The sequence below is a fragment of the Papio anubis genome, chromosome 10, assembly GCF_008728515.1.
Source record: "Papio anubis isolate 15944 chromosome 10, Panubis1.0, whole genome shotgun sequence".
In the NCBI taxonomy this organism is placed as follows: domain Eukaryota; kingdom Metazoa; phylum Chordata; class Mammalia; order Primates; family Cercopithecidae; genus Papio; species Papio anubis.
Window position 1 is genome coordinate 87,818,441 of NC_044985.1, and position 72,089 is coordinate 87,890,529.

A 72,089-nucleotide genomic window follows, 5' to 3' on the forward strand; every position below is an offset into this window, starting at 1 on the left:
AATATAAAATCATTTTTTCTTGAATTTTTCCTTGATATTATCTTTTGACCCATTTTTCTTTCTATTTTTAACTATTTATCATATTCATGCACATCTTTTTACATTTTTCCCTTTTTTGTCAATTTAACATTCAAGTGCTTTGCATATTTATCTATGGGGTCTTAATGTTGAAAGTCAATTTGCATGAGGATTTAAAATATGACAAATATTAATTCTTTGCCTCTTTCCTGTAAGTATTGTCTTGAATGTCTTGATTATAATCATTGTATGTTGTGTACAAAATTCCTTTTGGATCCAGTCTATTAACATTTCTCTGCAAGGTTTCTTTTGTACATAGAACATATTTCTTTATGTTCTTTCATTTATTAATGTGAATTTTTATAATTTAACTTTTTAATTTATATGCAATTAATTTTGATGTAGAGTGTAAGGTATAGATCTAAATACATCTTTTTTCAACTAGCTACCCAAATGCTTTGTCATCATTTATTAAATAACTCTTCTTTTCTAGCTGATGTGAAATGCTATTTTTGATAGATACTGGAATTCACTTGCTCAAATTCCACTCTAATGTCCAAGTGAGCCTTTCTATATTATAGAGGCTGAAAATTTGAAAATGACCTTTCCTGGGGTTCCTTGCAGCTATGTTTCAGATGTAATTTTTTTTCCACCAATCAGATGTGCCAATACCTCACTTGCTTTTGGAACTGCATTAATGGCAGAGAAGTGGTAGACATCTATTTTGCTAGCACAAATGGTCACAGCAGGACAGTCTTATAGCCAGTTGATTCGAGACATGGCAGCCTCTAACAGTGGTCATTACAGCTTTTATGATTATGACAAAAACCATGTAAGTCTGGGGGCTGGGAGTTATTTCTAGAAGCTCAGCCCAAGAATCTGCTTCTCTAGGCCTTCCAAATATTTTGTAATATCTGGTAACAAATCCTTTTCTGGTTAAACTGGAGAGAATGGTTTCTGTTATCTGCAACTGAACCCCATCCAGTGCAATGATCGTATCAAACATTAAATTCTTATATACACAAATACCTAGTTCTGGATATGTAGTCTATTCTGTTGAATTGTCTGTCTTTATTCCAGCCTAAAATGACTGAATTATTATAACTTTATAATATGGTTTAATGTGTAGCAGACCTAGTAATTGTCTTTACTCTTTTTTCCTAAAAAAATGTTCTCTTTTGGATGAACTTTAATTTCACTCTGACAATTCTCACTCGACCTGTGTCCCTTGGAGATTTTGATTCAGTATGCTGTATGAGGAAACTGCTCATCCTCTGGGCTGGAGGTCCAGATTGGGTGTACAGTGTCTTGATAGTAAATCTAGTGTACCTGTCATAAAATAATTCTAGAGATTTAAGGTGGGGGTTTGGATAATAGAGTGTGATGTTAATTTTCATGGCTTTATAACCACATCTATCAAAACTGTTTTTATTTTTTATATCAAATGACTTATTAAAGGGTAAAATAAGAGAGGTCTGGACACTTCAGTGCTTCTCTAATTTGGGAAATGATCAATAACCAACAGACGGGAGGCTGTGTCTAGTAGTTTTTACAGTTGTATTCATTAGGCACAGGAAAATGTAAACTCAGAGAGTCTGAGATAGAACCAAGCCTCCAGGATAAACTTCAGCAAATCTAACACCTTTGTTTCTCTTTTTCTTTCTGGACACTTGTAACAGCACTAATCTAGAAGTGAGTGTATATGAGTTCTGGTCCTGGCTTAGCTAATTTGGGCAAACGATTTAACTTCTTTGAGACTTAGGTTTCCATTCTAAAAAGATGTAGGTGATAATATCCATTCTGTGCAAGTCATTGGTTTTTAACATATAATGTGTATAGGTGTTATGCACACTGTACCATCCCATACAAATGTGAATTAATATATTTTCTGTCTTTATTATCTCTTTTACCTGCCTTAATCACCAAGCCACTGTGATCTGTCACTCCATCTTCTCCATTAAACTTTTCAACCATTTCTATTTTTTTTGGACAGCTACTTACCTCAGTCATCATTTCTTATAATTCCCTATCAAACCCTGCTAGTGTCTGTGAGATCCTTGCCCCTCTTCTCAAGTGGTTCAATCTTAAGAATGGGAACAATTCTTTTTTTGTGGGGGCGGGGATGGAATCTCTCGCTCTGTTGCTCAGGCTGGAGTGCAGTGATGCAATCTTGGCTCACTGCAACCTCTGCCTCCCAGATTCAAGCGATTCTCCTGCCTCAGCCTCCCGAGTAACTAGGCTTACAGGCGCTTGCCACCATACCTGGATAATTTCTGTATTTTCAGTAGAGACAGGGTTTCACCATGTTGTCCAGGCTGATCTCAAACTCCTGACCTCAAGTGATCTTCCTGCCTTGGCCTCCCAAAGTGCTGTAATTACAGGCACGAGCCACCGCGCCCGGCTGGGACAATTCTTGTTATATGTTAATTTCTTAAAGACACCAAAGTCTATTCAAGATATGAACTAGTGGTTAAGAAATAAAGGTGGAAATTGATAAAAAGTATGAGGTTAGTTTCACATATGCACATTCTCATAGCACTCATAATGGCATCTGTTAAACCTTCATCTAACTTTTAAAATAAAATGGCTTGTAAATGCCATGAATTACTAGGCTGTGGGATGCTGTTGGGATCTCCAAGTAGTAATGTAGAAGTCTAGGCACTCAGCACTGTATGGAATCAAAATTCCAGTGGAATGTGGAGAGCAGAAAGATTGGGCAGGGAGAACTTGTGAAAATTTAAACATGATTTTCATGTTCATTTGGAAAAAAAATTAGGTGACAATAGATATTTTTAAAAAATACCACAAACAAGGGCATTGCCTGGCTATAATTTATTGAGTTATTTTATCACTTTCATTCTCTGTGCTTTAGATATTCCGCTTCCTCATACATAAGGTAATTTTGTAAAACTTTATGGAAGAGAAAACAATCACACACACACTCACACATAGAATATATGTTTATTGCTGTTATAATAAATTAATAAAAAACCCAAGAAACCTAAAACCATTCTCTCTAGTTTAACCAGAAAAGGATTTGTTACCAGATATTACAAAATATTTGGCAGGGCTGAAGAAGCAGATTCTTGGTCTTAGCTTTTAGAAATAATTCCCAGCCCCCAGACTTACATGGTTTTTGTCATAATCATAAAAGCTGTCATGACCACTGTCAGAGGCTGCCATGTCTCGAATCAACTGGCTATAAGACTGTCCTGCTGTGACCATTTGTGCTAGCAAAATAGATGTCTACCACTTCTCTGCCATTAATGCAGTTCCAAAAGCAAGTGAGGTATTGGCACATCTGATTGATGGAAACAAAATTACACGTGACTTTTGTTTGCTGAATTGCTACATGGGCACAGGGGAAGGTTTTGAAATGCAGAAAACATAAAGGAAAAATAATCATTAGTTATACTTAGCATATTAATTAGCAAATTAACATTCTGGTGCCTATCCTTTCCCTTTTTCTATGTATTGTTTTTATATATTTTTCTTTATAGATTTTTATATAAAATTTTAAACATTAAACTTATATATATGTTGTACATGTAGCTTGCTTTTTTAATATACTGTACCATGAACGTTTTCTCATGATTTCACAAAATCCTTGGCTTGTACATCTGGTGATTACACTTTTAACAGTGTTGGACTCTGCTGGAGGTGATTTTTTTTCCCTTCTTGATCTGAGAGATGAGCAGTTATTTTTCTTTTTGAAAAGAGAAAGCCAATTTTCAGGTTATACCAGTAGGTGTCATCCATTCACACAAAGCATAACCCAAGAAACCTAATATAATTTGACTTAATCTCTATAATTTCTACCAAATTCTAGCATAGTGTTCCAGCCTATCTAAGCTCCTTGGGTGAAGGCCATTTAGACTTTCAATTGAATTTGAAGAAGAGGTTATTTTTACCATTTAAGGTACTTGCAAAGAAAGAAAAAAAGAGAGCAGTTTTGAAATGGAATGCATTGCATAGTTTGAATTTATCATTTTATCTTGTAAAAATACATCAATTACTGGAAAGAGGTTTTAAAAATCTTAAAATCTTACTCTGAATAGCCACTCAAAGAAGACCAATGTTACTGTTTTCATGATTTTCTCAAAGAGGGTCACCAGTCTTAATCCTGTGTACAAAAAGTTGGGATGAGTCCAAACATAATAAAATATTTTAAAAATATCAAATGATGATTAAAAAGTCATGAAAATTTAAAATCATAATAACCATATTTTTGACATTATGTAATAGTTTTTAAGAACTTTCATAAACATTATCTTTCGGTCCTCACAAGGATTCTCTGTGATTACAAATGAGTGAACTTTCGCTCACAGAGGTTAGGCATCTTTCTGAAGACCTCACAGTTGGTAAGTGACAGAGTCAGGTCTAAAACAAAGGTATTTGAATTTTATGTGCATATATATATATATGTATGTACTGCCAATTGAGCGTCATCCTTTAAAGCAGAAGTTAAAAATGAATAGTCCATGGGCCAAAGTGGGTCTTTAGGTATGTTTTGTTTGTTTCCCATAATGTTGGCTCACAATGTATTTTAAATTTTTTGAATAAGCTCCAAAATTTAAAAATGGGGATATTTCCCACAAAGACTAGAATTTCATGTGTCTTTGGAAAAAATCAGAAGAGATGGTTACACTGGATTCATATTCCCTAGCGGCGGTGGATAGCTGGAGCTGCTTGGTGGCGTCTCCTGTATGCTATCCATTTGGCCCCACTGTCCACTGCTCCTTACTGTCTTACACTTGGTCCATGTCATCCATTTGTTCTATGTACGTGGCCCTGTGTGCGTGTAAGTTTGTGAGTCTTTGGGGTTGCAGTTTTTTGGGGGAATGATTATATACTCATTTCAATTGTGCTATTATGGCTCAAAACACTTTTGAATAGCGTTGTCACACCAGAAAAGTCGTGTCAATATTTTAGCCTATTTAATTGTTTAGTTAACAAGTGGCATCATCTACTTGAGTACTTGGGAGAAGTACATAGAATGAGCAGAGCAGAGAACTGAAGCTCGAGATCTGGGGAACAGTAACATCAACATGTCAGAGGAGAAAGGAATTAGAGAACTGACAAAGGAGCCCAAGAGGAGAGAGGGGTCTGAGAGATGGAAAAAAAGAAAAGGAAAACAATGATTCTGACCTTTTCTGGGGATCATACAGGGGCTTCAGTGAGGTGTTGTTTGAAATTAGGTGGATAAGGTTTCCATCAGAGGGTTAGACTTTAAATTTAATACAGAATAAATTAGAGTAGAAGCATGAAGGTTAACCTACGATTAACAGGATAACTCTTAGTTCTGATAACCAACCAGGAATGGGTGGTACCATTTCAAGGTCAAGTATAAGTGTAACATCAAACATGAAGTGTAGCATCAAACAATTCAGACAGGTCAAGGATGGTAAGGATGGAGTGTGTTCATTGGAATTTTGCAGTGTGGAGCTAATGGTGAGCTTAGGAAAAACAGCTGCAGAGACAGAAACCAATCTACAGTGGGTTGAGGAAGAACTAGAAAAAACAAAGAATAGAGGCCGACTATGGACTTCTCTTTACTAAGAAAGAAGAGAGAGAAGTAGATGGTGAGGTTTGCAGAGTCTGAGGAAGAGAGAGAGAAAGAGAGAGAGAGTGTGTGTGTGAATGATTGGAGAGATTCTAGCTGGTTATAAACTGTAAGGAAGGAACTTGACATGGTGTGGCTGTGCCCCACACAAATCTCATCTTGAATTGTAATCTCCATAATCCCATGTGTCATGGGAAGGACCCAGTGGGAGATAATTGAATCGTGGGGAGCACTTTCCCTCATGCTGTTCTCATGACATTGAGTGAATTCTCATGAGATCTAATGGTTTTATAAGCCCACCTCTTGCATCAGCAGACCCTGGATATGAGACATGGAGTCAAAGAAGATCATTTCAGAACTTTAAGGTTTAATGACTGCCTTATTGGATTTCAGACTTGCATGGGGCCTGTATCCCCTTCATTTTGGCCAATTTCTCCCATTTGGAATGGGTGTATTTACCCAACGCCTGTACCCCCTGTATTTGTCTGTTCTCACACTGCTGCTAAAGACATACCTGAGACTGGGTAATTTATAAAGGAAACAGTTTTGATGGACTCACAGTTCCACATGGCTGGGAAGGCCTCACAATCATGGCAGAAGGCAAAGGAGAAGTGAAGGCATGTCTTACCTGGTGGCAGGAGGGCTTGTGCAGGGGAACTCCTATTTGTGAAACCCTCAGATCTCATGAGACTTATTCACTACCATGAGAACAGTATGGGGGAAACCACCTCCACGATTCGGTTATCTCCACTGGCCCTGCCCTTGACACATGGGAATTATTACAATTCAAGATGAGATTTGGGTGGGGACACAGCCAAACCATACCACTCCCATTGTATACAGGAAGTAAGTAACTTGCTTTTGACTTTACAGCTCATAGGTGGAAGGGACTTGCCTTGTTTCAGATGAGACTTTGGACTTGGACTTTGGGTTAATGCCGGAATGAGCTAAGTCTTTGGGGCACTGTTGGGAAGACATAACGATATTTTGAAATGTGAGGACATGAGATTTGGGAAGGGCCAGGGGCAGCTTTGGCTATATGGTTTGGCTGTATCCCCACCCAAATCTCATTTTGAATTGTAATCCCCAGAATCTCTGTGTGTCATGGGAAGGACCTGATGGGAGGTAATTGAATCATGAGGGCGGTTTCCCCCGTGTTGTTCTTATGATAGTGAGTGAGTTCTCATGAGATCTGATGGTTTTAAAAGCATCTGGCATTTCCCTTGCTGGCACTCATTCTCTCTCCTGCTGCCCTATGAAGAGGTGCCTTCTGCCATGAGGTAAGTTTCCTTAGACCTCTCCAGCCATGCGGAACTGTGAGTCAAGTAAATGTCTTATCTTTGTAAATTACCTAGTCTCAGGTATTTCTTCATAGCAATGTGAGAGCAGATGAATACAGAGCTGTAGAATGGTGATTCAGGAGCCAAAGACAGAACTAAGGGAGCCTGAACTCTGCAGAGGCCGGAAGGAACGGGATCCAGAGAGGTGCCTTACTGATGTTTTGAGGAATGATACTATCATTGGAATGAAGGCCAACATGAATAAGTTGCAGTATATTTGTTAAAAATATCAATCATATCATTTAGCAGTCACATCTCATGCTGATTTTTTTTTCACCCCTCATGGAAATATATAATTAGTTTTCTGGGCTTTATGGATTAATTAATAACTTTAAATGAGAAAATATTTGGCTGTCAAAATGGAATATACTTTTGTTTTATGATTAGAGATGGGCAAGTGATCAGATGAGAGATGAATCAGGATGATGAATTATATATTTATTCAATTAATTTCAATGTGAAATAGAAACACATTTTGATAATTTTCTGCTCTCACATTATGATTCAGAGTGAAAAATTGTCATTGATGAGAATTCCCAAGGTCATATCGTTCCTCCAAAAGTCAAGGATTCTTCAAACACTTATTCATTCAATAAATAGTTGTGGAGCATTGCAAACAAACTTGCAAAGAAGGCATCTTTAGGCTGAGGCAGGCAGATCACGAGGTCAAAAGATCGAGACTATCCTGGCCCACATGGTGAAGCCCCGTCTCTACTAAAAATACAAAAGTTAGCCAGGCATGATGGTGTACACCTGTAGCCCCAGTTACACAGGAGGCTGAGGCAGGAGAATCGCTTGAACCCGGGGGGTGGAGGTTGCAGTGAGCCGAGACGGTGCCACTGTACTCCAGCCTGATGACAGAGTGAGACTCCGTCTGAAACAAACAAACAAACAAAAACAACAACAACAAAACCGAAGGCATCTTCAGTTCTTGTTCTGATGTTTCTCAGTTTAGTAGAAGCTGTCAGAAAGCAAACAGGCCATTACAGTGGTATAATTGTTAACAATTGTTACAGGTAGTTAGACAAGCATGAGCTGGGCGGGAGAGGGCAATTCCCCCACTCATAGGAATGCTGGGTGGTGGTTTGGCAATTATCACATTGCCTCTCTAAAAGTGATAAATTGGCAGCTGGTGCCAGGGAGAGGTCATTTCCTGATGGTCCACACCTGTTGCACTAAAGTGTCACTTGAATGCAGGTACCAGGTAGAAGCAACTTCCTGGGCCTGTGCATTAAGAGACAAAATGGCAGAGTATGTATGACCTTTGTGGAGGCACACCACCAGAAAAGGGAAGAAAGCCTCAGATGAGCAGGCCTACAGTTTCCTAAACACACTGCACGTGCTCACCTCCTAAGCGTGGGAGGGCACTGCACATGCGCACAGCCCACCCTAAGGGAAGAATCCTGTGAAAGAGGCCAGCCTATAAAGTCCTAAAATCAAGGTTAAACCCCGCACTTGACCTTGGGCCTCTTCCAAGCATACTCTCCTTTTTTTCTCTGTTCTAAAGCTTTTTCAAATAAACTTCTATTTCTGCTCTGAAACTTGCCTCGGTCTCTTTTTCCGCCTTATGTTTCTCAGTCGAATTCTTTTTTCTGAAGAGGCAAGAAATGAGGTTCCTGTACGGATTTTCTGCTGGTAACTCAGATACCTTCCACCGGTAACCTAATGATTTCTAGGATGGGGGACACAGAGGAGCGTTGGGAGGATGCAGAAAAGCCACTAAATGGACACTAGTTATGGGGGTGGTTGGGAGTGAATGACATTGGTCAGGGAAGATTTCTTTGATGAATTGATGGGTATGGAAGCAAAGGCCTGAAGGATGGTGGGATATCTGCCAAAGAAGGTAGGCTAGGGTGGTGAGGAGGGGAAGTACAGACAAAATGATGGCTCCTGGCAGTAGAAGGAAGAGTTAGTTTGGGGAATTTAGAGAACTTCATGTCATTCAATGTGACGGAAACATTTGGTACAGAAGGAAGAAAGAATAAATGTGGCAAGAGATGAGGCTGAACTGGAGAAGGAGCTGCCCTTCATAAGGAGCCTTGAAGGGGTGTGGGCCTTATCTAAGAGAGGAAGCCAGTGGAGGATCCTGGGAGGGGTGGGGACACAGAAGAATTCTATTTAAATTTTACAAAGATTACTCTGGTTGTAGCATGAAGATGGACTGAAATGGGACAAGAGTGGGAACAGAAATGACAGACTCGAAGTCAGTGACCTTGGCAAGCGAGGAGGAAAAAATACTTGAGAGACAGTTAAGAAGTAGAGTAATTGGGGTTTATTGGTGAATCAGCAGGAAAAAGGAGAAGGCTGGTTGGTGGTACCACCCAACAGTATAGCAAGGTAGGAGGAGAAGCAATTGTGATTAGGAAGGACCTCTCACTTTTGATGCTTGTCCCTTTCAGAATGGCAAACCAAGCTCAGAAGAAGCACAGACATGTGGGGGGTGCTTTCTAACCCTATTGCTTGGACTCAATCATGCTGGTGTCTGAGCTTCTTTACTCAGACAAATGTTGCTTTCGGTAAGTTTCAAGCAAAGCAAAAGAAAGACATTCAGCTACAGCCGTTCAGAAAAGCAAGCATGCTGCATGATGAACTCTGGTGCCCAGGAGGCAAGAAATAAAAAACACTTTTAATGTAACCAACTTTCCATGCCCCACCCTCACCCCAGGCATCTGCATACACAAATCAAAACCCTCTTAAGTCATGGAATGAAAAAAAAATGTAAAAGCAAACAAAAAGCACTTCCTGTGAGGTGAATGGAAATTTTTGCCCAGTTAATTTTCCAGGCACGTGAAAGCAGTTCTGAATATTTAAAACCACAAGTACTTGTATTCTTGACCAAGATTTTTGAGAAGGCGAGGCATGGGAAGGATCATTGAAACAGGACTTTGACATAAAACATCGTTTACATAGAAGCGAGCTCTGCTCCACCATGGGATCAGTTTACCACCCAGTGTCCGACAAACTGAGAAGCGAGAGGGTTGGGAAAAAGCAAACAGATTCATCTCAAACAAAACCGCACATATCCAGTTGAACTAAAGCTGAATTTAACCTAACTTGTGAGACTTTTCTCCCCTTGAGGTAGAAACGTTACACCTCCAATTGACCAGGACATCTTTTTTTTGCATTTAAATTATCTTGGAATTTCCTTTAGGACCTAAGCATCCTTCCACCATGAAAATACGAAAGCAAAAAAAGTAATGCTTCCAGTAATTTCTAGCCAAATAAATGAGGATAAGCGTGTGAGTGTGGTGGGATAGTTAAGAGTTTGGAATCCAGAGTTTCACCGTCTGGATTTGAACAGGCTCCGTTGCTCATCAGCTCTGTGACCCCGGGCAAATGACTGAATCTTTCTCTCAGTTTCCTCATCTATGAAATGAAAGTAATAGCAGACTCTCCCTCATTGAGTTGTTTGAGAACGGAATCAGACAATGCACGTGGAGCCCGGTGTCTGGCACACACTATGTCCTCACTGCACGTTTATTATTAGGTTCCTGCCTTGTATTTTTCTCTGTGCAACAACCCTGAGCTCTAGAACTTATGACAGCTTTGCTCAAGTGAAGTTAAAGCTCCCCATACTCAGTTCCAGAGCTAGGCCTCAAGTAGGTTGGAAGAAGTCAGTTGCTCTCCACTGCCTGCCTGTGTGCTGGAAACGGGCTCCGGTACAGTGCCCGTGGGGCTGGAAGCCTCTCCTCATGATGCTACAGGGAGTTCAGTGAAAAGGGAGGAGATTGGGGTAGCAGGGTCCCAGGGGTCCTGGCCGCCCAGGCTCTACTGCTCAGGCTAGCTCAGTCCCTCAAACAGCTTCCTTCACACCAACTGCTGAGACCCAGGAGCCCTACAGAAGGTAGCTAGGGGAAGCGTCAGCAGCAAGGGGGACCCCTGCAGCATCAGCCTCCTCCTTACCTTGCAGACTCCTTGGCTGTGGTCTGGCATTCCTAGTGGCTGGCCTAAAGCCCCAAACCTGGAATCTGTTTCACAGCCTGGACCTTTTGGACTCACACCTTGGTTTCCCTGGCCAGCTGATTTGAGCTTCTCATCTAAATGTCATCTTTCCAGGCTAACGGAAGTCCAGCCTGGATCTAGCATCCTGGAAGCCCACTCAGACCTCTGGATGGAGGGATCAGCAGGCCGTGGTATGGGTGGTTCTACCTGCTTTGGCTAAGGGCCAGACTCTCCAAATCCTAGCACTGACACTTACTATATGACTTGGGCCAGGTTCTTTTCCTCTCTGCCTCAGTTTTCCTCATCTGTAAAATGGGAGGTTAGTGGTCACCATTGGGATGATTAAGAAGATTAAATAAGTTAATATATGTATAAACTATAGTCATAATGTAAATATGTATATAAACAGTAACCATTTGCATGCATGTAAAACATAATATAAATGTAATATTAGCTGTATTCATATATAAAAATATGTATATATGAATATTTTATATATAAATATATTATTTTACATTTAATTTTTTACATTTTGCATTAAGATATATTATTTCATATAAAACATTTAAGTATGTATACATATCATTATTTATGTAATTATTACTTTTATTGTTGTTATTGTCTACTTTACCTCCCTGCAGGGATAGAGAGACCATAGCAGGCTTTTAAACGTTCTTGGTCTCACTGAGCCCTAGGTGAGGAATCCCTGGTTCCTACAGACTGCTGTAATATGAGGAGCAGGGTTTAAGTTAGTTTAAAACTGACCCCATCACTTGAAACATTGCAATCTACAATGAATGCCACATAAATATCATCTCTCAGATTCCTATGATTCAGATCTTTTCATTTCAATTTCTGTAATAATTTTGTTTGTTTCTTGTCCTATTTCAAAGGCTTTCTTATCTCTGGAGCACCTAGCATAAGATAGAAATGTATCAAAATGTATGTTTTATTCATCATGTGGGTATCCGTGGGTCCTGTTATCCCCAATAACTATTGATTCAGAGAAGTATGGTGATTCTGAAAAATACAGGCATTATCTCTTTAACCTGTTTTGTAGGAACCAGAATAAGGGTAATGTTTTCCTCTGTCTTCAAAATCATCAATAATCCATGCATTGTTTAACTGTCATAAGCAATAATGCCTTTCATATAGCCATTGGCATCAAAGAAGAGACACCCCCTTGGTTTGATGGTAAGCGTGACACTACATAAACTCCCAGAAAACCCACTTCCTTTCCAGCAAATAGAAAACAACTGAGAGCCTGAATTCACCGTCAGCTTTAACACTGAACACGAGGACTGTTAACTGTTTCTGGCAAACATGAAGGCAGGCCTCTGGTATTTCTTTCTCTTCTGCTTGCACATGAAAGTTTTAACAGGTAAGTGGCCTATTGAACATTTCTTATTAAGTTATAATTCAAGGAAACATTAAGAAAAAGCAAAGATAAAAAATTATACACCCAAAAGAAAGTGGTTTTGGTTTTTGAAAGTAGGAATAGTTTCAGAACAGCCCGAGGATATGGCCAAGGGCACCATGTCACTCATGTCACTGTGGATGGCATTGAGTTTGCATTGCTGCCTTTGATACTGTGTCTTGAGATGAAAAAAGTGTTTCATCAGACCATTAAATTTTTAAATCACCTGCTTGGAGTTACCTGTCAGTGGATAAAGTAGCAGAGTGGCTTACTGTTCTTACAGAAAGATGAAAGGCAAAATGACTTGTGTCAACAGAATGAAAATTAAATAGCTCTGGCATTTGGACTGGGAATTCTTTCTGTGCCAGAAGATAAAATGGGAAGGCTTTGAAAAGAAGGATTTTGATTTTAATCTTACCTGGATGATCTGTTATCTGAAACGTCCAGGGTACCATAGAGTTTTTATTGACACTAAGTATCAGAGTTCACCCTAAAAAGCCAAGGAGGAAAGGATAATGTAAAAATACTTCCTAGCCCCTGTAGACCTTAAAAAAAAAAAAGATCATTCTGGAGTCCCTGATTCTTTCTCTTGAATGGTATATAGCAGACTCTATATGGACAATTTAAATAATACTACATACAATGTAAGTTAATATATGTGTTTCTGCTGCTTTTTACTGTGTATAATTTGCACTACTTTTATTTTCTCTTTCACACTGAGCCCTCTGCTTGAGGTTGAAAAAAGGAAAGTGAAGTTATATTAAATAACTTAAATAATCAAATAAACTAAAAGTGAAGGCAGAACTTTTAGTAGGTATGATCCTATCTAGGGATAAATTTTTCAGTGATAAAAAATAGACTTTACTGTTTTTACAAAAAATTTTAAAAAAATCAAATGTTTCATCTCATGCTGGCTCAAAGTGAGTTAAGTGCTGTTAAGTAAAGAGGACTGAGGAATGTAGAATGAGCCCAAGGACAGTTTTGGGCTACTTGCTGGTTTATGCCTTTTCTAGAATCTCATGAAGTCCTTTAGCAGCATGAATGACATGAGCAGCTCTGGAATTCGTATTCATTCTTCATTCATCCATTTACTCATGTCGCATGGGGCACTGTGCCAGATGGTGTATGTACAAGGATGAGCAAAACCAGGTCAACCCCTGTTCTTCAGAAGGTAACTGCATGGTAGGGAGAGAGATATTAATCAAATAATCCCATGGATTAATGATAATTACAGGCAAAACTTAATTCTATGAGGGAATGTAACAAGGAGCTTGACTAGATTAGGTGGGTGTGGAGGTGGAGCTGAGGAGCAGGGTTCATTGAAGTGTTTCCTGTGCAAGTGGCACTTGAGTAGAGATTTCAAGGACAAGTAGGAATCAATGGGGAGAACGGTATGAAGGTAGGGAAGAACATTCCATCCCGTGGAAAGAACAAGTACAAAAGAGCCTGTGGCAGGAGGGAATGAGGTAAGGTTAGGGAACTAGAAGAAGGCAGACAGATGTGCCTCAGCAGAGAGGCTGAACTTGGTCCAAGATGACCAACTGGTCCAAGTTGGTCCAAGATGAGGCTGGAAAGGAAAGCAGAGGCCAGACCATTCAGACCATATGGTCTATATTCAAGATTTTGGATATTCTTCCATGAACATTTGTACCATTCATGGAAGGGTTTGTTTGTATTGATGAAAATCATTCCACTAGGCCAAACCAATTTGGGCAGTTCTGGTTGTGGTATTATGCTCAGGAGAATTAAAGTAGCATTGGTGTCAGTTCTGTAGAAGGTGACATCCAGCCTTAGGTAGGATTATTTCAAGTTGCCAGATTAAGCTGGTGAATAATTTGTATTCTGGAATAACATTCATAGTATATTCTAAATGAATACAGCCAATGTTCACTCTCATTATAAAGACAACCATGCGACGTGGCATCCTGTTTGACATGTGGCAAAACTGAGGCATGAGTGGCTAAATGGTAACGATAAATCTGCTAACAACGATCCTATTCAAAATATCTCCACAATACATGTATCCAGAAACTGCCATTTAATAGCTCTAAACAAAAAGAGCCAAACTCAAGTAAACTAAGCACTTGCTTGTCCTCTGTCGTATTTGCAATCCTCTCAATTTACGTAGGCTTTCTCATGCCCTGAAGATGTAGGCTTTCTTACCTTTAGTCAGTGTTTGAAGAATTTCCAACCAGGAAAGGCTAAGTGATTTGTTACATAGTAATTGGTGGCAGAACCAAAATTAGAACTCCACTGTGACTCCAACATCTACATTCTTTGTAAACTGTGTTGAAGTAGTGGAGGCGTAACATAAATCTAAAGGAACGTAAATCTCAGTGATTCTGATCACCTTTGTTATTTGGTTGTGAATTACAGAAGGATGGAAATCTTGGTGATTTCCAGTCTTTGATGGATCTCAGTGTAGAATTTAACAAAGCCTTTTTTTTTTTTTTAATGAATTTGGAACAATAGGAAGCTTTTAATTGTAAAAATATCTAGGAAAAATGTGAATATCTAACTACATTTTGGAGACCCTCTTTGTAGACTTTATGGGCAACAGGGACCAGGTGAGTGATGGGATGAATTCTGGTTTTAGAAAGACTACTTTAAAAACAGTGTGGATAATACACCAGAGTAGGAAGGGCTGATGGCAGAGGGTGTCTAACAAACGTTCATGTCTTATGATGTGTTCTGTGAGGAAGCTGGGAAGATAGCCCTCAAGGCCACTTTGAGCCTTCCTTTGTCACTGAGGCATTCCATTAGTGATTCCTAAATTCCACTCGGGAAAAGAGCCCCTCAGTGTCTCCAGCGTCTGAGGGAAGTCTGTGAAGATGGCTGACCTTGGAGCCCCTCTCAGCCCCTCCAGGACTGAGGAAATGTCATCTCCTGGAAGCGCCCCCTTCCAGCGTTCTTGCTAGATTTTTAAAAAATCCCAGTTGTCGATTTTTTCTTTTGATAGATGAATTCAGGCCATTGCCAGTCAGCATAAGCCTCTACCTGTTTTTATTTCTAGGTTTATTTACTACTTATTTTTCTTTGTTGTATCCTGTTTTTCTCTTTTATTTTTGTTGGTGTGATGAAATTTCTTTTGACTCTCCTCTTTGCCTCCAATTAATTTGGAAGGTCGACTACAGTTCTTAATTTACTAAGTAATTATCACGTTCAAAGAATCTTAATTGAATGTCTACTTGTTTATCGTTGTATGAAAATAATGAAAATGCCTTTGTCTGATGTGCCTAGTCCCCATCCCCTGCACTGATATGAGAACTTAAGAATGTTCTTCCTTTCCCACTCTCACACTGCCCCCAGAGTGCACCCTGCTCCATACATGGGTTTTGTGGAAACAGTTTAAACCTACAGAGGCAGATCATTGCTACGTTTCCTCTTACAGTATTTCTCTTCTGTTTCAAAAATCCTTTCTTAACACTTACATCACATACGTTCAGTGACAACATCATTCTGGACATCTGCTCCTGTCTTGTGATCTGTTCTGATCTAATGATCAGAAGATTTCTCTTATTTTCCTTAAATATCCCCAACTCTCTGAATTCCAGCACAAGTAAGGGTGTCTTCCTTTTACCTTGATGGGTGACTGATATCTTTCCTGGGAATAGGAGTCCTGGGTGGCAGCCTTTCATCTTAGTGGTTGCAGATATTCCTCCACTGTCTGCTGGCTTCTAGGGTTGTGGGTGAAGAGTTTCATGGTAGTCTAATTCTCATTCCTTTGTAAGTAATTAAAAAAAAATCTCTAGAATTTCATAATCTCAAAAGCTATTTACTTCCATATTGGAATTCAGGAATTCCTCCAGGATATGTGTAACTCTCTCCCTCTGTTTCCCTCTCTGTGTGTTTCTATATATATGTATACACACATAAATATATATATATATATATATATATTTTTTTTTTTTTTTGAGGTGGAGTCTCACTCTGTCGCCCAGGCTGGAGTGCAGTGGCACAATCTCGACTCACTGCAGCCTCCACTTCCCGGGTTCACGCCATTCTCCTGCTTCAGCCTCCCAAGTAGCTGGGACTACAGGCGCCCGCCACCACACCCGGCTAATTTTTTTGTATTTTTAGTAGAGACGGGGTTTCACCGTGTTAGCCAGGATGGTCTCAATCTCCCGACCTCGTGATCCGCCCACCTCCGCCTCCGCCTTCCAAAGTGCTGGGATTACAGGCGTGAACCACTGCGCCCAGCCCTTCTATTGATTTTTTTTTTTTTTTTTTAAGACTGGGTGAAGCTTTTCAATCTCTAGACTCGAGCTTTATTCTTCATTTCGGTCATTTTTTCCTAGTATTTGTTTAATCATACCTTATCCTCTTTTTCCCCACTCTTTCTAGAAATGTCTCTTATTCTCATGTAAGATCTTGAGTCCTTTATTTTTTCATCATTTGTGAACAAAATGGCTTTCACAACTTGCTGTTGTTTGCTAACCACAACTCCTTCAGATGAAATGGATATTTCAGTTTTAAGTTACTAGTAGCATATTCCCATTTCTTGGTAGAAACAAAATGTAGGCGTGTAGGGGGGACTGAAATTCTTATTTTTACTCACTCTAAGATTCATAGCATTATTTGGCTTAAAAAAATTCATCCCAGTATTCACAGTTGTAAACAGCAAAATCTACAACATATACTGCTTCCCTACTCTAAGAATATTGAGTTTTATATGCAAAATGATTTATTGGGCTTTGCAAAGTTTTTAAAACATATTTTATAATCGTTTGTAGCTTGCAATAACTGAAGAAAAGGTCACAGTTTCTCTGTAAATAGCACCTCAGTACTACTGCTGTTCTAACAAACTAGGTCTGTCAAATGGCACTTTTTGGCCATTCAAAGTGAAATAAGAAACTTGGCATTTGAAATCTTCTTATAAAAATTCACAATTATATTTTGGAAAGTGGAACTTTATGTAGGGGATATGGCACACAAATTGAAAGCGTTAGTCAAAAAACGATTTTTTTTTTTCACTAGTTTGGCCTGAAAGGTTGACCAAAACAGGTAAAAGTTTGCAAGTTTAGAGAGTCAGGAATTGGGGATATGAACTTCCTTCTGGGTCACATATAACATAATGATGCTTGTATCTACTTTGCTTGAGGAAAAAAAAGAAACAGGTTGTCCCCCAACAGGGTGATAGACTCAGGAGTTTCCATCCAGTTGACCACAAGTACTGTTAGGATCTGTTTATTTGAGCCATGCTGACACAGACACAGCACTTTCAATAAGCAATTAATGATCATTTAAAGGTAACTTTTTTGAATTTGATAAATAGATTTTTTTACAGCCTATGTTTGTGTTCTCCTAGGACTTTGCATCGAAGAATCTGTTCATGCAAAAACAACAATAGCAACAACAAACTCTCTACTGCACTCACAGTTAAAGTTCTGTTTACTTTGCACTATCTAGGACTAATGCAAAAATCTCATAGATGTGCCTATTTGCACTTATTTAATTATGATGAAAGTTTCTTCTATATGTGAATCCATTTCTGTACATTTCTACAGGCAGATAAGTGATGGGAAAATCATTAAGAATTTAGACTTCATCAGAGAAGAACCCAGGTACAATGACAGCCCAGCTTAATACATGATGGCTGATGAATGAAAATGTCTAGGGAAATGAGTGTGTTATGTACAATGTAATTTCATATCTAAGTCACTTTAAAATAATTTTTTGATGTATAATAACCCTTTCAATCACAGAACACATATGTGGCACCAATGTGGATGCTACTTTAAGTATTAGGGATGATAATATATCCAATATACCTAGAAGGAAAATAAATACCTAAAATTCATTTTCGTATCCAGCTTAATGTTAAAAGCTTCTTTTTGTTTTTTTATTTCTTAGCAAATCTCTTTAGCTCTGATGCTTGAGTTTCAGTACAGTGAGGGGGTTGGACTAGATTATTGGGGAAGAGATTAAGTAAGTGTGTGGACCCTGGTGTCACATTATCTCATTCTTTAGTCTTTGTTTTTGTTGGACTGGGTTAATTCAAAGATCTTGTCTTCGAGCTCTGAATTTCTTTCTTCTAGTGGCTCAATTCTATTGCTGAGACTTTCCAGAGCATTTTGCATTGCTAAAAGTGTGTATAAAGTTTCCTGAAATTGTTATTGATTTTTCTTTAAGCTATCTATTTCCTTGAATATTTCTCCCTTCACTTCTTGTATCATTTTTTTGATTTCCTCGCATTGGGCTTCACATTTCTCTGGTCTCTCCCTGATTAGCTTAATAACTAACCTCTTGAATTCTTTTTCAGGTAAATGAGGAATTTCTTCTTGGTTTGGATCCATTGCTGGTGAACTAGTGTGATTTTTTGGGGATGTTGAAGAGCCTTGTTTTGTCATATTAGTAGAGTTGGTTTTCTGGTTCCCTCTCATTTGGGTAGGCTCTGTTAGAGGGAAGGTCTAGGGCTGAAGGCTGTTCAGATTTTTTTGTCCCATGGGGTGTTCCCTTGATGTCGTATTCTCCCCCTTTTCCTATGTATATGGCTTCCAGTGAGCCAAACTGCAGTGATTGTTGTCTCTCTTCTGGATCTAGCTACCCAGTGAGTCTACCCGGCTCTGGGCTGGTACTGGGGGTTGTCTGCACAGATTCCTGTGATGTGAACTGTCTGTGGGTCTCTCAGCTGCGGATACCAGTGTCTGTTCTGGTGGAGGTGGCAAAGGGTGCAATGGACTCCATGAGGGCCTTTGACTTTGGTGGTTTAATGCTCTATTTTTGTGCTGGTTGGCCTTCTGCCAGGAGGTGGCGCTTTCTAGAAAGCATCAGCTGTAATAGTATAGAGAGGGTCTGGTGGTGGGCAGGGCCCTAGAACTCCCAAGATTACATGCCCTTTGTCTTCTGCTAACCAGGGTGGGTAGGGAAGAACCATCAGGTGGGGGCAGGGCTAGGCATGTCTGAGCTCAGACTCTCCTTGAGCAGGTCTTGCTGTGGCTGCTGTGGGGGATGTGGGTGAGATTCCCAGGTCACTGGAGTTGTGTACCTAGGAGGATTATGGCGATCTCTGCTGAGTCATGCAGGTTTTCAGGGAAATGGGGGAAAACCGGCAGTCACAGGCCTCACCCAGATCCCAGGCAAACTGAAGGACTGGTCTCACTCTAACCATGCCTCCCTCAACAGCTCCGAGTCTGTTTCCAGGCGGAGGGTGAGACTGGCTTGAAAACTTGCCCAAGGCGTTCTGCCTCCCAGCTGTGAAAGAAAAGGACTTGAGTTCTTCCCCTGCATGTGAAATCTGCATGCTGGATTCACGGCCTCCTCCCAGTTCAGGCCAGGAGACTTCTTGCCCTGTTCAAATAGTTACGGAGTTCAGCCAGAGAATTCCTTCTCCCTGTGGAGTTTTACCCCTGCTCCTCTGGCCACCCTCCAGATGGATCCCTGTGGTGTCGGGCAGGAATGGGCTGCTTGGGGACCCACTGAGCTCCCAGAGCCTTTCTGCAGCTTCCTCTACCCCTGTATTTTGCTCCATTTGGCTCTCTAACTTGACTCACCTCCAGACAAAGTCGGAAACTTCTCCACAAATAGACCTTCAACTTCTCCAGTCAGAGTGTGTGTTTGGGAGAGGAGGGTCTCCCTTTCCCATGAGTCTTTCTTTTTGACTGGGAAATAAGTATCTGCCAATCTTCAGGAGGTTAATAACTAACATCCTGAATTCTTTTTCAGGTAAATGAGGAATTTCTTCTTGATTTGTATCTATTGCTGGTGAACTAGTGTGATTTTTTGGGGGATGTTGAAGAGCCTTGTGGGATCTCTTGCTCTACTTTTCTTGCTCCTCTTCTTGGCCCATTACAAAGATATTTGCCAAACATGCTTAGCCTTTATATTATTCTATTAATATTAATTCTTTTATTTAATATGATTGAGCTTCCACTATGTTCAAGGTCCTGGGATTGTTTAGGCAACTGTAATGCAGTCCTTATCTTTGTGGAGCTCATGGTTAAATGAGGAAGACATACAAAAATAGTTATGATCCAAGATGCTATGCACTAAAATATACTGGCCTAAACAAAATATTATGGGGAGCATAGAAATAAGAGTCTTTGGTGGTCTTGGAAATATCTCAAGAGAGAAGTTGACATTTAAAATGGTTCTTGAAGAATGAATGATAATTTCTTCTCAGATTAACGGGTAATCAGATATTTTAGTTTATGGTAACAGAAATATTGAAGTGTGAAGCATATTCGAGCAATAAAGAACAGAAGTGTGAAAGAAATGGCCAAAACGTTCAGTGTGGCTTCAATAGATGGCCTATGAGATTGTGAAAGCAGATTTGTGTCAAGCCAGATATATACATTTTAAAATACCTTATAAGCAATAGAACACTAATAGAGACTTTTAAACTGGGGAGTGAAATGCTTTTCTGAAACATAATTTTGGGAGCAGCATGGAGGAAGGATGGGGAGGAGAGAGATCAGTGTTGAGAAGGCCAGTCAAGAGGATGCTTCCACAGATAAAGGGAAGACATGAAAAAGGTGCGGATTGGCAATGGGAATGGAGATAAAGAACTGAATTTAAGAGATATTAATGAGCTGGAGTCAACTGGACTTGGTGACCAATTGGATTATGAAAATCAGAGAGAGGAAGAAATGAGGAAGACTCTGAGGTTCCTAAGGTCAGACTAGTGACTCCCTGAAAAGACAGGGTTTGGGTTTGGTGAATGAATATAGTCATGTGCCACTTGACGATGGGAATACATTCTGAGAAATGTGTCCTTAGTGATTTTGTTGTGTGAACATCATCGAGTGTACTGACATGCTGATGTCTACTAGATGGTAGATGATGTCTAGTCTAGACTACTAGATGGTAGATGATGTCTAGTCTAGACTACTAGATGGTAGATGATGTCTAGTCTAGACTACTAGATGGTAGATACGTCTAGCCTGGACTGCCTAGATGGTAGATGATGCTCCAGACCACTGAGTAGTAGCATCATCTACCCGCTTACCTAGGCGGCGTGAGCAGCCCACAAGCCAGGCTACTAAAACCTGGGTACAGCATGTTACTGTACTGAATATTGCAGGTCGTGGTAGAACAATGGAAAATATTTGTGTAACTAAACACATAAAAGGGACATTAAAAATTACAGTATATAATCTTATGGGACCGCCACATATACAGTCCATCATTGACTGACACGTCATTTATGCAGTGCATGACTGTACTGAGCTCGGTTTGGAAAGGTTACACTTGATGTGTTAGGGTATATCCAGATAGTGATGTTGAAAGGAATTTGGAAACAAGGAACTAGAAGTTTGGGCTGGAGAGAAAATGTGGCTCCTGGGGGTAGACATAAGAGCTGGAACCATAGGTGCAAATGAGTTCAGGCAGCGAACACCCTGTCCATGTGCCCAAGGAGTTTTGCACAGTAGCTGAGCAGTGGGAAGCAATGTAGGTATTCAGAGGTGTGGAGAAAAATCCTTTCTCCCTCCCACTCTGTGGAAGAGAGTTGGGTTCATTTAATCTCATATGATTTCCATAGTACAATAGTTTCAAATCAAAGGCAAAGAAGTAACTAACAAAATAATTTGTTTGCAAATTAATTACTTTGTGAATATTGCTATGAAGTTTTATAATACCGCTGGGATTTTTTCATTTTTCATGAAGAAATCAGTTTTAACTAGGAGAAAATCAATCTTTCATTTTTCTTATTATATACATTTAGAGAACCAAAAGGTTGTTTTGTACCCCCTGTGGAGTTCCTTGGAGAGTAAAACAATGCACATATTGTGTGTGTATACATGAGTACTGTTTTGGCTTTTTCTCCTCACTTTTCTACTTCCCATTTTTTTTTCCTCCAAATGTTAGGCATTTAGATTAGATCGGGTTTATCTTGTCTATCCTCTCTCTCTTCTTTGCCTCAGTCACTTCTTTAGATTATGGGTGCCTTTGAATAGCAATGTAAGTTTAGAAATGATGCATATATAAAAATCTACTAACCAGGATTCTAAAAGTTTTAGCTAGTAGACTTGTAAGACATGACATTGCTTTTATGAAAGGTGAGAAAAGTAGTAGGAAGCACTTTTTAAAAAAATGCCAGAATTTCTTAGTAAAAGATCAAAAGTAACTCAAACCTAATATAAACATTTCAGTTTTTAGACTTTTGCCTCTTGTGTCACATTCATGTGCTGTGCTAAGCTAATACTTATCATTGTTTCATTACAGAAAGTATGTTTAATAAGCACTATCAATGATTACAAACTCAGGGGATCTTATCTTTCCATCACTCTGAGACCTTTGTGGAGGTTTGTGGTTAGAAGTCTAAGTTAAAGAAAATAAAATTATACTTCTGACATCTTGCATGCTCTGCACTGAGTGGATTCTCTAAACGTTTCCTCCAGAGGATTTTCAACCAGGAACAATACAACTGCTTGCAAAGAGTCCCAGCAGGATGGGTCTGGGCAAGAGCGTCTTATCCTGGAGAAATGAAGTAGTTCAGATATTAAAAGCATCAACTGGCAAATGAACTCATCTGCACTATAGTGCAGTTCTCAGGTGAATGACCTTTTCTTCAGAAATTTTCTTAATAGTCCCCCAAAAGAAGATGAAAATGTTCTTGTGCTTTATAAAGAGGGAAAAAATTTGAAAACCTAAAGAGATCACTTAATATAAAGATTTTTATTTTACTCTTGAAAACATTAGTCTATTGATATCAACAGTAATATTATAAAATTATTATTATTATATTTTGAGATGGAGTCTTGCTCTGTTGCCAGGCTGGAGTGCAGTAGTGTGATCTCGGCTCACTGCAACCTCCAACTCCCAGGTTCAAGCGATTCTCCTGCCTCAGCCTCCTGAGTAGCGCATGCCACCATGCCCAGCTAATTTTTTGTATTTTTAGTAGAGGTGGGGTTTCACTGTGTTAGCCAGGATGGTCTCAATCTCTTGACCTCGTGATCCTCCTGCCTCAGCCTCCCAAAGTACTGGGATTACAGGCATGAGTCACCACACCCAGCCTATAAAAATTATTGTTAGCAGCATTTAACAGACTTGACCCTCGATTGAGAAGAATATGCCCTGTTAGACACAGTATTCTATGTGATGAAGAAAATATAGTACCTGTTCTCTAGACTGATTATAATCTAGGGTTTCCAATAAAAAGTAAACAGATATGGTAGTAAAACAGACCATCATGTTTAATATTCAGATTTTAAGACTCATCACCAGGATCCAAGACCACACATTCCTTTTTGTGTTTTTAGTAACATATTAAGTGCTAAAAGATATAGGATGATGTTTATATCACAGACCACTAACATGCTGTGTTTATAAAACACCTTGGTATATTAGAACAACCATTGGTCCAGGGGTTCTTGTCCTGGCCATATATTGGGCAAATGTAATGGCTGCACTTTGGGACATCCAAGTTAGCAACCAGGTTTGTTTCTCACTTGGATGGAACGAAGTTGTCCTGCCCTCCATAGACATATAAGAGCCAAGATAATCATCAGTTATCTAAATAAGTATTTATGAGCCCAGTGGATATTTGTAGGTAAAGAAAGTTTTTCTTTAAAGCTCAGACAGATAATTTCCATTGGAACATGACATCTCAGTTTGGGTAGTGTCTTGTATGCATGATTGTGTATCTTCATGTACTTGTTTCCAGAAGAAAAGCAACATGGCATATCGTAGCTGACTCTGGAATCATATCCCAGCTATGAGCTATGTAATCCTGGGCAAGATATTCACCTTTTCTGGCTCTCGTTTAATTTGATAAATGCAAATGGAAAATGCAAAATGAAAGGTTTAACTTGTCATTTCTAGAAACCCTTTTGGCTCTTATATTATAAATCTTATGCTTCATCTCCTCAGATTTAAAATGTCACCGTCTACATATTCATTTGTTCACCCATCCAACCATGCTTTCATCCATCCAATAAATAACTGATTGCAGCTTACAACATACCAGGTATTATTGTAGATACTTGGGATGGATTTGTGAATAAGACCAACAAGGCCCCTGATTTTAAAGCTTACATTGGAGTGTAGTAGCCAGACAATGAAGAAGAAAACAATCAGATAAACCAGATAATTTCAGACAGTGATAAATGCTTTATCTCAGTTAACATACTAGACAATGACCAGGATATATTCTTTAGATTGGGTGGCCAGTGGTCACTGAAGAAGTGTCATTACTCTTGAACAATGACAAAGAAGCAGCCATGTAAAAATCAGAGAGAATGCTCTAGGTGGAGAAATGACAAATTAAAAGCCCTGGGAACCAGCTTTGTGTGTTTGAGGAACAGAAAGAAGGGCAGTGTGATTGTGGTGTAGTGTGTGACTGGTATAAAATGGGGAGAGGTAGGACAGGTCACGTAAGTCATGGGAAACCAGGGTAAGGAGTTAGATTTTACTGTAAGTGAAATGAGAAGCCCCTGGAAATTTTATAAGCAGAACAATGACTCTATTGGATTATGTATGTAAGAAGGTCATTCTGGTTTCTCTGTGGAGAATGGATTGTAAATGGGCAAGAGTAAAAGCAGAAGCTTTTGTAGTTAGGAAGCTCTTGTAGTCCCAGGGAGAGGTGACAATGGTTTGGACCAGTTGAACCTGAGATGGAGGAGAAGTGGATAGATTCTGTTGGACATAAAACAGAGGTGCCGGAAATTAGGTGTTCTTCCTGCACACAGATTTTAGCAGTGGTCCTGTAACTCAGTTGTTAGTGACCACTGTCTAGCTTCCTGTGGTTGCCTGCTTTTATTATACTTCTGTTGTTGCTGGTGACACTTTGACTGTGGATTGAGCCAAAAATCTTTCACGCACCCAGGAAGCTGTGTGACCTCGGGCAAATAATTTAATCTGTCTGGGCCTTCGGTTGTCTGTATGTACACAAAAGAGGTCACCAGGTCTGACTATGTATGATGCTGAGAAGAGGTTGAATCATGTTACAGGAAACAAAAGGTGTAAAGCTGAGGATATTTATAGGATGCCTGAAACATGAACAGTGTTGATGAAATTTATTGACAATGGAAATGGTATGTTAGGAAGTGTAAAGAGCATATCAAAGACACTGTGAGAGAGGATATTTTGGAGAAGATTTTATATTAAAGGTGGTATGAGAAGAAAAGAAAACATGAGAAAAAGGAAGAAAGAACAAGAAGAGAGAGATTGGTAAGGGGAACACTCACAGTTTTTAACTACTGGCATGGCAACAGAATTGACCAAATAGATTTGACACCATACCAATCAGAACAGACACTATCTATGAAAGTGGTGCTATCATACCAGCATTCCAGGCTGAGTATTAGACTTGGAGATAAGAACATCCAAGAAGGATGGAGAAAAGATCCTAGCTGTTTTTGCAGTTATAAGAATCTGACGTATTCAGATCTTCCTTAAATTGTCTATCCATTAAATGCTTTAGTCATGGTTATGAGGGGCAGTCTCCTTTAATACTATTTTCAAATGTTACCAAAGGCTAAGAAGAATTTGTAATTTGTCTTTTGAGCATTGTTTTAGTCCATTTTCTGTTGCTATCACTGAATACTGGAGACTGGGTAATTTATAAAGAAAAGAAATGTATTTCTTACCGTTCTGGAGGCTGAGGCCTAAGTCCAGGGGTCTAGGGGCCTAGGTCTATCTAGGCTGAGGCCTAGGGGTGAAATTTGGTGAGGGCCTTCTCTTGCTGGTGGGGACACTCATCAGAGGCCCAAGGCATTACAGAGGATTACATGATGAGGAGGTTCTTGAGAGACTACCAATCTGGCTGTTTATAACATACTAACTCTCATGATAATTAACCCACTTCTGTGATAACCTATTAATCTGTTAACCCATTAAACCATGAATTGGATTAAGCTCTTCATGAGGGTTCTGCCAATCATTTCTTAAAGGCCCTATCTCCCAATTCTATTACACTGGGGATTAATTTTCAATATGAGTGTCCGTCTGAGGGGGACAAACGTTCAAGTTATAGCAAGCATATCTGTTCTATATCTGCCAAAATAGTTATGAAGTAATTAATTAAATCCTATAGTTAAAAACATTCAAACTGCAGACTTAGAGCTGCCAAGTGGTTTTCCAGATGGAAAGTTTAAACACTGGATATGTGGAAACTGAAGTCAGCCTTCTGATAACTACATTTCATAATAAATAGGTGATCCAGGTAGTTTTTAAATTAAAAATAATAAAATGAATAATTAAGAGTGTCCAGGCTAGGTGCGGTGGCTCACGCCTGTAATCCCAGCACTTTGGGAGGCCAAAGTGGGCGGATCATGAGGTCAAGAGATTGAGACCATCCTGGCCAACATGGTGAAATCCCGTCTCTACTAAAGATACAAAAATTAGCTGGGCATGGTGGCATGTGCCTGTAGTCCCAGCTACCTGGGAAGCTGAGGCAGGAGAATCGCTTGAACCTAGGAGGCAGAGGTTGTAGTGAGCTGAGATTGCACCACTGCACTGTAGCCTGCTGGTGACAGAACAAGACTGTCTCAAAACAAAAACAAAACAAAAACAAAAACAAAAAAAAGCAGAGTGTCCAACAGAAAGATACTTTGAAATCTTCAGCTGATGTCAGTGGCAAACACTCTCAACATGCCATTCAAGAAAAATTGAGGCACAGCATTCCTAGTCCTATCTAAACACTTTTGTGGGCAAGAAAGATAGTCTTCTTTATTTTAATTTATTCTGACTTTCTGGAATAGCCCATTATGATATTGAGACTGAAAATGGTTAACAGGAACATTGTTTTTCCTGTGGAGGACTCACCCAACAGCAAAGAATTAGCTCTCTCAGTTGTTTGTGGTCTTATCTGGATGTATTCTGATCCTGAATCCAGAGAAAGCAAGTGTTAGAAAGAACATTACGATGTTTTTGTTTCACTTCCTTATTTCACGGAGGAGAAGGCTGAATTCCACAGAGGCACCCTAGCCACAGAGCCTTACTAGTGCCAGAATTTGCTCTGGTTTCCTTGGGAGCCACTGCAATGCACTTCCACCACACTGCACCGCCAACCATTCATGTCCTCTTGTGTTTGCCACAGTGTGGGCACAATGGGGGAAAAATCTGCTGACAAAATCATCTTCAGAAGTAGAAGACAATGCATCTATGTCTGGTATACATAGTGACCACAGACACTTTGGCTCCAAGATCTTTGTGGTTTACTTACTGCCATTCTAAAGACTCTGGGAAATTTTTTTGTGAACATTTCTAAAGGAACCGAGAACCAGTCCACTGATTTTATCTTCTGCAGCAGACGGTAGAGACATATACATCAAAGCAACAGTGGGGCAACATATTTCATATTTTACTGTCAGGCAAATAAGGCCCCAAGCAAAATACCCTACGTTTTTATCTAATGTAGACTGCACCTGTTCTCATGCCAACAGTTTTTTTCTTTGCTTGTTGTTTACATTGTTCCCTCCAGTTTTTAAAACGAAGCAAGTATTATTTTCCTTCTGTATGCTTTTAAAAATACTTGTTATTATAAAACAAAACATCCATATAGAAAAGTGAAAAAAAAATGTAAAATTTAATGAATAGTGCTAAAGCATACTACCTCACCCTCATAATCACCACATGTCAAGAAATACAAGATTGTCAGCACCCCTGTTTCCTTCTGATTCCAACTCTTTCTCCGTCTTTAGACAAAACCTTTAGGCTGAATTTTGTGATACTAGTTCAGATTATATTAACTATTTCTATTTTTTAGTAATTATGGAAGAAACCACAACATGTATACTTCACTTAGAAAAGTTTCAAATTACATATACCTTCACTATCTTTCTAGACAATGTGCTCTATATTGACAGATGTATCTTTTAGCACATTGGAGGTATATGTTATAATTCCTCCATATCAGGGCTCTTATTGTTGATGCTGAAACAGTCTAATAGTTGCTCCTTGGAAGGTAATCAGTCTCTTTTCTCTGGCTGCTTTTAGGATTTTCACTAAGATACATGTAGGTGTGCATACTTTTAAAAAATATGCGTGTGAATTGTTGGGATTCTTGAATCTGTGGAGTGTGATTGGGTTCTAACTAATTTTTCCAACCTATCTGCTGGCTCACCAATTTTCTCTTTAACTCTGTCTGATATATATTAAACCTGTCTATTGAGTTTTAAATCTCAGTTAGTGCATTTTTTTTTGGCCGATTCTTGCAGGTTCTTTTTCAAATTAGTTGACTTAAATTTTCCTATGTACTACAGATATTATTACAAGTTTTTCTTTTATTTGCTTAAGCATAATAAGCTCAATTACTTTATCTTGGGGACCTGATAATTCAAATATATAAATCGTGAGTTTGTTTTTGTAGTTTGTTGTTTCTGTTGTTACCTTGTTTTCTTGTATGTCTCATTATTTTTATGATGCATTTGCCATTGAATGTGAATATTATTTGTAGGAAATTTTTTGAGGCCTAGGATGTCAACCTTTTCTTCTTGTAATAGTTTGCATTTTTAGTTTCAAAAGCTGAAGGGTAATAATAATGCAAATCTCCTTAAAGAAAATTCAAAGATTGAGATTTTCTAGACCACTGAAATCCAGAAGATTTTTCTAGACCATCTAATCTGAATGAGGTCTGGTTTATTTCTGGTTTACCTGTGCTCCAAGCATGTAACTCTTTGGGATTCCAATTTACTGGGGAGAGAGTTTTCTGCTAGATCTTTCACTCTGCAGATTCTGGGAGCTAAGACATAAAAACAAAAGTTTGAATTTGAAAGAACAGCAATGCTTTCAGAGTAAAAGCAGCTTCCAAGCTTTGCTTGTCTCTCGGGGTTCTGGTTCTCTTTTCAAATTTAGCCAGGTAATTTCTCCTCCTTTGTGTCACTCTTTAATGCTTTTAATAATATTTTTGGACATTTGTTCAGTATTTTTGGCTGTTTTGGTGTGAGAATTAGTTTGAATAATAGGGACTACTATAACTGAAGACTAGAACACTTGTGTTTATTTTCACAATCAAATCACCCAAATTGAAGATATATAGGGGAAATATAAATTGAAGCCTAGGGATATTAAGAAAATAAGTAATTGTGAATCTTAAATAAAATTAAGACAACTAGTGTACATAGAGGTGTGACAAATAGCCCCTCCTGCATAATGCTAATCCTGTTACAAATTTCAGAAAGCAAAATAGCAATACATATTATTATAACTTTTAAACATTTTGACCAAATGTCATAATATTTACATAAAAGCAAAATGCTGAAAATAATCCCAATATCCAACATTAGTATTTTAGTTTAACAAATTATGATAGATTAACATTTGGGCCAATAATATAGTCCTCAACAAGGATAATTATGGTGACTATGTAAAAAATGAAATGCTTATGACATAAAATAACAATAGCAGAACACAAAATAACATGTTTGCTATAAATAATAAGTATGTTTCTGAAAGATAAGGAGCAAAAATATACAAAGAGTACTTCTATTTCACTGTAGAACTAGGTAATTTTTCTCCTTAAATTTTTTTTGCACTTCTATAGTTTTCTCAAAAACAAAGACCAAGATTTCAAAACTTATGAAAAAACCAGCATGCTAATCATTTTCCTAAACAATTTCAGCATGAAAAATTGTCATATTAAAAAGGAAAATAAAACAAAAAGAAAGGGAAGGCAATGAGCAGTTTGAATTTATAGTCTAATAACTCAGAATCTACAACCACCAGGCCAAGGCGATCTCAGTTTTTTCGTTCTGTGATTCCTGTGTAGCTTGCAAAAACAACCTTGGCTTCCGATAAGCATAAATTTATTTCAGAAAATGAAAAAGTGGGACTGGGCATGGTAGTTCACGTCTGTAATCCCAGCACTTTAAGAGGCTGAGACAGGAGGATTGCTTGAGGCCAGGAGTTCAAGACCAGCCTGGGCAACATAGTGAGACCTATCTCTACAAAATTTCTTTTTCAAAAATAGCCAGATATGGTGGCGTGTGCCTGTATTCCCAGCTTCTTGGAAGGCTGAGGCAGGAGGGTCCCTTGAGCCTAGGAAATGGAGGCTACAATGAGCTAGGATCATGCCACTGTGCTGTAGCCTGGGAAACAGAGTAAAACCTTTTCTCTGAAAAGAAAAGAAAGGAAAAGAAAAAAGAAAAGAGGGTGAAAAAATAAACAAAAATCTGGGACTTTATATTTATTATCAGGTCTTGATTCGGTTCTCAGTGGATGAGGTTTGGAGAAAATACATTTCTATCATTTGAAAATGATTAGTCTGTTCTTTCAGTCTCCAGCAGGACGAATAATGTATGTGTGTATAGATGTATGTATATGTACACAATTGTTTGTATACAAATACACACATAGTCTGTATATATTGTAGTATACATATACCTATAATACATATATTTTAATACATAATATATAATATACATACATATAACATATATTATATATACAATTATTCATTTTTAAACTACTTTGTACTTTTACAAAGTGAGCAATTTCTATTTTTCCTTGTATCTGCTTTACTGATGTACATCAGAGATTATTTACTCATCAAAAGTGCACATGGTTCTTGTCAGAGTAATTTGATCAACAGCTAGACAATTCCTTCTCCCCAAGACATACCTACTAATAAATGAAGTTTTTCCTAAACTTCAACTTTTCCCATATCTCTCTGTTTGGCTAAGTGCTACCAATTCTGTAATTCTAATTTTAAAACTCACTTCCTCAAGGTGGCATTTTCTGATTCTATAATCCAAATTATAACCCACCTGACCCTACCACCTTTATTTAAATAGTACTCCATTCCTATCACAAATTATGGTGCATTACTACATATTTATTCCTTTACCATCTGCCTCCAATATGAAAGCTACTAAAGGACAGAGACCATACCTGTTTGATTCATTCATACTATGTAAATATATTATTTAATATTTAGTATATTCTATATTCACATATGACAAGTGAGTTTCTGGTTAGGATTCTTTTTTTCTCTAGGACAGTTTTATCTTATGTTCTTTTTTGAGGGGTGGAGGGAGAATGTGAAGCTGTTTCATTTTGGTGCAACAGAGATGACTTTATGCATAAAATAAATTACTTTTATGTTAAAATATAATTATTAGGGCAACATATTTATAAAATGTCACTTTTGCTTTTTTTTCTTTCTTTTTATGCAGGAGAAATCAATGGTTCTGCCAATTATGAGATGTTTATATTTCACAACGGAGGTGTACAAATTTTATGCAAATATCCTGACATTGTCCAGCAATTTAAAATGCAGTTGCTGAAAGGGGGGCAAATACTCTGCGATCTCACTAAGACAAAAGGAAGTGGAAACACAGTGTCCATTAAGAGTCTGAAAGTCTGCCATTCTCAGTTATCCAACAACAGTGTCTCTTTTTTTCTACATAACTTGGACCGTTCTCATGCCAACTATTACTTCTGCAACCTATCAATTTTTGATCCTCCTCCTTTTAAAGTAACTCTTACGGGAGGATATTTGCATATTTATGGTAAGACATTGCTTTCATCTTCCAAACTTAAGAGTATATATATGTTTTGACAACTTTTCTCACTAATGAAAACACTTAGACAAATAAATATCTTTTGTGTTGAAGTTCACTTAGATGCAGTTGATGGCAATCATTTATAATGAAGACATACGGGTGATGATTTACTATTAATCATAATTAGTATTATTCAGCAATATGCAATGTAATCCCATAGACTGCTAAGTCAGAAATAGATCATATTGCCTTTTAAACACATATGCTATTAAAAATCGGGAAAAACATTAAGACAAATACTTAAACTCATGGCTTAATAATGGGTATTATCTCTATTCACCTAAGATTTAAGGTTTGGTTTTGTACTGTGTTTGTGGAATGAAGTGTGATGATTGAAAATCATAGTTTTATAACATTACTTTTACTACTACCTCTTTTATAAAAATATAGGCAGAAAAGCCCTTTCTATTAACCACATTTGTAAATACATTATATGCATAATCTTTTAAGTTTTAGTTCCTGGATCCTTGCCATAATACTGAGATGATGTTAGTCTAATAACTTGCCCACTCACTGGATTTCACGAGTATAGTAAAGAAAAAGCTTCATTTGATTAAATAGCTCTTTTAAATTTGGTAAGAGAACTCTTGGTTCAGAACTGAAAGAAGAGATTTGATTCTCAGAATTTTTCATTAACATACCTTTTTTTCCAATCCAGAATCACAACTTTGTTGCCAACTGAAGTTCTGGTTACCCATAGGATGTGCAACCTTTGTTGTTGTCTGCATTTTTGGATGCATACTTATTTGTTGGCTTACAAAAAAGGTAAGCAATTTCTATCTTTCCTTGTATCTGCTTTACTGATGTACATCAGTGATTATTTCCTCATCAAAAGTATGCATGGCTCTTGTCAGAGTAGTTTGACCAACAGGGAGACAATTCCTTCCCCGCAAGACATACCTACTAATTAAACTAATCACTTGGAACAGAAATTATTTATTTGTTTTATAGCCCACACATTCCAAAGAAGACTTGACTTGATGGCTTACAGAGACTTATGTTATTATTATTATTGTTCAAACTAGATGAGGAAATTGAGGCCAAGAGAAGACTAAAGGTCAGGAGGAAGGTTAAAACATAAAAATAGATGCCTCTGATTTTTAAAAAATTATTATGCGTGGGCTGCAAATTTGAATCTAAGGTTCCTGAGAGGCAGGGCAGAGATGAAACAATTAGTTATAAGTTTTGCTTCGCTAGTAAGTTAAAAACAGTCAGCAAGAAATCCTTCTAAGGTGTCAATTGTAGCTGAGAAGGAAACTGACAACTTCTTTACATGGTAAGTTATTAGACTCCTTGCTTTTAAAGAAAACCACTGAGGAGCTATTTAGAAAGATAAACAACAATGACTACAACAAAAATCTCCCTGTGCTGGGGGATATTCTTTTTGATCTCTCACATTACAGGTTCTCAATCAAAGAACTGACACCACTCTGCATATTACGCGAGTATGCTAGTACTCAAGTATATCCACGGTGTGGTCATTGGCCAGTGTATATCTGTGGGAGACATAAAGAAGGAAGAGAATGAGATGGGGCCCATGATCTAAGTCTATTGGGAAAGAAACAATAATGGCAAAAATGAGGAAGAAAGTTCAGTAGAAAGCTCTTTTTACGTAAAGCCCGTTTCATATTGTTTTCCTACTTAGCCTAAAGCCAGGAACCTAAGTCACATTACCATGTTTTTGTCACATACCACTTCAACGAAGAATAGAAAACAATCAAAAAACAAAGAGATGGAGAAGAAAAGATGACAAAGCATGTTTCTGGCTTTTTCTTTCAGAAGTATTCATCCAGCGTGCACGACCCTAACGGTGAATACATGTTCATGAGAGCGGTGAACACAGCCAAAAAATCTAGACTCACAGGTACGACTCCATTTGGGGGTTTGGGTAGGGAAGAGCTTTCTTCACAGTAAGCCTGCAATGTTAATTTTTTTTTTTTTTTTTAAGAAAGGAAAACATCTCCAAGGCCTAATTCTAGTATTTTCTGTGAAAATCTGGATTTTTCACTTTAACTAGATTTATATTTTCTGCAGTATATTGAAAACAAACAAGCAATAGGTTTGTAAGTCACTACTGAAACTAAACACACAAACAGTTCATAAGCCACCATTGTATCAAGGCAATCTTCCAATTGATGTTTCAAAAGTTGGGATGGTTCTAAGTGTTTTTTGTTGAAGGTTTTATTCAGTCATTCGATGAGCGTTTATTGATCATCGATGAAGTGTGAGTTACTGAGTGAGGCACTCTGGGGAATTTGGACAGACGTATGCTAATTTTGGACTGAGATTAGGAAAAGAGATCTGCGCTGGTGCTGCTAGAGGGAAGAAGGAGAAATTGCTGAAGATATTTGGTTATTTTGATGTCAAGAGTGTGCAAGTTTAGAGAACTTGGATGGCTTTAGAAGTCTCAGTAACGTGGGAATTTGACTTTTTGTGTTAAGAGTCAGAAAACTAAAAGTTGCCAGGTTTGAGGAGCACCCAGAAAGTTTGAAGCTTCCATTGTGGAAAATTCATGTCTTATACCCTTGAGGTTGGAATGATGTGCGATGTGTAATGAGACAGAAGGCACTGCATTTTTCCACCCCTCAGTGGCTACAGACTGTCTAAAGGGGACACACATAGCTTGCATTGTCATGGAATTATAGCATGGTTTGGGAGCTAAAAAGGCTCCTTGAGTTCACATTCATTTTTTAGATGACAGAAATTGTTGCCCAAAGTGTTCAGTGATTCTTTTGGTTCCCTAGATAGTTAATACCATAGCTTTGACACTTGCAAAGAGCTTGTATTTCATTACTTTGCTATTGAAAAAATATGATCTCTCGATCTCTTTGCTTAATGTGTTCTGTCTGTGTGGATCCCCACAAGCAGAACCTGAATAAGGACTTGGGTGCAAGTAGTTTATTTGGGAGGTGATCCCAGGAAGAAGGGGTGAGGGGATAGGGAGAGTGAGACAGCTAACAAAGAGAAGCAAATGAAGGGCACGTTATTATCAAGGTCTCAACTCCAGGCCACAGACGCCTGACTTCATTGGACCTCTGAGAAGTGTACAGATGCTGCCCAGAACTATTCTCCTGAAGGATGGCAACCACTGGCTCCATCCTCACTGATTTGGGGTTGCCTGCGGAGGGCATTAGCTTTCCCGCATCCCTGAGCTGTGCCTCTATTTGGGATGAGTCTACTTGGGATGAGTCTTCAGCGAAAGTCCGGGGCAGAAAAGCAGTGAAATGCAGTGGGGCTGTTGTTCTAGAACAGTTAGCCCTTGCAGAGCTTTCTGCCCCAGCAGCAGCTGAAATCAGAGGTGGACAGTTTCAAAGTGGTGAGTTCAGATAATGTCTGTTATAGGAGTCAGGAGTTAAACTTCTTTGGAAATGGGGAACTGGTGCTGGGTCTTGGAGCATAAAGACAAGGTTGCATGGTGTGTGTGTGTGTGTGTGTGTGTGTGTATGTGTGTGTGTATGAAAGGCAATGGAAAGGGGGAAAGCTTCTTGTAGGGAACTCACACATGGAGAGCATTTAGAGAATTTATGCTAAATTTTTGTTACAGATGTGACCGTATAATCTGGAACTCTGGCACCCAGGCATGAACAACGTTGGCCAGTTTTCCACAACTTGAAGTGCAAGATTCTCTTATTTCCTGGACCACAGAGAGTCTGACTTGATTTAACTACACACATCTTCTGCTGGTGTTTTGTTCAATCTGGACGAGTGACTGTATCAGTCAATGGGGATTTTAACAGACTGCCTTGGTACTGCCGAGTCCTCTCAAAACAAACACCCTCTTGAAATCAGCTTTAGAGAAAGCCCAGCTCCTGTGTGCTCAACAAATAGACCTCACTGGGAGTGGAATCCCTGTCTCCACATCTGCTCCTAGCAGTGCACCAGCCAGTAAAACAAACACATTTACAAAAATATGTTTTAAAGATGCCAGGGGTACTGAATCTGCAAAGCAAACGAGCAGCCAAGGACCAGCATCTGTCCGCATTTCACTCTCATACTACCTCTTCTTTCTGTAGGGATGAGAATTCCTCTTTTAATCACACAGTCAAGGGAGATGCTACAAAGCTGGAGCTATTTTATTTCTGAGATGTTGATGTGAACTGTACATTAGTACATACGCAGTACTCTCCTTCAATTGCTGAACCCCAGTTGACCATTTTACCAAGACTTTAGATGCTTTCTTGTGCCCTCAGTTTTCTTTTTAAAAATACTTCTACATGACTGCTTGACAGCCCAACAGCCGCTCTCAATAGAGAGCTATGTCTTACATTCTTTCCTGTGCTGCTCAATAGTTTTATATATCTGTGCATACATATATACACACATATGTATATAAAATTCATAATGAATATATTTGCCTGTCTTCTCCCTACAAGAATATTTTTGCTCCAGAAAGACATATTCTTTTCTCAAATTCAGTTAAAATGGTTTACTTTTTCATGTAAGTGGTGGGAAACATTGCCCAGAATTGAAAACAAATTTATTTTATTATCCTATTTTCTACCATTATCTATGTTTTCATGGTGCTATTAATTATAAGTTTAGCTCTTTTTGTAGATCGTATTAAAATTGCAAACAAAATCATCTTTAATGGGCAAGCATTCTCCTGGGGTAGAGCAGAATATTCATTTAGCCTGAAAGCTGCAGTTACTGTAGTTTGCTGTCAGATTATACCCATGGTGCCTCTGGGCTTGACAGGTCAAAATGGTCCCCATCGGCCTGGAGCAGCCCTCCAGACCTGGGTGGGATTCCAGGGTTGAGAGACTCCCCTGAGCCAGGGGCCACTAGGTATTCTTGCTCTCAGAGGCTGAAGTCACCCTGGGAATCACAGTGGGTCTACCTGCATTCATAATTCCAGGATCTGTGAAGAGCACATATGTTTCAGGGCACAATTCCCTCTCCTAAAACCACACAGCCTGGAAATTGGCCCTGGCCCTTCAAGATAGCCTTCTTTAGAAGGTGATTTGGCTAGAAAGATTCTTAAATACATGGAATGTAATTATTCTTAGCTGGAATATTTTCTCTACTTCCTGTCTGCATGCCCAAGGCTTCTGAAGCAGCCAATGTGTACGCAACAACATTTGTAACTTTAGGTAAATTGGGATTATGTTGTAGTTTAACATTTTGTAACTGTGTGCTTATAGTTTACAAGTGAGACCTAATGTGTCATTATGCATACTTATATTATCTTAAGCATGTGTAATGCTGGATGTGTACAGTACAGTACTGAACTTGTAATTTGAATCTAGTATGGTGTTCTGTTTTCAGCTGACTTGGACAACCTGCTGGCTTTGCACAGGTGTTCCCTCAGTTGTTTGCAGGTTTCTGTGTGTGGGCTGAGGTATGGGGAGGAGAGCCTTCACGGTGACCAACCTGGCCTGGTTGTCCAAGCTATGCCTTGACACATCCTCATCCCCAGCATGAGAAGTTTCAAGATGAATTATTAAAGGACAAAATTTCTGTGAAATCAAATCCGGTTTTAAGAGGAGTTACTTATCAAAGAGATTTTAGCAGTAGTAAGAAGGGAAAGAATAAACATTTGATATTCAGCAACTGGAAATACCTCACTGTGTTTTCTTGGGGGGAGTAGGGAATTGATTACCTTAGCTAGCATGTACAAAGTTGATATTGTACTTGAAGATAGTTATATTGCTTGGAACAGTTGCTTTTTTCATTTTCTTTTTTTTAAATTTTGAAATAGCCACAAACTTATAAAACAGTTGGAAGCACAGCAAAAGGACTATTCTTTTCCTGAGTAAGTTTCTGATCGAATGTCCTGTCACTTCTGAATGGTATTTTTTACAAACAAGAACTGTCCTTCCTAACTATAATATAGCCTTCAGAAAATTAACATTGATACATTGCTACCATCCAATCCTTAGAGCGCCTTCAACATTAGCCCTGTGCATTTAGTTGATATGTCTCTGTAGTGTCCAGTCTGGACAGTTTCTCAGTTTAGACTTCATGGCCTTGACACTTTTGAAGATTAGAAGCAGTTGTTTTGTAGAACATCCCTTGTTTGGGTCAGTCTGATGTTTCTTCATGATTAAAATCAGGTTCTTCATCTTTGGCAGAAATAACACAGAAGTGACATTGCACTGGCTTATTGGCCTCCTATCAGGCAGCCCACAGTTCTGATTTGTTACATTACTGATAATGTTCACTGTAATCACTTGACTAAGGTGGTGTGTGTCAACCTTCTCCACTGCAAAGTAACTCTTGTCCCCTTTATATTTTAATAAATATTTTATGGGAAAGTATTTTGAAACTTTGTAAATCTTCTGTTCCTTCTGAAAATTTTAATCTATTTATTCATTTATATCGGTATGGCATCATGGCATCCTGCTTTATTCAATAGATAAAAATTTGTTACTGTCATTATTCTGTTTTCATACTGAAATTGCCCCATCCTTGGCCAGCAGGAGCCCATTTCAACTGGGTCTTGTGTTGTTGCACCGTGTCCCCAATGTTCTTTCGGCACTCTTTTGCTTTCTGGCAGAGCGAGCTAGTCCAGCCTCAGCTTGAGCTTTCACTGTCCCAGTGCTGGAATCAGCTGCTTCTCCAAGAGCCCCAGTTTCTTTGAGAGATGGTTTTAGAAGCCAAGACCTAGGCATTAGTCCTGCCCATTGCTATTGGAATCTCACTGCTCCTAGGTCCCATGGGTGGACAGAACTAGGGATAGATATCTATCCAGATAGATAGATAAATATATGTAAAATATAAATGCAGATGTAAATGTGTGTGCATATATGTGTATGTGTGAATACAAATATGTATTCATATATATGTATAAGTAGATGTAAATGTGTGTTTATATGTATCCACATACACATTAGTCTGCCTATATATTTGTGTATCCTACCCAGAAATCCATGAGTTCACACCCAAGCCATTAATTCCGATGCAATACTACATGGTGATTCATTCCAGACTTATCCGTTTCTTTTATTTATCCTTCTTCTGACAGTGAGAAAGCTCACTCTTAGATCCTTACTACATTCATTATTTAATCAATCCCCTAGTATGAAATTCACCTCCCATCTTCTTCCTCACTCCTTCCCCACATGGTTCTCTCCTCTCTCTGCCTCTGCTCTGACTTCTCATTCCAGGCTGCCCATTCCTGTTACCCACTTTGCCCAGGTGGCACTGTATCTCCTCTTGCTGGGCTCTCCCACACCATGGATTCCCTTTTCACCCTGTTTGGGCTCCAACACTCCAGGCTGGGTCATTCCTTCTTGAGGATGCTCTCCATACCGTGCCTGGGCCTGCTCAGGGTCACAGTGGATCTTTGGGCTAGAGTGGATGATCCTATGGCTTATGCTTTGTACTGCATCCCACAGTGTGCTGTGGTGGTGAGTTCCATTGCCTACTGTGATCACTGGCTAGATGCACGTTAATGGTAGATGTTCCTTCCCTGTCTCATTTTCCTGTGTCCCTACTGGCGTTTTCTTCGCCTACCATGTAAACTTTTCACCCTGGAATTCTTGTCTCAGTACTTGTTTCTAGAAGAGCTCAAACTAAGACACCTCCCTTGCCCCTCCAAGCCTTGGGGAAATAAAGGGTTTTCCACAGTTCCCTGGTGCTTCATCCTTCCTTGTTTATCCCTTGACTCCTTCTACACTTTTGAAACAATCCTTTCATTAGCCCTCTTCACTTAATTTTTTTAATTACTAAGTATTTCTGTGGAGAATTTGACTGAATTGCACCACAATATGGCCGGCTCCTTCTGCTCCATCCCCATTCTACATCAGGACCCTGGGACCTATAGTCTTCCCATGGTCTCACCTCCTTCTGTAGGAGTCTCCGCTTGACTTCTGACAACTAATGTTCTCTGCCTTGTTGCGTCTTTTTCTTTGTGAAGTCCACATTCGTCACAAAAGGGGACCATGTTTTCTTTTCTTTCTCATTTCCAACTCACTCCATTGTTTTCCTTTTTGCTTGGGGGATACGATTTCTCTTGGCGCCACAGAAGACAGGCTGTACTCAGCCTAGTTGCTAATCAACCTTTGTTTGACGAAAATAAGTAACTGAGGAATCTGGAATTTTCTGTGAGGATGAATGTATTAGTATCAACATTTAATCCCTTCCTCCAGGGTCTATGTTCTCAGTAAAATGAGGAAGATGGTGAATTCTCCAAGTCTTTCCCACAAAAAGGCAAGCTATACTTTGGTGTTTTTCACTTTATGCCATGTTTTATTTCCCTCTCTACCTTGCTGATTAGTGCTTAGGAATTCAATGTATGAATCTTAACTCTTTACTGCCTTGCCATATTTCTAAGGCAGTGAGACAGGCTATCATCAAATCTGTCAATAACTCCTAATACCAATCGTCTCACTTTTTTAGTCTTTCTAAATCTACCCATTCTTGTGTCTCATTTCAGGAACATGCCCTAATCATGACTAAAAGATCCCTTAGGCTCCTTCATGGTGCTTGCTATACATTTTTTCATTTTCAAGAAGCTAGAAGTTGTGGTCAGGCAGGTTCACTGGGAACCTAGTCTCTGGGGGTGGAGTTGACCAAAGCCTTCAACTAAACCATGGATGTCTGCCATTGACCTCTTTTCTCCTTAAGAAAGAGTCTCCATTGAGACAGATTAACAAGTAAGTTCTAGCTTCATATGGGAGAAGTTTTAATCTTCAGTGTTCATAAATACTATAATAGCATATAAGTACAATTTTTTTTTGACAAAAATATTGAATTCTAAAATGTGATTTCTCCTTAATATGGTCTCTTTCTGTTTTGTCTTTATGGTTTTATGGTGATAATCCAAAACAATTATAGCTGACGCTTAATGAATGTGACATTCTTTTCCGTCATTTTTCCAATTATTTGGAGTCATGATGAAAATGTCCTCTTGAGGCTGAATTCCAAAATGGCATATAAATTAGCACAAAATCCCTAGTATAAAATCCAGGTTCCTCTGAGTTTACTTGGAGTTCCTTTCAAAGAAATGATGGTCCATCAGAAACACATTGTAACTGAGAAGCCTATCTTTTCCTAGTCTTTTGAGCACATGCCAGAATGGGTATGAGTTTCATTTTAAAAGCACAGAAAAACAAACTTTTTTTCTTTCTTTCATTTTTTAAAATAGAGAAGGATCTTGCTCTGTTGCACAGGATGGAGTGCAGTGGCGTGATCATAGCTCACTTGCAGTCTTGAACTCCTGAGCTCAAGTGATCCTCCCACCTCAGCCTCCAGAGTAGCTAGGACCACAGACACATGCCACCATACTTGGTTAATTTTTGAAATCTTTTTGTAGAGATGGAGTCTCGCTATGTTGCACAGGCTGGTCTTGAACTCCTGACCTCAAGCAATCCTCCCATCTCAGCCTCCCAGAGTGCTGGGATTATAGGCATAAGTCCCTATGCCCAGCTGCAAAATTTCATTAAATAAAATCTTTTCTTCTCATTATCAATACCTCTACAGACCTGGAGGTAGCCCTTGAAACAACATCTCTTTGTTTGACTTCTCCTAAAGCCTTTATCTTATCAGTCTGAACATCTCTTTTATCTCTTCTCCACATTTTCCTAATTGAAGCAGCTAATAAAATAGTATGCTCTCTCCCTTCCTCATTTACATCATCCGTGTATTGTTTATCTAGGGTTGTTATAACAAATTACCAAAAGTCAGTGGCTTAAAACAGTACAAATTTATTTTGTTACAGTTCTGAAGGCCAGAAGTGTAAAATTAGTTCCACTGGGCTGAAGTCAGAGTGTTGGCAGGGCCAGTCCTTCTGGAGGCTCCAGGGAAGAATCCATTTTCTCGTCTTTTCCACACTGGCGTGACTGCCAACATTCCTTGGTTTTGGCCACATTGCTCTGATCCCTGCTGCCATAGTGACATTGCTTTCTCCTCTTCTGTAGTTGAATCTCCCTCTGCTACCCTCTTCTAAGCACATTTGTGATTACATTTACCAACTAATCCAAGATAATTCCATTTCAAGATCCTCAACTAATCATATCTGCAAAGTCCCTTTGGCCATATATGTTTGTTTGTAGGACCTACATATATTTTGGGGGGCCTTATTCAGCCTACCACTGTCTCCTAACTGCAAGGCATCCTCTAAATGTCTTCTTGCCACTTTCCTCACATGTTCATGGTTCCAATGTGTACAATCATTTTATCAGACCATCCTGGGAAGTATTACACTTCTCACCCTGAATTTGATTTCTAGCAAATAACATTATCTATTACCTTACACCTTGAGTTTCATGAGAAAGTCACCTTGAAACGGAGGCTTTGGGTGGGGTGGGGATGGAGAAACCCCTATGTACCCTTCCTTCCACTCCCAACCTGGGTTTCTATATTTAGGACTCCCCACCTTCTTCTCTAAGCCTCTTGTTCTGAAACTCCATACCCCTTCTTGAGAAAGTTCCCATTTCTAGATATTTTTAGGTTCTTTATTTGTCTAGTGGACCATGTACTAAGTCTGAGTCTGACAGTCATGAGCAGAGCTTTAGACTCCAGCCCACTGGGCAGCTGAAACTCATTACTCTTAGTAATGTAGGTGCTGGGGTGGAGGAAAACAGGGAGTGTGGACATTAGTCCTGGGGGTAATAGTGAACTCAATTACTTCAATTCCAGTTTCCTTTTCATTACCTTCACCAAAAGGAGCTGCAGCCCCATTGGTTTCTTGGCTAGTGAGTCAATCAAAGTAAGCACTCTGGCCTTGAAGAACAAACTATACTTGAGCGTCAGTACAGTCTAAACCCATGTTGAGAAAAGACTGAATTGCCTCACTGTGCCAGGAGCCTGCCCTGCCCTTGGTGTCATTGTGTCCCCATCACTGTGAAATAAAGTTGTGTGTGTGTGTGTGTGTGTGTTTTGCTTTATCTGGCAAGCTTTTCAAAATCCTAAAATAAGTTGGCATTAACATTTAATGCTTTTTCACTTTATTTATATGGGAAGTGGGCTAGCCTAAATTAAATTATTTTGAGTCAGAGTTTCCCCTCTAATGGAAATCAGGGTGGCTATCTTCTAATTTCCTCCATCCCATGGTATATGTTAAATGCTATGGTGTCTGAATTTATTTCCTAGCAACAGTCAACAAAAATGGCTATTTCTGGGAAGTACTCCTCTTTTCACATAAAGAAACCCAAGTGAATGAACATGAGAAATATGGGAACCATTGCCTGCCTTCCAGTCGAAGTTTGGGTCCACCTAACAGTTCCCAAACAGGGTTTTGAGAGTTAATCCTATTAGTATGTGAGGATCAAAGGAGTAATTTAAAATAATTAAAATATCTTCCCACTCTTCTCCAACTCCACTCTATTCCTCTAAAGAAACAATTATGTGGAATCCTGGATTTCAAGCAAAACGTTACAGAAATTCAACTGTCCAGATTTTCAACTGTCTGGAATAATCAGTATGTGAATAAGCCAAGGTTTGAGACCTTAAATCTGATCACAAGGAAAAGTATTTATAAAGCTCAGCAGAACAGAGGCTCCTCAACCACAGACTCTCCAAGGATCCCCAGTCCAACATCATAGATAGTTTCTAGAAGGGCAATGATTTACCTGTGGGTACACTCCTAGTCAGTGTCAGAAGCAGAACAGAAACTCTTGCTTATCTCTTTCTCCACATGCTTTATTCTACTCAATCTGACTTCACGTGCTTTTTGTTCACTCCCTAAATATTCACTGTCCTCTCTTATCTCCCATCTTTCTCTACCCACTGTGGGAGGCTGTGAAGAGGATTAAGGGGGAAGCAGGGGAAAGATTCTGGGTGGTCAGCAAGTGGATGAGAGCCAATGGTGGGAGAATCTTCTCCCTCTTCTCCAAGACTTGCTTCACCTCCAGGCTTGTCTGATCTCCAAGACCAATGTTCTCCCAACTCCTCACTCCATTCCTGACACAAGAGACACTTCTGTAATGCCCTTCATGCTCCAAGTTCTTGTCATACATGAGAAGCTCTGGTCAACAACTGTTGCTTCAATAAAAGCATTCATGGGAATGAGGACTAGATCCCTGAGTTCTGGGACCCAGATCCTATCCTTTCATACCTGCTAAATCCTTTTAGTTTATTTGCAGCTCTACTACTCACTCTTTTGCCTAAGACCTGAGAGTTGTGCAATTATCATCATCAATCAAGAAAGAATGTGCCAGCACTAACCTTCACCTAGGGTTTCTTCTGATAAGCATTCTGAGTAAGAGAAGTGTTTTTTGTCAGTCAACAAAGCTTCAGAGCCCTACTTCAGTCTTATCAGACTGTATATTTTACTTGGACACTTCAACTCCAGCAGGTAAAATCTGCTTACCTAACCACCAATTGTAGTATGGCCCATCTTGAGCTCTGAGCCTGCCCATGGTTAGTATCAGCTCCTCGTCCAGGTGAAAATACGTAACAGGTTTTCTCATGGCATAATTACTTCTGCTTTACTATTTCTTGATGGCTGTTGCTTCATGTCTGATTGCTTATAGTTCACCTGTTGATGAAATATTCTGGGTCAGTCTGAGTAACTGAAAAATATAGGGGAAGAAGCAAGTTAGGGACCAGTGAATGCACAGTTCGGGGCAGACCAGGCTTGAGGCAATAAATATAGAAAATACAAATGGACAACATGAGTCTAGGACAATCAAGAGTTTAGGTGGTCAACTGCCAATAAATACTCAGAGAGCAAGGAAAGGTATATGTCATTGAGTCTAGTCTAACCTCCTAGTCAATGTCTGAATTGTCTCTGTAGAAATCCTGGAAAAGTGTCCTTCAGCTTTTGCTTGAGTGCAGTGAGTGTCAGAGAGCTCACTCTCATGTGGTGACTCATTCTGCTTTAGAACAACTCCAAATATTGGAAAGCTCTTCATTATGTTGAGCTGAAGCCTGTTTCCTTGTGATACTGCTCTTTGGTTCTAATTCTCATTGTAAAGAAACACAAAATAAACTTTCCTCCATATGATAAACTTTTCTCCCATACTCTTACCTAGCATTTTCTTATATATTCAAGGGAAAAAATAAGTCTATTGTGTGCAAGGCACTCTACTAGATGCCATGGGGAATAAAAGCATCAGTATAGTTTAAACCCATGTTAAGAAAAGACCCAGTTGCCGCGTTAGCCAGAAGCCTTCCTTGCCCTTGGTGTCAATGGGTCCCCATCACTGTGAAATAAAGATTTTTTTTTTTTGCTTTGTCCGGCAAAATCAGTGCAAATCCTGATTAATGCCTTCAAGGAACTATAATTTCGTAGAGATAAAAGACAATATTGAACAGAGTAAGAACCTAGGCCAAGTGAAAATTGTTATATGGTATTGACAGACTGGGAGATACAAGAGAGGTAGAAATCTTTAATTAATAAGCTATATGTGAATTGAACCTTAAAGGATGAATAAGACTTTGATAGATGGAAATAGGGTAGTACCAGGATGTACAAATGTAAGACAGGATAATTGGCTGGGCACGGTGGCTCACGCCTGTAATCCTAGCACTGTGAGAGGCTAAGGAGGGTGGATCACTTGAGGTCAGGAGTTTGAGAACAGCCTGGTCAACATGGTGAAACCCCATCTCTACTAAAAATACAAAAATTAGTCGGGCATGGCGGCAGGTGCCTGTAATCCCAGCTACTCTGGAGGCTGAGGCAGGAGAATTGCTTGAACCCAGCAGGTGGGGGTTACATTGAGCTGAGACTGACCACTGCACTCCACTTTGGGAGGCCGAGGTGGGTGAATCACGAGGTCAAGAGATCGAGACCATCCTGGCCAACGTGGTGAAACTCCATCTCTACTAAAAATACAAAAAATCAGCTAGGTGTGGTGGCAAGTACCTGTCATCCCAGCTACATGGGAGGCTGAGGCAGGAGAATCGCTTGAACCCTGGAGGCGGAGGTTACAGTGAGCCAAGATCATGCCATTGCACTCCAGCCTGGGCAAAAAGAGTGAAACTCTGTCTCAAAAATAATAATAATAATAATCTCATTTTCCTCATATTTTATGAGTAGGGAACTCTATTCAAGGACGGTTCCCACCCTTTGACCCATTATTACTTACTCTTCTTTAACCAAATGGCAGGTGACAGCCATTGGGCCATTTCTAGAGCAAAACAATACATGAAGGTTGAGACCCTTGATTGGAAAGCTTTAATACCTTGGGCCAAGGGAGCTCTTCAACTCTGTCAGAACAGTTAACAGGGGCAAGTATATATACTCTTAGAGTTTGTGAGGCAGGGGTCTTTGCATATTTACAGCTTTGGTGGGAGATCTTAGCAAATTCGGGGAGCTTCACCTGACCTTTAATTTCTCAGATGCAACTTGGCATATTTCATGTAAGACTGAAGTAAGAATTACATCATTTTAGAAACAAGTAGGTGAATCAGTATTTGTTGCTTTCACCATGTTTCTTAGGCAGGCCTTCCAGCTGAAGATCAGAACTTTAAATAACAAAGAGAGCTGTTTTAGGTAAAATAATGCCGCCCTACAGAGGTCCACATTCTAATTCTGGAACCTGTGAGTATGTTACTTTACATAGCAAAAGGACTTTGCAGATGTGATTAAGTTAAGGATCTTGAAGTTAACCTGGATTATCTGAGTGTGCCCAGTGTAATCACAAGGCTCCTTACAAGGAAAAGAGGGAGGCAGGAGAGTCACGAAGGAGATGTCACGATGAAAGCAGGGGTTGGAGGGATGTGATTGTTGGAAGGGGGCTATGAGGCAAGGAATGCAGACAATGTCAGAAAAAGCAAGGAAATGGATTGACCCCCGGAGCCTCCAGAAGAAATGCAGCTCTGCTGACACCTTGATTTTAGCCCAACGAGGCCTATTGCTGACTTCTGCCTTCTAGAACTAGAAGTTAATAAATCTGTGTTGTTTTTAGTCAAATTTATGGTAATTTGTTACAGCAGCAACAGGAAACTAGTACAGCAACGACGGTCCCATGATAGTTAATATGGAGTGTCAACTTGATTGGATTGAAGGTTGCAAAGTATTGTTTCTGGGTGTGTCTGTGAGGGTGATGCCAAAGGAGATGAACATTTGAGTTGCTGAACTGGGAGATGCAGACCCATCCTCAATCTGGGAACCATAGCTGCCAGCACGACTAGGATAAAAGCAGGCAGAGGAACGTGGGAGGACTAGACTGGCTAAGTTTCTGGCCTCCATGTTTCTCCCGTGCTGAATGCTTCCTGCCCTCTAATATTGGACTCCAAGTTCTTCAGCTTTTTGACTTTTGGGCCTATACCAGTGGTTTGCCAGGAACTCTTGGACCTTTGGCCACAGGCTGAAGGCTGCACTGTCCGCTTCCCTACTTTCAAGGTTTTGGGACTTGGACTGACTTCATTGCTCCTCAGCTTGCAGACAGCCTATTGTGGGACTTCACCTTGTGATCGTCTGAGTCATTACTCCTTTATAAACCCCCCTTTCTATATATATATCTATCCTATTAATCCTGTCCCTCTAGAGAACCTTGAATAATCCAGCTCTCTAGTGCCAGAAAACATTACTGTGTGAGAGTCTAGCTTCAAAACTTTAGTGCTAGGTCTGAGGAGGCAGTGCCAGATCACTTGCCCTCAATTCTTACCAAATAGAATAATAACTTCATAAGCAGTGACTATGACATTAGGTTTCAGGGACCCAAGCTAAATTTTGACCATCAAAGGCTGATGCATTGTATTAATAAACAAATGAAAAGGATGGCCAGGTGCGGTGGCTCATGCCTATAATCCCAGCACTTTGGGAGGCTGAGGTGGGCAGATCACCTGAGGTCAGGAGTCTGAGACCAGCCTGGCCAATATGGTGAAACCTCATCACTACTAAAAACACAAAAAATTAGCTGGGCGTGGTGGTGCACGCCTGTAGTCTAGGCTACACAGGAGGCTGAAGCAGGAGAATAGTTTGAACTCAGGAGGCAGAGGTTACAGTGATTCGAGATCGTGCCACTGCACTCCAGCCTGGGTGACAGAATGAGACTCCATCTCATAAATAAATACATACATAAATAAAATAAACAAATAAAAAGGAATGGAAGCAAATAGTAGCTTCCAGTTTTGATACATGAAGAGGTTGGGCAATTCCTTTTGTAGAAAATAAGCAAAGGTAGACACAAACTTGAGAAGAATCTGCATCTGATAATAACTGTGAGCTGGTGGTTTCCTTGTCTGGGGCACTCCCCAGTCCCCCATCCTTCCCAGCATAGGCTGTGGAAAACTGCAAATGTTTGGAAATTAAACGATTTGTTTATAAATAACTCATGGGTCAAAGAAGAAATTACAGGGAAATTATAAACTATTTTGAACTAAGTGAAAATGTAGATACAATATATCAAAATCTGTGGCATACATACAATGTGGTGCATAATGGGAATTTTATAGTTCTAAATTCTTCAGTTAGAAAAGAATAAAAGTCTAAAAATCAATTATAAGCTTCCACCTTAAGAAGCTAGAAAGAGGAACAAATTAAATCCAAAGTACTCCAAAAAGGAAATAAAAATAAAATGAATGAAACAGAAAAGAGTCAAAAATAGAAAGAAAATCAAAAGCTATTTCTTTATGTACATTTGTCAAGAAAAAGGTAAGAAGACAAAAAAAAAAAAAGGCAAAAAAACTTAACCAAAATAGGGAATGAAAAGAGAGACATTACATAGATTCTTCAGACACCAAAAAAAAAAAAAAAATAAAAAAATAAAAAAAAATAAAAAATAAATAAATAAATAAAATAGAGTAAAATAAAATAAAGTAAAATAAAAATAAAATAAAGGTATTGTATTATTCAGGGTTCTTAGAGGGACTGAATGAATAGGACAGAAATAGATATATAAAGGGGTGTTTATTAAGTAGCATTAACTCACAAGATCACAAGGTCCCACAATGGGCCATCTGCAAGCTGAGGAGCAAGGAAGCTAGTCTGAGTCTCAAAGTTGGAGTCTGAGGTTCAAGTGCAGGATGCATTCAGCACAGGAGAAAGATGTAGGCTGGGAGGCTAAGCTAGTCTAGCCTTTTCAGGTTTTTCTGCCTGTTTTATATTCTAGCTTCACTGACAGCTGATTAAATAGTGCCCACCCAGATTAAGGGTGCCTCTGCTTTCCCAGCCCACTGACTCAAATGTTAATTTCCTTTGGCAATACCCTCACAGACACACCCAAGATCAATACTTTGCATCCTTCAATCCAATCAAGTTGACACTTGGTATTAACCAACACAGATATATTAGGAAAAACATTATGGCAATAAATTTGGTAACACAGATGAAATAGATAAATCCCTTGAAAGACACAAATTACTAAAAGTGACTCAGGAAGACCTAAATATCCTCATATTTAAAGCATTGAATTTGTAATTAAAAACTTTTCAGAATGAAAACTCTGTACCCAGATGTGTCTTGACTGGTGCAATCTACCATTTAAGGAATATGCAACATCAATCCCACACAAACTGTTTCAGAAAATTAGAGGAGGTTAGAACACTTCTCATTTTGTGAGGACAGAGACATGACAAGAAAAAACTTTAGACCAATATCTCTCTTGAACATAGTGGCAAAAATTCTTAACAAAACCTAGCAAATTAATCCAGCAATACACAAAAAGAAGAATGCATTGTGACCAAGTTGATTTTGTCTCAGGAATGCAAAGTTGGTTTAACATCCAAAAATCAATTAACATGCTTCAGCATATTAATAAAATAAAGGTGAAAACTATGTGATCATCATATATACAGAAAAAGTGTTTGACAAACTCTCAGCAAACTACAAATAAAAAGGTACTTCCTCAATTGGATAAGAGCCATTCAAGAAGATCCTACAGATAGCATCTTACTTTCTACCATAGGAAGAAGGTAGGGATGTCTGCTGTCACCACTTTTTTCAACATTGTCCTGAAAATTCTCATTAGTACAAAATCACAAGAAAAATAAGTAAAATACATGCAGATTAGAAATGAAGAAAAAAAATCTGTTTTTATACCAAGATTACATTATTGTGTATGTAGGAATTTGTAAGGAATCTATAAAAAGCTTTAAGAACTAGTAGTTTAGCAAGGTCACAGAATAGAATGTTAATATACAAATGTCAATACCATGTTTATATACCACCACAAAGCAAACAATTTGGAAATAAAATAAAAAGCAATTCAATTTAAAGTGAAATGAAATTAGTGAAATATATTATAAACATAGAATAAAATTAGCAAAAGATGTGAAAGACCTGTGTGCTGAAAACTAAAAATACATTGAAAACTACAAAAAGAGAAATTAGAGAAAACTTGAATAAATTGAGAGATATAAGCCATGTTAATTAATTGGAAGATGCCAATCAAGTCAATAAAATGCCAATCAAAATCCTAGCAGGATTTTTAGTATAAATTCACAAGATGCTTCTAAAATTTATATGAAAATGCAAAGGAAATAGAATAAATGAATCTGAAAAAATAAAAAGGAAAGTTGGTAGATTTATACTGTCTGATTTAAGACTTCCTAGAAAGCTACAATAATTCAAGAAAGTGTGACATTGGCATAAGGATAGACATAGAGATTGACATATCACACATATACAGTCAATTGATTTTTAAGATAGGGACCAGCAAAATTCACCAGGGGGCTGAGGGGCAGAGTTTAATTTCTTCTGGGAATTGCACAATGTGAGGGAGTTTATACGTAAATAGCTCTGTAAAAATTGGACATCTGTTGGGAAAAATTAAACTTTACCCCTTACCTCATGCCATACTCAAAAATTAACTCAAGGCCAGGTGTGGTGGCTCACCCTTGTAATCCCAGCACTTTGGGAGGCCAAGGTGGGTGGATCGCCTGAGGTCAGGAGTTCAACACCATCCTGGTCAAAGTGGTGAAACCCCATCACTACTAAAAATACAAAAGTTAGCTGGGCATGGTGGTACATGCCTATAATCCCAGTTACTTGGGAGGCTGAGGCAGGAGAATTGCTTGAACCCAAGCGGAGGAGGTTGCAGTGAGCCGGTATCATGCCACTACACTCCATCCTGGATGACAGAGTCTCCAAAATAGTAATAATAATAATAATAATAATAATTTAAAAAATAATAAAATAATAATAATAACTCAAAATGGATCATAAACTTAAATAAAATAATCATAACTATAAATCTCCTAGAAGGAAGCACAAGACAAAATTTTATGACTTAAATAAAAATTTCTTAGGAAGGAAACCAAAATATAAATTATGGAAAAAATTATAACTTAGATTTTATAAATTGTACTTTTTCTTTTCAAAACATACTATTAAAAAAATAAAAAGACAAGTCATAGACTAGTAGAAAATATTGTTAATACCTATATCTTACAAGGGACATGTATCCAGAAGATATAACTCAATAATTAGAAGAAAAACATCCCAATTAAAATGGGCACAAGATCTGAAGATGCCAACTGGTATGTATACAATTCACAAAAGATATATATATGTACAGCCAACAAACATGAAAAAGATGTTTCCTTCCCTCTGACTACCCTTCTTCTCATAGTACCACTGATTCACTGCCATGGTCCTTGGCTACATTAGTGTGGGTCTAGAGTAAGTATTGTGTTTAGGAAGCAGTTTTGCCTGAGATGATCTCTTTAAGGGCTGGGATTTGTTTGATTTCTAAATTTTATGGGTGTAGTGTTAAAATCCAAGGCAGCAGTGTTTGAAGGAATTTAGACTCCACCAGCTATCTAAGCCTGAGCCCTTTAGCTGAGTCTAAGTGGAATAATAACTTGGGGAGAAAGAATTAAAGACATTAAGGCTTTTGCACATGAGATTATTTGAACGTTAACTTGCAAGATAATTTAATCTTTGGATCTCCATTTCTTCTGGGAATTTCATAGTGTGAGGGAGTTTATATGAAAATTTTGGGAATCTTTATGTTGTTAGAAATTTATTAGTGAAATATATTAGTATTGCCATTTAATCATCTTGCATAACCTCTGGTGAGTTATATTGGGCAGCAGAGTTGGGCATAATTTGGGATGGGAAATAGAAGAGGGAGAAAATTGTCAGCCTTGGATACAGTGCAGATGTGGAGTTAATCTAATTAATGTACTGTCTGGGAGCAATTTTATGTTTCCCATCAGTAGTCACAGGAGGACACCAAATAAGCAGTAGGTGATATTGAAGAAGCAGCCCATGAAGGTGAGAATAGGACTGTTTTGATGAATAGCTGGTCTCCTCCCTTCCAGAGAAGGGTCACAGTCTTGGCTGATACACTTCAAGGTTAATTCCAAAGGATAAGAGGAAAAACAGAGGAAATGATTGGGGAACATCCCACTCCCAATCAATCTGTGTGTGTGTGTGTGTGTGTGTGTGTGTGTTTTAACAGGAGGGTCCTTAGCTAACACCCTTGTCTTTTGCCCATTTTCTTTCTTATTGCACCCACTCTGACCAGTAGGAGACACCCATCGGTCCATGTTTATCTGTTTGATGGAGCTGGTCTATTACAAAATTCCAAGTATTGGGATGTAAATCTCCATTATTTTCTCTATCAATGTGAGGCTGAGATCCTGGATAGTGTTTGAGTTTTCAGATCCAAGTTTTTCCCTTCATTGGGCTTTCCTAAGATCTCACTAGAATATGAATGGGAGGTAGTATAGTAGAGAGTATCAGTATACCCTTTTTATCGCACAAATTAGCTACCATATTAGTCCATTTTCATGCTGCTGATAAAGACATACTTGAGAGTGGGCAATTTAGAAAAGAAAGAGGTTTAATTGGACTTACAGTTCCACATGGCTGGGGCAGCCTCACAATCATGGTGGAAGGCAAGGAGGAGCAAGTCACATCTTATGTGGATGGCAACAGGCAAAGACAGCTTGTGTAGGAAAACTTCGCCTTATAAAGCCATCCGATCTGGTGAGACTTATTCACTATCATAAGAACAGCAAGGGAAAGACCTACCCCAGTGATTCAATTATCTCCCACCAGGTCCCTCCCATAACACTTGGGAATTATGGGAGTACAATTCAAAATGAGATTTGTGTGGGGACATAGAGTCACACACCAGCCACATACTCCATCTTAGCCTTTATAGTATTATATCTAAAATTTTTATCTCCATTTATATGTTTCCCATTGACAGTCTATTTCTCAACTGGTTTTTAGCTTATGTAGGGAGTAGGAGAGTTATTTTTTGGATTCTTTCAAACCAAAGGAATGAGTGCAAAATCACAAAAATAGGGAGCAGGGTTTGTTAGAGACCAGGGACTTGAATGCATGACAGTAGTGGGCCATGAGCCAGGACATACAGTTTGCAGCCAGACAATAGTCACGGCTTTAGATTTAATTTTTTTTAATCAAATGGAGGGAGCACTGGAGGCGTTTCAACAGGGCAGGAACATTTCCAGACATGAGTTTTCCAAAGAATAATCTGACAGCAAGATGTAAATTGACTAAGGACAGGTGAAAGGAGATGGTCAATAGGAGAGAAGACAACTGAGGAAATAAAGGCAAGAAAGGATGATAATATTGTAGAGGTGTAACCAATAGAAGTTGGCAGATGATTCTCTGTTGAAGATGAAGGAAGTAGAGTTGTCAAAATAATAAAGTCACTCAGCCTTGGCAGTTTAAACGAGGATAAGAAAACTTTTTCTGTAAAGGGCAGATATATGTATTTTAGGTTTTGTGAGCCATGCAATCTCTATGGCAATTATTCAATGCTACCATTGTAGCTTGGAAGCACCATTAGACAATACAGAAACAAATGAGAAGGCTACGTGTCAATAAAACTTTATTTACTAGAACATCTAGCTTATAGGCTGTGATTTGCTGACCCCTGGTTTAGAGGGTTATGGTACAGGGTTTATGGTTATTAAAGTATTGCCTGTGAGTTCTAAATTCACCCTCTTGTCCCTGCCCTGGGATGCTGTGGCTGAGATTCTGCAGACCATGTTTCCGTTTTGCCAGCTGCTTCATGTGAGGTCTGGAGCAGGGAGAATGGGCATAGTTCTTCTGGTTTTGCTTGCTGTTCTTGTTAGAATCACCACAACAATAGTTTTTGCACTAGGCCACCACAATGCATTCTGATTTCCAGTTGGTTCTCACATTCCTGAAATGCAGCTGTGATCCAGATGCCTCAGAAACACCAGCTGGTTGGTACTCTCTCCTCAGAGGTTTGTGTCTTGGCATCACAAGGCTCCACATCTGAGCTTCTGAGGCAGCAGCACCAACTGGGCAGTGCCCTCTCCCCAGATCCAAGCTTCTAGGTCCTGATAACCCTGACCTCTACCCTCTGCACTACTAACCCTAAGAGTGGTAGCTGCTTTCTGCAGTCACTGTTTACCTCACTGTTCCCTTTGTTTTGCCCTTTCAATCCTCTAATGCCTGTTTAACTTATTCCCCATATTAAATTCTTCCTATTGAAATAAGTGGTGTGGTTTTCATTCTCTTGACTGGACCATGATCAATATAGAACTATATTCTGTATAAAATAGGGCTGTACTTATGGATATAGATAAAAAGTACAAGAAGTGTAGTCTTGAAGTCTTGATATGTTGTGTCTATTTTTAGAAATGACAGGTTTGAGATCCTGAAGAATCGACCACTTACAGATTTCTTCCTGACCGTTGGATATTGAATGTCAGGGATACGTTATTCACATGGCAGTGTTGTTTGCATGAGTAGAAAACAGTAACTAGGTAAGTATAGCTAGAATGGAGAAGACAGAAATGGGAATCATCTTCATTTCTGAGAGATAATGAAGAAGAGACAATGAAAGTGACTTAAAAAATGATTGTCTTAAAGGCAGAAGAAAGCCTGCAGAATACAAGAAGCAAAGAGTGAGTTTTAAGGAGAAGATGGTCAAGATAAGCAAATCCTATATGCTTCAAGGCAGATTATTGGTGACTTACCAGAGGATAGTATCAATAGAAGTGCAAAGTTAGAACCAGAGGAGTTAGTTGGTAGGAGAAGAGGAACAAGTAGGACTTTTTTTTTTTTTTTGAAGTAAAGACATTTGATGGTAAAAAGAAGGTAAATGACTATGTAGAGATTTATGAATCAAAATAAATCATATTAAAAAAATTTCACTGCACTTGAGGAAATTTCTAGGTAGAGAAGAAGCTATCAGTGGTGAGGGATAATGCAGTATGCATAGGATAAAGGATCGTGTGAATGGAGAAATGTGGGTGAGGATGAATGGGATGCAAAATGCAACTGATAGAAAGGAAGGGTACCTCTTTCTCTGAGCTCCAGATAAATTTAGATGTGAAAGCTAGACTTGTTTTGCAAACTGAAACTCTCCTCATTCTCTGTCCCTGTGTTAAACAACAATAGGACCAGAGAGAGTTTCCCATTCCTCTGCTAAACAATGCTGTGCCCAAACAACACTAGTAGCTGCTTTTTCAGGAAATGCATGCTCACGGTTGATGAGACCACCCTGCCCAGATCCCTCTTCAGGGAAAGACTTCTGCCCTTCTGCTCGGAATGCTACTGGGAGAAAGCCTTTATCCGTCATTCTGCTCAGGGGTTGCTTAGTTGCAGAAAGCTGCTTTGCTCTAGGTATTTTCATTCAGGCTCAGCCTATGTCCTATAGCATGGCCCAATGTGGGGCATTTCTGATGGGTCATTTTAAATCCAGAGCTCCCTGGGTTGGGGGTGGGCATTGATTAAGACTGCATCATAGCTTGACTTCTCCCTCTGGCTATTGTGGAGCAAGGCTGCGTTGTGGAGGCTGCATCACAGCTTGGATTCTCCCTCTGGGCAATGCAGCTTCCTCCCTGTCTGTTCCACAGGTGCGATCTCAAAGGCGCTTCCTAATAACCATCCTGAATACTAAGCTGCCCCAAGCAGGCTTCATGGAGAACCCAACCTATAATGCCACCTCAGCGGCTTACTTCTGACAGCTTGCCCAGAAAGACCAGCATGAATGCTCCTGCCTTCCTGTGTCCACTGTGTCAATTTATTTTGTCATACACTCTCCCCAATCCCAACTAGCTTTCTGCCTTGTGATACCTACTTTAAAGTCACCCAGCCCAGACCATAAAACTCTGGAGATAACCTGCCTCAATTGTTTATTTTGAGACTGTTCTCCCTTACTTCAACAAGTTTAATAAACTTAGCTTTTCTCGAGTAACAGGTTTTTCTGGTGGTCTCCTAGAGAATTGATAGTGGAACATTTTCATCAGATGTCATTGTTCTTTCTAAGTTTCAGACAGTCTGGTAGCTTCAGAGAAAGAGGAAAAGTCTGGAAAATATATATTGTTTGCCAATGTAATAAGAAAATTAACCCTAAAAATTACATTTTCTGTCTTGACTTGGGATTTCACAAGGAGGGGTGATCTCCTTGGGATGGAGAGCAGGCAGGAGTTCTAAAAATTTGGACTTGGTTGGCTGGTATAGAACAATCTGTCTTCTGTCTTCACTTTGCACTTTGTAACTAGTGTTCTCTCCAGTCCTTACTCTCATGAGGCAGCTTGGGCTCTGGTGAAAGTGGAGTCCCTGATTTCTGCTTTGATTCAGGTGTCATTTGTTTCCTTGGTGCCAAGGCCCTTTGTGATTCTGAGCACTCTCATCTCTCCTTTCCTCCCCTCTCTGAGGCTTCTTGTCCCACTTCCATGATCCTCTGGTACCTATAGGGTCAGCAATGGAGGCTTGTAGCCACAGAAAGCTATTTATTTATTTATTTATTTGAGGCAGAGTCTCGCTCTGTTGCCACACTGGAGTGCAGTGGCGCAATCTTGGCTCACTGCAACCTCTGCCTCATGGGTTCAAGCGATTCTCCTGCCTCAGCCTCCTGAGTAACTGGGACTACAGGTGCACGCCATCATGCCCAGCTAAGTTTTTGTATTTTTAGTAGAGACAGCGTTTCACCATGTTGGCCAGATTGTTCTCAATCTCTTGACCTACAGAAAGCTTTTATCTCTTCCTTGTGTGAAACATATTGATAGGAGCTTGGGAACACATAGACCAATACAATAATTTTCCTTCCAAATAATCCTAGAGATACCACAGTGAGATGAACTTTGATGTGCTCAAATACATTATGACTTCAAGAAGAAATGTCATCCATTCTCCTGCTTTCTACTTCATTCTTAGAGATGGGTGTTTCCTGTAGATTTTTAATAGTTCTCACTAGAATATATCTCTTATTTGTTGAAATTTAAACCCATTTCTTTTTGCTGTTAATGAAAATAATTCATGCAACTATTACTGAAGCCCTACTAGGACAGATTCACCAACCCTGGCATGATGTCATGTTTCATCCTGGAAGGTGGTTAGCAAACCTTTTCTCCATCTTCTCTTATGTAGACCAAATGGACCCGATTTATTTCCTTTATGTGATTACCAAAATACAGTTTTAATTTCTCTCTTTTCAATGCACTGTTGGTAAAGGAAGAGGTGGGGTATTAAGTCAAGCTCAACCCACAAAAGATCCTTAACTCAGACTACCAGCCTGACTTTTTAAGCTTTTGAATATAGGCTTATTTGAAGTCACTTGGGTTTTCCCCTTTTTCAATTATCTTCATCATCAAGAGCATACACTGGTGCCTCGAGGCACTAAATATTACCATTTCAAGCACCCTACTCAACTCAAGCTCTCCTTGCTGTGCCCTTAAAAAGTGCTTTGAATAATGACTTCTTTTCCTCTGGGTAGATACCCAGTAGTGGGATTGCTAGATCAAATGGTAGTTCTATTTTTAGTTCTTTAAGGAATCTCCACACTGTTTTCCATAGCAGCTGTGCTAGTTTGCATTCCCATCACCAGTGTAGAAGTGTTCCCCGATCACTGCATCCACACCAACATCTACTGTTTTTTGATTCTTTGATTATGGCTATTCTTGCAGAAGTAAGGTGGTATCGCATTGTGGTTGATTTGCATTTCCCTGATCATTAGTGATGTTGAGCATTTTTTCATGTTTGTTGGCCATTTGTGTGTCTTCTTTTGAGAACTGTGGGAGCTAAGCTGTGAGGATGCAAAAGCATAAGAATGATACAATAGACTTTGGGGACATGGGGGAAAAGTGGGAGGTGGGCGAGAGATAAAAAACAACAAATATGGTGCAGTGTATACTTCTCGGGTGATGGGTGCACCAGGGTCTCACAAATCTCCACTAAAGAACTTACTTATGTAACCAAATACCACCTGTACCCCAATAACTTATGGAAAAATAAAATTAAAAATAGAAAGAAAAAAAGTGATTTGAGGCACAGCTGGCTATAGGGGCCATTTAGAAACCATTTTTACTTAGAGGCATAGTGAAGGCAGTGCACAGTGCTGAGAAGAGATAAAAAGACTGAGTTCGGATGCTATAATCTAGAAACTCTGCCACCCCCACAAAGAACAAAACAGAAGCTCTTGCTAAGCACTTTTTTTCCATAGTATAACTTGTTCTTGTAAAGAAGTGCCATTTAGTGTTTCGGTGGATCAGATTAGCATATACACCTTTTAAAAACATCTTTAAAAAAAGACAAACCTGAATTTTAAAGTGACACCTTCTTTAGAAAAAAAGGTTAGGACACGTTTTTAAATTACATGCTTGCAAGAAAGTCTACAATGTGGTTATACAATTTTCACTAAAAATTTGCCTAAAATTAGTACAATTTCTATTCTCATAATTATGAGCTTTTCGGCTTTTGCACTTCGCATCTCTTCGTTTTCCCACAGTTATTACTAGGTGTGAGCTTTCCAGTTTCTATATATTACCCCCTTCAAATCCCACAACCTCTCTGTATTTGGGGAGGGAGAGGGAGGCGTGCACTGTAAGTGATCCAGGACTGAAGCCGGAGGGTGTTGCAGGTCAGGTCACTACAACCCACCCCACTTATGACCAACCCCATTCGTCTGAACCCTTGCACATACTTTTTCTTACTTCTAACAGCATGTCACTTTTTGTCTGTGTATGTATCTTCACACTCAGTCATTTCACTGCCAGTCAAATATAACTGAGGTCTCCGTTTCCTCTGCAGAAGAGGATTTCTTCATTCACCCATCCGTGGGCTCATTGCTGAGGCCTCCGTAACAAAAGAAAGATTAGTAAGAAAAAAGAGTGCAGATTTATTTATTATAAATTTTACATGACATGAGAGTCTCCAGAAATGAAGACCTGAAGAAAGGAAGAAAGTTGTGCATTTTTATGCTTAGGTTTGATGAACAGTGGACAGTCGTTGGGGAAGTGTGATTGGCCTGACCTAGTGGTAATAAACTGGGAAACTTAGCAAGGACTGTTTGTTCAGATTCTTCTCTGCATCCTGTGTCTTCAGAGATATGGATGTTTTTTTCCTCTGCAGGTGTAGGAAGGTACCTGTTGAATGAGAATCTTATGACCTACTTCAAGGGGAGAAAAGTGGGAGAAATTCAGAGAGTGGCCTTTCCACTTCTGCTGTTTTCTCAAATGCCAAAGTGCCAAATTTTGGATAGTGTGGCCTGAACACCATCACTTCATTAAAAATTAGCTGCTGAAGTCTCTTCTATCTCTGAAGATTTACCATTCTGTCATTTAAAAATCTTTAGCTCAATCCTCAGGATTTAGATTTCAGCATTTCCTTAAAATATTTACTGGGTGATAACTTTGAGGGTTATACGAGTGTGTGGTTTTAGTTCACTGATAAAGCCATGCCCTTCAGCTCTTTATTCTGCCCAGGTGGGTGTGAGGACAAATCCTCCGTTTATGAAAGTACCATAGATTATGTTTGCAAGATGAATTTGTATCTTTAAAAAAAAAATTGGGCATGATGTTTTACTTCTGAGAGCCCTGCAGTTAACCATTTCACAACTTCCTTCTCTGATTTCTGGGAAACTCCTAAATTTTTCAAAAGTCACTGTGGAAATCACCCATATCACAAGATATTTTCTATGTTTATCTTCTACCCTTTGACAACTTGCTTAGGAGGAAATAGTCTGCTTAGATTTTTACTTCAGTTTGGGAGTTCCTGTTTTTTTTCCTTTTTTTTGTATTTTTGTATTGTGACTTTCATGGTTTTTTTTTCCTTTGAAAGTTAGATGGGGTAAAGGGTATTGCCCCTATGAGAATGGATAGGAAAGAACGACTTTATAAACGTAAAGAAGCGTTTTCATTTGTGGCAGTGCTACACGGGGAACATGTTGAATTAGTAGCCTCCCAATTCTTAGGTTTCTAGAACAAGAATATATGTAACATAAGCTTCTCTTATGTTATTTCAAAGGAAAAAAGTTAAAAAAAAAGTCATAGATGGCAGTCAAAAATGCTTCCTGGGCTTAAGTGACAATTTCAAAATCAGAAACGTTTGGATGAAATTTCTCACACAACATGGCAGAGAGTGGCTGGGTGCAGTGGCTCATGCCTGTAATCCCAAGCACTTTGGGAGGCGGAGGCGGGTGGATCACCTGAAGTCAGGAGTTTCAGGCTAGCCTGGCCAATATGGTGAAACCCCATCTCCACTAAAAATGCAAAAAAGTAGCCAGGCATAGTGGCTTGTGCCTGTAATCCCAGCTACTTAGCAGGTTGGGACGAGAGACTAGCTTGAACCCGGGAGGCAGAGGCTACAGTGAGCCAAGATCGCGCCACTGCACTCCAGCCTGGTGACAGAGCGAGACCTCGTCTCAAAAAAAAAAAAAAAAAAAAAAAAAAGAGAGAGAGGGAGAGAAAACCCCGATGCAACCTAGTCTTCTTTTTGAGTAAATACAATATACTTAGTCCAAGAGACAAACAACATGCATTTCAATCTCAAAGTCTGTTAGGGCCAAGACGCATCAAGGTTTGGAACAGGGAAGGAGATGAGAGTTTCCGAGCTGTGTAACTGCCAGGGGTGGTGTTTATACATTTGAAGAGTAAGGTAGGACTGCCCCAGGATGGGTGATCCATGGGTTACACCTAAGGCAAGAGTAAGTCAGGAATGCCTAGACAGATGCAGAAATCAAATGGGATCTGAAAAAAATGCCTATTCCCCCAAAAGTGAACAACCAGGGAGAGTAAATGTAGATAAACGAGTTGTTTCTGAGAGCTCTAGAGTCTAGAGGAATAGGTAACCAAAAATGAGTTAAAGTTGATGGAAATGTAAATATAGCAAATTGTGTGACAGTGTGTTCATATGGAGACCTAGATTAAATCTGAGGACAAGGAAGTTGCTCAACCTTCTGTGCTCCTGACTTTGGACCTTCAAGTTTCTCTCTCCAACTTCTGACATGACGATGCTTATTTAGCACCTACTCTATGCCTGGCATGGAGAATACACATTAGACTCAAGATGGGCTTGCCTCTCCTGCGCATTCGCAGCTATGGACTCATCATGCTTCTTGTCTTTTTTGTCTCCCTACTGCTTCTTCTTATTTGACCACTCTCTTTTTTCTTTTTTATTGGCTTCTTTTTCCCATCTCTTTTCATTCTAAATTTTCTTTCTTGATATTTAATGTATTCCCAAAGATTAATCTATTATTCCCAAAGGGGATGACCATATCTCTAGGTACTTGAATACTTCTCAGAATTTCCTTTCATCACTTCACACATTATATATAAATTGTTTAGTATGTGGAGTATAAAGATGAGTATGATACACATTTATCCATTCATTTATTCATTTATCCAGTGACTGTGTATTGAGTGCTTAATAAGTGCCACATATTATTGGAGAAAGTGGTGAAACAGAGATCATGAAGATGAGTTTCTTTTCCTCATGGACTCACAGTCTAGGGGAGGAGTAAGACACATAAACATATAAAGGTCGCAGAGGCTTAAGTGAAGAACTGTGAAAAGCCAGAAAATGTATAAGATTGTATGATAAACACTTTGCAGCCTAACATCACTCCTGTCTTCATCTTATTTTCCCATAATTTGCCAACTTGAATATATTTAACTTTGCTAAATAGTGCATATCTCTGTATGTGACATTATCTGTGCTTATTTTTTGTCATGGTGTGTGTTATGAATAAATACAATAAATAGAAATCTATATTTAAGGAAGATGATTTTGAGATGGGCATTGAAGGATGAGTAGAAGTTCAAGTAGTAAGAAGAGAAATAAAGGCAAAATACACAGTATATGCAAAGGCTTACGAGATTAAAGAATTTGAGGTGTTCCAATAATGGTGGGTAGTTGTTTGTGGAGGCCATAGGGTACTTGGAAAAGAATGGCAAGAAAGTTTTTCTGGAAGAAAAAGAACTTCTGATCATGCTAAGGAGATTGGATCCTATCCTGTAGTTAATGAACAAACATTGTAGTCAATGAAGTAGAGGAATGACATTTGGCTCTTTGATGGCAGAGTGAAAATGATAGATTGAAGTGGAGGAGGCCAAAAATTAGGCAACAACAGGAATGAGGGCCTGGACTAAGATAATAGTGGCAGTGGTACAAATGAAGTGATCAATTTGAAAAATATCAAAGAGACAGAGTGACAAGACTTGAAGAATCTTTGGGTACAGGCAATAGGGGAGAGAGGAGAGGCAGGCTTTCATCTGGATAGTGAATGACAACCTCATTCCCACAGACTTTGGTTGCATGGGCCTTGGATGTAACTTAGAATCTGGGGTGGGGGGTGGTAAAAAGACACCAGTGAGTGAGAAGTGAGTTAGCCACAGTTAACCTTCTCTTACGGTTTGCAGTTTGCCATAGACTTCCATTCCTTTATTTGATACTCTATGAATGATGTCACAGGCAATACATGATCAAATGTCAAACATAGATGGGGGCATGCTATAACATCAAGAATTCTGGGCTCACCTTCGGGGCTGACAATAACTGGAGGTGTGAATTTTGGTAACCACTTACTGTCTTTGGACTTCATTTTCTCATCTTTAAAGTTTGTTTCAGGTGGGGTAGGGTGAGTAGTACTCTAGGTGACATTTAAGTTTTTTTCAGATCTATTAACTTATGAGTAAATACTCATCTTTCTTCCCCAAGATGGTTTCTCTTTCTGACTAGATTGCTATTTCCTGGAAGGCAGGGACTGCTGTGTTCATCTCTGGATCCCAATACCCTGCATAGGATCTGGGGGTAAAAGTGGAGGGTTAATGTTATTGAGCAAATGACTGAATGAACGATTTTCCTATTTTATTAATGATACTATATAGCCCATTCTCTCTGCTTCCTGTTATTAAAACCTTGGAGTATTCTGTATCCCCCTTCTTCTTGCATAACACCCTCACTCCCCCTTGGTCTTGCTTCCTTAATCAGGACACACTTTTTCCCTGCAAGCGTCTTTTAGATACGGCTTCCTTTTCCACCTCTAGAGAGTCACCCAGATCTCTGCACTTCACCTTAAATTGAGACTATTGCAACACTATGTTTGCTTTCTGTTGTAATCTCCCTCTCTTAAGCCCACTTCATATACAACTACCATATTGAGCTTCCACCGCTTTGTGGCTTAAACTCTCAAATGTCTACAGTGTACATTTACACTCAATGCCAGTCACAATCTGGCTCCAACCTGCCTTGACATGAATTGTCCACTTAACCTGTCACTAGTGATCTAGACACTTGCACATTGCCATCTCTGTGTGTTGCTTATTGCCATCTCCCCTGTCTGGAAAGCTGTCCCCACTACCTAAGTGCAATTCATCGGTCAAGGTCCAGCTTGTTATTTCTCCACCAACCTCCCCCTGAAGTCTTCCCAGGTTGTATTTTTGCCCACAGTAATCTGTCTTTCACTCAGCTGACAAATAATATCATCACATATTTGTTAGGCTACTTCTCATGTTATCTCATCTTATCACAGGCTATGTCTCATCACCCCAAGTGTCTCGCAAGCTCCTTGGGGTGGTAGGAATATGTCTGAGGTATCTTTGTATTTCTCATTGTCTAACGACTACCATGACAAGAACAACAGCTCACACTGGTTGATCACTCATGTGTATTAGACATTGCCAAGCCCTTGATAATCCTTATCTCTCTTAATATCTAAAACCACCCTATGTCATGGGTACGATGACTATCTCCATTCTTCAGATAGGGAAACGAAAGCTTAGAAGTGTTAAATAATTTGCATTAGGTCACCTATAGATTAAGTCTAGTTTAGTTTTTACACTTAGTAGGCACCCCCAAAATGGAATAATTAATTGTCAAGAGATGTGTCTTGGTGTTTTCCCTCTCCAAGTGACTAAAGCAAAGACATTGAGAAGGTGGATAGTTTTGAGGTCAGCTATGGAATAGTCTTGAGGAGATTTGGAGGGAGTCAGTAGCAGAGCAGAAGGCCTGTCAGTGACAGGTAAAAGATTGTGAGATGAGGAAAATCTGTTTTGGAATCAGTTAGACCCATATCTGGGAATGTAGCAAAATGTAAAATACCCTGGGTCGATAACCTATGAAAATGGAGGAGGTTTAGAACAAGAGTTATCCAAGATAGAACTTATATGTTTGTTTAGCTAGGTTATTTGGGTAGCATGGAAGGTTTCCAGCTAGATTTTAAGGAGTAAGCATGCTAGTTAATATTAAGACAATATTTTGTAATGGGAAAACTGTAACAATAAATAATATGCTTCAATTAAAAGGAGTGGGTTGCATATGATAGTGTAATGCGTTTAGGGTCTAAGAGGCAGTTCAGGCTACATTCTGGGTTCATTCTTGCCTTTGGGAACCATAAAGTGGGAATGATAAACTTACTTTCTATTCAAAATATTCCCAGGGTGGGATGTATTCCCAGAACTTCTCAGGGTGGGAAAAGGATAACAGTGGTTGAGATGACTACTGGCCTCAGGGCTCACATGAAGCATCTCCTGGACTGGAGGTAGCCTTGTGTCCTTGAAAGACACAGTGCCCTGGGCTGCTCTGGCATTTGACAATGGACACCCAGGTTACAATTCACCAAAGGGCACAATCCTAAGAAGCCAAGTGCCCATCAGTTTCCTGCTCTGGAAGTGGAGGAGGCAATGAGGAGCTCTGAGTTCTGGCCACCACCGGAGAAGGACCTCTGGAAGTACAAGGCCAAAAGCCCTGACATGGGAAGGATGGCAATGAACACTGAATGAGCATTTAGACTATGTGCAAGAGCAGTGTTTGGCACTTTAGACACCTTACCTCATTTAAGTTCACAGCCCCATGGGAAAATGGCTTGGGAAGGTTAAATAGCTTATGCAAGATCCCACAGCTAGGAAGTGGCAAAGTGGAGATTCACAGCTAGATACTTTGACTTTCAAGTGCATACATGTTACTTTCTGTTCACCAAGAAAAACACTCTGCCCCGTTGAGCTCTAACTGCAGCTTTGTTATTAACTGGCTATGTGACCTTGGCAGGCCTCTTAAAAAGATCTTGACCGAGGTTGCTTCCAACACTCTGAGTCTCTCTCTGATCATATTATCAAATGGAGGAATGGGAAAAAATCCAAATGTTAGGTAGAAATGGTGTGCCCTATCTCAATCTGCTCGTTCAACCTAAATTTTTGTACCATTAAAATCAGATAATGGAAATGAAAGGATCAAAAGAGGGAATTCGTGGGAAGCCCAAATTCCCACGAACTGGAATTACTGCATTCCTGGAGCAGTAAAACAGATAAGCAATGTGGTGATAAACACACAAAGACCAGCAGACTTTCAACAAACTCACTTCTTCTCCTCTGGCCTGTCCTCCCATGTGAGCTGGGACCTGCCTGGGATCTTTGGGTCCTTTTGCTTTTGATTTAAAAATGGGTCATCTATTCCCAAGCCAACTGACCAAGAACTTAAAAAGGAAGGTAATGGAAGATGCACAATGCTGTGTGCCTCTTAAAAAATATACAATATTGGTTGTCTTCCTATGGAGGATGCAGAGATTGTACAGAAATCATTACAGTCCTGCGCCACTTAATGATGGGGATACATTCTGAGAAATGTGTTGTTAGGCAATCTCGTTGTGTGAAAATCATAAGAGTGTATTTACACAAATCTAGATGGTATAGCCCACTACACATCTGAGCTATGTGGTATAGCCTATTGCTCCAAGTTATAAACCTATACAGCCTATTAGTGTACTGAGTACTATAGGTAACTGTAATGCAATGTATTTGCATATCTAAACATAGAAAAGGTCAGTAAAAATATAGCATAAAAGATTAAAAAATGGTACACCTATTCAAGGGTGCTTACCACCAATGGAGCTTGCAGGATTGAAAGTTGATTTGGGTGAGTGAGTGAGTGAGTGGTGAGTGAAGGTGAGGGCCTACATTACTGTAGAGTACTGTAGACTTTATAAACACTGTACACTTAGGCTACAGTACATTACGAATTTTTTCTTTCTTCTATAATAAATTAACCTTAGCTTACCGTAATTTTTTACTAAAACAGAAACACATGGTACAGCTGTATAAGAATATTTCCTTTCTTTATATTCTTATTCCATACTTTTTTCTATGATTAAAATTTTTATTTATTTATTAATTTTTACTTTTTAAACTCTTTTGGTGAAAAGCTAAGACAGAAACACACATTAGACTAGCCAACACAGGGTCAGGATCATCAAATCAATATCAATGTCTTCCACCTCCACATCTTGTCCCACTGGAAAGTCTTCAGGGGCAATAACACTCATGTAGCTGCCATCTCCTCTGATAACAATCCCTTATTCTGTAACATCTCCTGGAGGATCTGCATGAGGCTCTCTTATTGTTCACTTAGAAACAAATAAGTAGAAGCACACTCTAAAATAATGATAAAAAGTATAGCAAATATATAAACCAGTAATATTTATTACCATGATCAAGTATTTATGTATTATACATAACTGGATGTGCTAGGCATTTACATGACTGGCTGTGTAGTTTTGTTTACACCAGCATCGCCACAAATACGTAAGTAATGCATTGCACTATGATGTGACAATGATTACGATGTCACTAGGTGATAGAAAGCTTTCAGCTCCACTATAATCTTATGTGACCACCGTCATATATGCGGTCTTTGCCCGAAACATCATTAAGTAGTGCATGACTGTAGTTACAAGAGGTATCAAGGCTACAATGGGAGAGGATAGTCAATGGCCACAGCGGCTTTCTTTTACAAGTTTGAATTAGTTTTATCTAAAGTTAAGGTAGTAAAAAAGGGATTGAGGTGCTGACACATGTTACAACATGAAGGAACCTCAAGAACTTTGAAAATGGAGTGATCTGTTTGAAACACTTAACCCTTAACTGGCACGTAGGAAGTTCTCAGTCCACGGTAGCTATGCCAGTAGATTTCATCATTATTGTTACTACTTCTAATAGTGAGAATGTATATGAAAGCCTTTCCTACAGTGTCTTGCCCATGGTAGACTCAGTAAAATGTTAGTGCCACTTTCTCTAGTGAGAATTGTGTTCTTTTCCTTTTCATTAGAAAAATATGACAAGTGAAAAACCATTTCTACTAGCAAAGCAGCAATTCAAAACTCACTACCCTCACATTCATTCATCTGACTGAAATGGAGACATTATTAAAATAATTCAGAGAACTAAATTTCAATAGATAATTTTTCCCTTTCCAAGAAATCCCTGAAAACACATTTGACCCCCTTGTCCTGAAGTGGCCTTGGTTCAGGGACTTTATCCAGATCTGAGGACAAACAGGCATTCTCATCCTAGTTACGAAGTTACAGAAATCATCTGTTTGCTTCATCTGCAAATTTATGTTGTTTTCTTTTAGAAGGTTTTCTGTTATAGACCACATGGTTTCTGATTTAGTCAAGTTCCAGTTTCTTAATCATTCAGAAACTCTCAATTCAACCAGACAAAGTTAATCATTTGGAGAGCCTCCTCCTTTCTCCTTAGTAAAATCCAAAAGCTTTGGCTGAGTTTATTGTGGATCACTTATCCTACCACTTCATGGAATAAATCTACAAAAGACTTCATCTGGGAAACATGACAGTTAAGACGTTTGCTTTTCCAGTTCATATTTAGAATTTTCTTACATTTGTATTTCTAATCCAGAAACCACATATTAACTCTCTTTAGGAGAGAGAGACCTGCTTTCATAAATTTTTACATGGGAGTTCAGAAAAGTCAGGGAAAACCATATAACATATTTAAATACTCAGAGGACAGAATATGAAACAAACATGTATACCTAGAATGTACGGTGTCAGGGCTGACTGCCATATCAATGTTTATTTGTTATTGCTGCCAGAACTCTGATATCAGTAGATGTGGTCATTTGAGGTGTCAAAGGTAATTTGAAAGAAAGAAAGCAAAGACTCCTATGACTGACTTGCAGAACCTTTGGAGATTTTATTGATCTCTGGATGTTTCATTAGACACTATGGGCACAAGGATCAGGGACAACTCCATCCCAGCTCTAAGCAGACAAAATGAACAGAGACAAATACTTTCTCCTACTTTATCACACCAGCCCCATCCTTCACTGGGTTGTTAGTTCTGTGAAATCCCCTCTTTTGCACTTGTGATTTCTTGGCATCTTTTGTTATTTGGTGTGTTTCTTCCCACATGTCTAGCCTTAATAGATTAAAGACATCAGATAAGGGAACATGCATCTTTATTTTTCCCTATCTTCATCTTTCCCCTACTCCTTACTCACAGGGCTGTGATTAGTAACACACAAAGATGTCAGTCTCTAGAACTCAGTAGCCAAAGAAAAGAAACCACAGAGAGGTTGTATAAACAGAGGCCAAGAGCCATTTCACTTTCAGGAAAGTGTCTTGCATAAAGAGGCATCAGGGAGGGAATAGTTTTGAACATCTCCCATTTTTAAAGCTGGTTACTCAGCATAGTTGATCTTAATTGAGACAACTTGAATTTCCCTGACACTATTGATTCTTTGACTTGGATCTTTCTTTTTCTTCCTATTCCCAGTGACAGTAATCTCATTCAGAATCTTACCTTAGGGCTTAAATTGGTCCATTAACCCCTATCTACTCTTGACTCTGGTCTTTAATTCGTGTACAACAAGGTTAAGTTAAAATTCCTGGAATATAATTTTCATTATGCTATTGTTCTTGATATTTATGAACTAATAATAGAGTCCTGTTATTTTTCTGCTTGTAAGTCTAGAATGAATCTTCAATGTCCAAACACTTAGCCCTGGCATTCAAGTTTCATCATAATCTGGTACCAAGTATCTTTCTAGACATTTTTTTCATTACTTTTTTTAATCTTCAAAAAGCTTTCTCTGCAGCAAATTGATTTAGTCATTATACCTTCCCTCTCCTCTCCCTACCCCGCGCTTGCCCAGCCACAACCCCTAGTGAATTCTTGCACTATCAAGCTACTGACAGTTAGTATTTCTAGGAACAAAAATCTTTACTCAGTGAGACCTATAGGGGAAACCTCAGGGCGTTAAAAATCTTCAATTATACCCAATTCATTCAGGCAATCATTTACTCATTCATTCAGTGTCAGTTTTATCAAAAGCTCTTTTGAACAACTAAATCCAGTGGACATCAAGACACATTAGACATGGTGCCTGACCTGGAGAACAAATATGTGTACCTAAATGTCATAGATGGAGATGCACAGGGAATGAGTGAATCTTCCAGAGAGGGAGACATCAGGGAGAAAAAGTTTGAAAAGGAAAGTAACATTTGAGCTGCCTGTTGGGATATGAGCCAGGGTTCTTCTGAAGATTATGGGAAGGACAGTCTACTTGGAATGGGTGTGAAGACTGACAGAGAGCAGCTAAAGAGAGGAAGCTGTCACAATAGGTAGAGATCAGATCTCAATGGGCCTCCCTTATATGTTATGTTAAGAAGTTTGAATTTTATTCCAGGAGCAATGGGAAATCACTGATAGACTGACCTAACAAACTATATTTCTGGCGTGGGCACCTATGTGAATGATGCTGCTAGTCATAGAAAGAAAAACATAGGTAAGAAGCACATTTCAGGGGACTAATAGGTCTGTTTTGTGTCTATTGAGTTTGAAGTGTCAGTGGAACTTCAGAAGGCAGTTAGGTGCTCAGGAGAATTTGGGCCAGAGACTCAAACCTGAGAATAAACAGCCTATTATGTTAATGTCTCAGGAGTTTGAGCTGGATTGAGAGGGTATGTGGAGTGCTGGTCCTTGTGCTGTAAGCATGGAGCTAAGAGTGATCCAAGAAATTGTTTGCAAAAAGAGACTGGCACTGGATTTTCTCTGAGGTCTCTTTCTGCTGTAAAATGTTATGATTCCATGATTAATTTGGTAAATAAATTAATAGTGCAAACAGTATTTCAAGAGGAATGTTTAAATTACTTATGAGAACAAACTTTTTAAGTGCCCTCAAGCATCATAAAAACATCCACTCCCATAGACATAATTGATACACCAATTATAAATCTTTCTTAGCTGTTCACTCAAACAGATTTCCTAAGAACTATGTTTGGCCACATTCTATTTACCTAGAACAAGTTATTGTTTGTATTTCAAAGCCATCAAACTTCATTTCTTTATACAACATGTTTCAGCCTGGCCAGGCCCCCAGTAGGGTTGAATTATTAAATTTTTATAATATGTGCAAGATCAAGTCTTGATGGATTGGTTTTTCTCTGGAGAAATGCCTATCTTCTTCTTAATTTGGGACACAGCTGTTAGAATTGCAGACTTCATAAAAATGGCAACATATAACTCAGACAGTTCACAGAAACATTTCCTCTCAATTGGCATGGTCTTTGAGGACAAACCACACTCTAAAATGTTTGTATAACAGGAAAATGTGGTGTCAAGATGATCAAAACAAGATAGGAAATGATATATTTTCACAAAATTTGCATATATTATTTAAAAGTACCAGACAGTGCACATACAAAATAAGAACATAACCTTTAAGGGAGACAGCCCTGATAAAAACGCAGGCAAATTAAATGCACATGTGAATGATAACCCATGATTAGTGACAATAACTTTGATTTTCTTTTTCAGATTGGGGAGAACATCAGCAATGCTCCTTACCACAGCAAAAGCAGATGAAATCTGTTATTCTTATCATTCTTCGGTTATTTTACACTTAGATGAAATGTGGGAGTTAGCCATTCTGAGCCTCAGCTTCCTTAGCTGTGAAGTGCAGAACATCAAGCAGAGTCTTGGAGAAATCAGATGGCACATGCAAACTAGGTTTACTCTTCTTAAAGAAGAAGTTAACTAGAGACTATTTCCAGAAATGTGGGTAGGATTCCAGAAAATTCTTCGGAGTTGCAGGAGCAAGGATCCTGCCAGTAGCTCTACGTAGGAGTTACCCGACATGCTCTGCAACCTCAGAACAGGGATGTGGTCAATCTGTGACAACCTGAAAGGGAGACAGCTGGAGATCTCACCCTGCTCCCACCCTCCACATCTCCTGTTATTGCTCCATTGGCCAAACCCAGCTGGAAGCCAAAGACCAAGGGAGCCAGTTGAGGCACTCTATAGAGACCCACTTCCCATGGCAGACAGCAGGGTGAGGCAGGGAGGAGAGTGAATCTAGAGGGCCATAAGGAAAATATCCACCATGGTGGATAGTAGAAGTATCAACTTTAGGGTAGTTGTGAAGATTAGGGAAGAATGGAGAAGACATGATTAGCACAGAACTTGACCCATAATAAGAACTTGGCTTAACAGCTGAGGGTAGTGACACATGCCTGTAGTCCCAACTACTTGTGAGGCTGGAGTGGGAGGGTCACTCGGGCCCAGGAGTTTGAGGCTGTAGTGTGCTATGATGGCACCTGTGAATAGCCACTGCACTCCAGTTTAGGCAACATAATGAGACCCCATCTTTAAATAAATAAATATTTGCATTTAATATTATTTTTATTAACAGAGGCATTCAGTTTCGTCTCTTACAACATGTTTGATTTTCCCTTGCAGGCAAGAAGGAGCCAGTTGTACTACAGCTGGTGTCTCTGGAGTGTGAGCTAGATTGAGTGTGGAGGGCTGGCCCTCATAATGTGAACATAAAGCTAAGACTCATCCAAGAAAGAGGTAGTATATTAGTTTCCTATTACTACTGTTACAAATAACACAAATTTAGTGCTTTAAAAAGAACACAAATTTATTATCTTAGCGTTCTGGAGGTCAGAAGTACACAAAGTCAGTTTCATCAGGCTAATGTTTCTTTTATAGGCTTCAGGGGAGAATCAATTTTCTTGCCTTTTCCAGTTTCTGGTGGTGGCCAGAATTCCTTGGCTTGTGGCCCCTTTTTCCATCTTCAAAGTGCATCACTCCAGCCTCTGCTTCCATCCTCACATGGCCTTCTCTCTGACCCTGACCCTATGGCTCATCTTTTTATGAGGACTTGTGATTACATTTAGGGACTACTTGGATAATCCAAGATCATCCTCCTACCTCAAGATCCTTATCTTAGTCACATCTGCAAAGTTCCTTTTACAGTGTTAAGATAACATAACAGTTTTCAGAGATTAGGATGTGGATAGGTTTGGGGTGAGGGAAGGCATCATTTAACCTACCACAGGTGGATTCAGGACTTCTCGATCTAAGTGGAATTCACTTGCTGTGTGATTAAATAGCTGCTTCTGAAGATTCCTAAAATATCCAATATCATAGTCTTAGTCTGGGTTCCCTATACAATGAGAGCCCAGAGCAAGGGTTTATATGCAGGTAGTTTATTTTGGAAGTAGTCTCTGAGGACCTGAATGATGGATTTAGAAAAGAAGAAAGGAGGGAAAGCCAATTCA

The 72,089-nt window shown here is 39.2% G+C and overlaps 1 protein-coding gene across 3 annotated transcripts; it reads left to right on the forward strand.

The window, feature by feature from the left end:
* The first annotated feature begins 11,482 nt into the window (after positions 1–11,482).
* ICOS (inducible T cell costimulator) lies at positions 11,483–37,982 on the forward strand. Of its 3 annotated transcripts, none has more exons than XM_021923901.2 (5): positions 11,483–13,451; positions 31,336–31,671; positions 32,384–32,490; positions 33,505–33,589; positions 35,270–37,982. In XM_021923901.2, exons 1-5 carry the CDS (start codon positions 13,382–13,384, stop codon positions 35,281–35,283), a joined length of 612 nt encoding a protein of 203 aa, XP_021779593.1. In that variant the 5' UTR covers positions 11,483–13,381; the 3' UTR covers positions 35,284–37,982. The 3 variants fall into 3 exon arrangements, with proteins under 3 accessions (XP_021779593.1, XP_003907887.1, XP_017802331.1); XM_003907838.5 differs by having other exon boundaries at positions 11,490–12,244; XM_017946842.3 differs by lacking the exon at positions 11,483–13,451 and adding an exon at positions 13,458–13,746.
* Positions 37,983–72,089: the final 34,107 nt, after the last annotated feature.

Excerpts from the sequence above, each read along its gene's own strand:
- ICOS (XM_021923901.2), top strand. The coding sequence starts at position 13,382 with ATGGGGCACTGTGCCAGATGGTGTATGTACAAGGATGAGCAAAACCAG. Across the intron at positions 31,672-32,383 it reads AGGATATTTGCATATTTATG|AATCACAACTTTGTTGCCAA; the intron begins GTAAGACATTGC and ends TTTCCAATCCAG. Across the intron at positions 32,491-33,504 it reads TTTGTTGGCTTACAAAAAAG|AAGTATTCATCCAGCGTGCA; the intron begins GTAAGCAATTTC and ends TTTTTCTTTCAG.